The 72089-nt window shown below is 37.5% G+C and overlaps 1 pseudogene across 1 annotated transcript; it reads right to left on the bottom strand.

The window, feature by feature from the left end:
- Window positions 1–19544: 19544 nt before the first annotated feature.
- Window positions 19545–33172, bottom strand: LOC307057501 (F-box only protein 5-like; annotated as a pseudogene). Its single transcript has 3 exons — window positions 32380–33172; window positions 30862–30973; window positions 19545–19808 (listed from the first exon to the last, which is right to left on the bottom strand). The product of its transcript is annotated as an F-box only protein 5-like (transcript).
- Window positions 33173–72089: the final 38917 nt, after the last annotated feature.

Raw genomic sequence — 72089 nt, 5'->3', positions numbered from 1 at the left:
GAAAGTTTATTATTAAACATTTTTTCACTGCAAGAAGTCTGAACAAAGTTACCATATAGTGGCAGTATTTACCCACATTCTCCCTAATAAGAATAGGGATTCCTAAGAATACTTAGGGATTCCTAAGAATCCTTTTCTTTTTGCCATTTGGCTAGAATTGTCAAGTGGTATTAACCCAATAGTCTCATGATATACTCAACAATCAGTATTTAAAATATTATTATTAGAACATTTAAACTATAAATACATAGATACTCAAGGGCAGGAAAATGTCTTATTTATCCTTTTACCCCCCAGTACTTATCATAGTGCCTGACATGTTGGGAGTACTCAATACATGCTTGTTGAATTAAGGAATAAATGAATGAAATCATAAATGTTTTTCTCTTCTACGTACATAAAATGTTTTATTTATTCTTGCTGAGCTAAGTTACCTCATTTATAAATTGGGAACCTGGATTAGATTGTCTCTAAGACCCTTTCTAGTGTCAACATTTTATATCTCTATGGTTCTTTTCTTCATTTGGTGTGGAAGATAATTGAGGCTTTCTTCTTTCTCCCTCAGTCATTACCTCTACCTTGATGGCAGAGAAGATAGAGACTCCTGGATAATAAGGTCTCTTCATCCTGGTAGGTTACTTGCTGATCCCAATTGTTGATGACAGCAGTGGGAGGTGGATTTTGATGGATGGCAAAGACTTCTAGCAGCTTCCACTCTCCTAATCCCATGGTGATTGGGTTATTCAACATAACATTCTCCGCACTTTATTTTTTCCTGCTGAGCTTTCTAGAGGTGGTAGAATGTTGAATGGCCCTTTCAATAGGCAGCTTTGTCAGAGGATTTATTCTAAGGTAGCTAGAGCTGCTTTAGAACTACAATGGTCTCTCTCCTGCTGTGTGTACCCTGAAGCTTCAGGTTCACTGACTTTTTTGAAGGCTTGTCATAGGTTCTGGTTTGCCTGGGACAGTTCCAGTTAATACCTGCTGCCTGATATCATGGTTAATGGTGCCTCCTTCACTCTCAAAAGCGACCTGGTTTGGACACTAAATTGTAGGGTTACCTACTAACTTGGCTCTATTACACCTGAAGGGTTTCCTCTCCTTGAGTTGAGGTATACTCTTTCCTGGAAGTGCTATCTTAAGTATTGGCAACAGTACCACATTCCTCTTCCTACATCTTTTGTGAGACCTCCAGCACTGATCCCACATGCTGCCTGGTGCAGCCAAAAAAAAAAAAAAAAAAAAAAAAGAAAGAGAGAGAGAGAGAGAGAGAGAGACCTCCAGCATAGAGGCAAATGAGTTTACTCTCTTTCCCAAGTTTTCTGGAGAAAATAAAAGAGACAGTTGAATTCGTCTGGGTTATAAATTTGACCTTTTTCCTCCAAGAGCTACTAAGATAGAGCAAAATAATAAAAACAACAATAATAATAACAACAATCAGGTAAATAAATATTTTTTAAATTTTTGAAAAAATCTAGGTTCTAAACATGGAAGGGTATCTGTGTGATATAAATGAGGGCATTAGAAAATCCTTCAGATCCTTTTTATCTTCTTGGAACTATCTTTTTTCTTGCATTTCCAAGTGTGCTTCCTTCATGGATGTGGCCACTACAGTCCTCCAGTTCAGGGCTATTATGCTCAGTGTGCTTTTGGGATGCAGAAATAAGGGAGAAACTCAGGTCTGTTATGGAAAATTGTATCAAATGCACACATGATGCATTTGAAAAGGAAGAAGGACAAGGGACATGTCAGAAGAAGGGAACAAGCCAAATGCTGTAGTATTCCCGAGGGATTGGGAATTGGAGCTAGGCATTGAAGGATGGGTGGGATTTCTGCCGGTAGAGATGGGGCAAATGTTAGTAGTAAGTGTGTTGTCTTCTAGGGGGCCTGTCCAATTTAAGAGAGAAGAGAGAAAAGTGAGAAATAAGATGTCTGTGTCAGAAAGAGAATTTGAGATTCTGGAGGTAAAGTAGTTTGCACCTTCAGGTAGTCAGCTTTCCATGACATATACTTTTACTGGATTTTGAATATTATTTCAAAACCTTTATTTCCATAGAGGAGTTTTACCCTAAAGACAGATATAGATAGAGCTGAGAGTAAAAAACAGTATAATGGTTCTCCAATTAGCTTTATTACTGTCTCTTCTCCTTTCACCCCTTTGGCATATAGAACATAAGGGAGAAAGAAGAGAAAGTAGAGTATATGATTGGATTGCTGCTGGCTTGTTTATGCCGGAAGTATGTCCACAGGCAATCTGTGGGCTTCATTTTGACAGAAGTGAGAGATGTCAGCTTTGGGTACACAGATCTGGGTTCTATTTAGAAGATGAGTATTCTGCTGGGACATTCCTTGTAGCCCCTGGTAGGGGTTAGGGGTAGATGTGGGGTAATGGAAGATGTCCCTGAGTTTGCTCCTTTTTGGAGAAGCTTGTTGGAAGCTTTTTTCTATTCAATTGAGTGTAGTCTGGAGGCATTAATGCCAGAAGCTTGAACCATTAATCTTAGCAGACCTGCCCTTCACCCAAGGTAGCAATCCTCTTTTCTGTTTTCCTTGTCTCTCCTCCCATCTCTGTTTTCTGGACTCTTAGTACTATAGCTTCTATAGGTAATTTTCCTTTGGTTACACTGTCAGGACATAATTTACTTTTTGATTTTAGAGGATTTTTTGCTTATGTCCTCTCTGCCCATCCCAAGTGGTTTTATATACATAAATTTATACTCATATACATATTTGGACTAGTAAAAATCACCCATTTATTCATTCAGCAAATGTTTATGGAGCACCTACTTATTTGCCCATCATTGCTCTAAGTGCTAGAATGCAACAGTGAACAAAAAAGATATTCCTGACCCACCACCAGTCCCTCCCAGCAGGAAACTTCCACAAGCCTCTTAGATAGCCTCATCCACCAGAGGGCAGACAGCAGAAGGAAGAAGAACTAAAATCCTGCAGCCTGTGGAACAAAAACCACATTCACAGAAAGATAGACAAGATAAAAAGGCAGAGGGCTATGTACCAGATGAAGGAAAAACATAAAAGCCCAGAAAAACAACTAAATGAAATGGAGATAGGCAACCTTCCAGAAAAAGAACTCAGAATAATGATAGTGAAGATGATCCAGGACCTCAGAAAAAGAATGGAGGCAAAGATTGAGAAGATGCAAGAAATGTTTAACAAAGTTCTAGAATAATTAAAGAACAAACAAACTGAGATGAACAATACAATAACTGAAATGAAAAATACACTAGAAGGAATCAATAGCAGAAAACTGAGGCAGAAGAACGGACAAATGTCCTGGAAGACAGAATGGTGGAATTCACTGCTGCAGAACAGAATAAAGGAAAAAGAATGAAAAGAAATGAAGACAGCCTAAGAGGCCTCTAGGACAACATTAAAGGCAGCAGCATTCACATTATAGGGGTCCCAGAAAGAAAAGAGAGAGAGAGAAAGGACCCGAGAAAATATTTGAAGGGATTATAGTTGAAAACTTCCCTAACGTGGGAAAGGAAATAGCCACTGAAGTCCAAGAAGAACAGAGAGTCCCATACAGGATAAACCCAAGGAGAAACAGGCTGAGACACATAGTAATCAAATTGGCAAAAATTAAAGACAAAGAAAAATTATTGAAAGCAGCAAGAGAAAAATGACAAATAACATACAAGGGAGCTCCCATAAGGTTAACAGCTGATTTCTCAGCAAAAACTCTACAAGCCAGAAGGGAGTGGCATGATATACTTAAAGTGATGAAAGGGAAGAACCTACAACCAAGATTACTCTAGCCGGCAAGGATCTCATTCAGATTTGTTGGAGAAACCAAAAGCTTTACAGAGAAGCAAAAGCTAAGAGAATTCAGCACCACCAAACCAGCTCTACAGCAAATGCTAAAGGAACTTCTCTAAGTGGAAAACACAAGAGAAGAAAAGGACCTACAAAAACAAACCCAAAACAATTAAGAAAATGGTAATAGGAACATACATATCGATAATTACCTTAAACGTGAATGGATTAAATGCTCCAACCAAAAGACACAGGCTTGCTGAATAGACACAAAAACAAGACCCATCTATATGCTGTCTACAAGAGACCCAATTCAGACCTACGGACACATAGTGACTGAAAAGTGAGGGGATGGAAAAAGATATTCCATGCAAATGGAAATCAAAAGAAAGCTGGAGTAGCAATACTCATATCAGATAAAATAGACTTTAAAATAAAGACTGTTACAAGAGACAAGGAAGGACACTATGTAATGATCAAGGGATCAATCCAAGAAGAAGATATAACAATTATAAATATATATGCACCCAAGATAGGAGCACCTCAGTACATAAGGCAACTGCTAACAGCTCTAAAAGAGGAAATCAGTAACACAATAATAGTGAGGGATTTTAACACCTCACTTACACCAATAGACAGATCATCAGAACAGAAAATTAATAAAGAAACACAAGCTTTAAATGACACAATAGACCAGATAGCTTTAATTGATATTTATAGGAAATTCCATCCAAAAACAGCAGATTGCACTTTCTTCTCAATTGCACACGGAACATTCTCCAGGATAGATCATATCTTGGGTCACAAATCAAGCCTCGGTGAATTTAAGAAAATTGAAATCATATCAAACATTGTTTCTGACCACACTGCTTTGAGATTAGAAATCAATTACAGGGAAAAAATGTAAAAAACACAAACACATGGAGGCTAAACAGTACGTTACTAAATAACCAAGAGATCACTGAAGAAATCAAAGAGGAAATAAAAAAATACCTAGAGACAAATGACAATGAAAAGACGATGATCTGAAACCTATGGGATGCAGCAAAAGCAGTTCTAAGAGGGAAGTTTATAGCTGTACAAGCCTACCTCAAGAAACAAGAAAAATCTCAAATAAACAATCTCACGTTACACCTAAAGGAACTAGAGAAAGAAGAACAAACAAAACCCAAAGTTAGCAGAAGGAAATCATAAAGATCAGAGCAAAAATAAATGAAATAGAAGCAAAGAAAACAATAGCAAAGATCAATACAACTAAAAGCTGGTTCTTTGAGAAGATAAACAAAATTGATAAACCATTAGCCAGACTCATCAAGAAAAAGAGGGAGAGGACTCAAATCAATAAAATTAGAAATGAAAAAGGAGAAGTTACAACAGACACTGCAGAAATACAAATCATCCCAAGAGACTACTACAAGCAAGTCTATGCCAATAAAATGGACAACCTGGAAAAAATGGACAAATTCTTAGAAAGGTATAACCTTCCAAGACGTAACCAGGAAGAAATAGAAAATATGAACAGACGAATCACAAGTAATGAAATTGAAACTGTGATTAAAAATCTTCCAACAAACAAAAGTCCAGGGCCAGATGGCTTCACAGGTGAATTCTATCAAACATTTAGAGAAGAGCTAACCCCCATCCTTCTCAAACTCTTCCAAAATATTTTGGAGGAAGGAACACTCCCAAACTCATTCTATGAGGCCACCATCACCCTGATACCAAAACCAGAAAAAGATACTACAAAAAAAGAAAATTACAGACCAATGTCATTGATGACTATAGATGCAAAAATCCTCAACAAAATACTAGCAAACAGAATCCAAGAACACATTGAAAGGATCATACACCATGATCAAGTGGGATTTATCCCAGGGATGCAAGGATTCTTCAATATACGTAAATCAACCAATGTGATAAACCATATTAACAAATTGAAGAATAAAAACCATATGATCATCTCAATAGATGCAGAAAAAGCTTTTGACAAAATTCAACACCCATTTATAATAAAAACTCTCCAGAAAGTGGGCATAGAGGGAATCTACTTCAACATAATAAAGACCATATATAACAAACCCACAGCAAACATCATTCTCAATGGTGAAAAACTGAAAGCATTTCCTCTAGGATAAGGAACAAGACAAGGATGTCCACTCTTACCACTATTATTCAACATAGTTTTGGAAGTCCTAGCCATGGCAATCAGAGAGAAAAAGAAATAAAATGAGTCCAAATTGGAAAAGAAGAAGTAAAACTGTCACTGTTTGCAGGTGACATGATACTATACATAGAGAATCCTAAAGATGCCACCAGAAAAGTACTAGAGCTAATCAATGCATTTGGTAAAGTTGAAGGATACAAAATTAGTGCACAGAAGTCTCTTGGATTCCTATACACTAATGATGGAAAATCTGAAAGAGAAATTAAGGAAACACACCCATTTACCATTGCAACAAAAAGAATAAAATACCTAAGAATAAACCTACCTAGGGAGACAAAAGACCTGTATACAGAAAAGTATAAGACACTGATGAAAGAAATTAAAGATGATACCAACAGATGGAGAGATATACCATGTTCTTGGATTGGAAGAATCAATATTGTGAAAATGACTCTACTACCCAAAGCAATCTACAGATTCAATGCAATCACTATCAAATTACCAATGGTATTTTTTACAGAACTAGGCAAAAAATCTTAAAATTTGTATGGAGACACAAAAGACCCTGAATGGCCAAAGCAGTCTTGAGGGAAAAAAATGGAGCTGGACGAATCAGACTCCCTGACTTCAGACTATACTACAAAGCTACAGTCATCAAGACAATATGTTACTGGCACAAAAACAGAAAGATAGATCAATGGAACAGGATAGAAAGCCCAGAGATAAACCCACGCACATATGGTCAACTTATCTTTGATAAAGGAGGCAGGAATGTACAGTGGAGAAAGGACAGCCTCTTCAATAAGTGGTGCTGGGAAAACTGGACAGGGACATGTAAAAGTATGAGATTAGATCATTCCCTAACACCATACACAAAAATAAGCTCAAAATGGATTAAAGACCTAAATGTAAGGCCAGAAACTATCAAACTCTTAGAGGAAAACATAGGCAGAACACTCTATGACATAAATCACAGCAAGATCCTTTTGGACCCACCTCCTAGAGAAATGGAACTAAAAACAAAGATAAACAAATGGGACCTAATGAAACTTCAAAGCTTTTGCACAGCAAAGGAAACCATAAACAAGACCAAAAGACAACTCTCAGAATGGGAGAAAATATTTGCAAATGAAGCAACTGACAAAGGATTAATCTCCAAAATTTATAAACAGCTCATGCAGCTCAATAGCAAAAAAACCAAACAACCCAATCCAAAAATGGGCAGAAGACTTAAATAGGCATTTCTCCAAAGAAGATATACAGACTGCCAACAAACACATGAAAGAATGCTCAACATCATTAATCATTAGAGAAATGCAAATCAAAACTACAATGAGATATCATCTCACACCAGTCAGAATGGCCATCATCAAGAAATCTGGAAACAATAAATGCTGGAGAGGGTGTGGAGAAAAGGGAACACTCTTGCACTGCTGGTGGGAATGTGAATTGGTACAGCCACTATGGAGAACAGTATGGAGGTTCCTTAAAAAACTACAAATAGAACTACCATATGACCCAGCAATCCCACTACTAGGCATATACCCTGAGAAAACCATAATTCAAAAAGAGACATGTACCAAAATGTTCATTGCAGCTCTATTCACAATAGCCCGGAGCTGGAAACAACCTAAGTGTCCATCATCGGATGAATGGATAAAGAATATGTGGCACATATATACAATGGAATATTACTCAGCCATAAAAAGGAAGGAAATTGTGTCATTTGTAGAGACGTGGATGGACCTAGAGTCTGTCATACAGAGTGAAGTAAGTCAGAAAGAGAAAAACAAATATCGTATATTAACGCATATATGGGTAACCTAGAAAATGGTACAGATGAACTGTTTTGCAGAGCAGAAATTGAGACACAGAAGTAGAGAACAAACGTATGGACACCAAGGGCGGGAAGTGGTGTGGCGTGGGTGTTGTGGTGTGATGAATTGGGACATTGGGATTGACATGCATACACTGATGTGTATAAAATGGATGACTAATAAGAAAAATAAATAAATAAAAATGAACATACACAGAGGAAAAAAAAGATAGTCCTCATGGAGCTTAGTTTCGTGAGATGGAAGAAGTGGGAATGAAGCAATAAGAGATAAACATAACAAATAAGGAAATTATATAGTGTGTTAGAAGCAGATAAATGCTATATTAAAAAGGAAAATTAGATCAGGGTAAGGGGGCCTGGGAAAGCAGAGGAAAGGGGACAGTTGCAATAGTCATTAGAGTGATCATGAGCGGCCTCATTGACGAGATGAGATTTGAGCAAAGGCTGAAAGGAGGTGAGAGAATTGGCCAAGCAGTTATCTTGCAGAAGAACATTTGGCAGAGGGAAGAGCAAGAGCAAAGGCTGGAAGCAGGAGCATGGCTGGTGTGTTCAACAGCAGCAAGGAGGCCGGGAAGTTGTAGTGAAGTAACTAAAAGGGAGAACAATAGTAGAAATCAGAGAGGTAACACAAGGGTGTTGGTCATTGCAGGGTCTTTGGCTGTTATTCTGAGGTAAATGGTAGGTCATTTCAGAATTTGTGACACAGGAGTGTCAAAATCTACATTATACTTAAAAGAACCACTTTTGCTTTGGATGAGGAAAGATGGAAACAGGAAAACCTGTATGAAGACTCTTGCAGTACTCCAGGTAAGAGAACATGGTGGGTAGGATTAAAACAGTAGCAGAGTACTCAGATTTTTTAGATATATTTTGAGGCTAAAGATTTTATGATGGATTGGATGTGGAATGTGAGAGACAGCGGAGTCAAGGATGTCTCTAAGGTTTTTGGCTTAAGTATTTGGAGTATTGGAGTTTCCAAGGCAGTTAAATACTTTATAGTCAGTACATTTATTAATTTAAAATCTGCAAACCTTCCCATAAATATTTTTCATATAATACTTTGGAAATGGAGATTGGATCAGAATACAAAAGGTGTGTGATATGTGTGGTAAAGTTTCTGACTTAGTGAAGGCTGTCTTGATAACCCCTTCCTACCACACCCCACTAAAAGTGCACATCTCAAATATAGGGACCATGAATTAGTTCTCTTGCTTTTTTTTTTTTTTTTTTTTTTTTTTGTGGTACGCAGGCCTCTCACTGTTGTGGCCTCTCTCATTGTGGAGCACAGGCTCCGGACGCGCAGGCTCAGCGGCCATGGCTCATGGGCCCAGCCACTCTGCGACATGTGGAATCTTCCCGGACCGGGGCACGAACCCATGTCCCCTGCATCGGCAGGCGGACTCTCAACCACTGCGCCACCAGGGAAGCCCCTCTCTTGCATTTTTGATACCTACCGCAGTGCCTGTCATATACCTTATTTCATCAAATCCATTGCTATTGATTTTAAGCCATAACATTATTTTATGTACTACCAACAAATGCTACCACTTATTTAAGTGACTTATTATTACTTTAATTATAATTATAAATTTAATTTAACTGAAATTTATTGAAAGCGTTATTTTGGACTATTTAGAAATACATGCTTATCATTCAGTGTTACTATCTTTAAGGGCATTTGGCATGTGAAAGGCAATGCTTTTCATATATATCAGTAAACAAATGTAATACAGCTTCATCTACTTGTGGGTATCATCCTTTCTGAGGTGTCATCCCTTCTCAAGTGTCAAAAAGCACTTGGTGTTACTTTGCAAAAAAAATACGGAATTGCGATCATTCTCTCAACCATGAATGCGTACTTCATTAATATTAAATGGATGCCCTGTCACACAGATTCCTTTTCTGCATATATAATATTTCATTTCAGTCCTGGATCATAGTTTAATCTTTCAGAAGATATTTTAAACAGCATTTGAACTCTACAAATATCGTATTAACAATGTATATAACTCATTTGAAGAGATGAAAATATGAAGAATTATGACCCAGTTCTGTGCAGACTTTGAAAACTATATCACAGCTGCCCTCTGGCCAGCAGCCATTATAGGATGTCATTCATTGTAAGAAACATTCTGATATCTGAGTTGGTAAAATGTGAAAAATGTGCATCTTACAATCAATGAAATATGGTAGTAAATATTCAACAAATGCTTAACTGTGCATCTTACAATCAATGAAATATGGTAGTAAATATTCAACAAATGCTTAACTGCTTTAAGTGTGACTCCCCGCCCCCTGATACCCCATGTGTGTGCCTCTGGCTCCAGGCCGCACTGCATTTCAACCTGTACCTGTACTGCAAATCCTGTTCAGGCTTTGATACATTATTTCTATTTTCATTTTTTTTTCCTGCCCAGCATCTTCTTACAGGAAACTATCCCTCCCACCTGTGCTCTGTCCCTGTGTTTGAGTGGGCTTGATTTGAATCCTTACTCTACCTAAAACAGGGCCAGGAATGACATGCAATTACTCTATCAAGACCTGTGCCATCAGGCCACAGTGGTTGGCTTAGGGATGGTCACATGATGCAAGCCAGGTCAGACCCCAACTTTTGTCAAAGCTATCAGGAAACAGGCTTTCTTTTGTGGGGGGACTAAGATCTTTTAGGACCTTGTAGGTCTGCAGCTTATGGTGGCCACCTTATTATTACAGAAGTTGTCTACCTGAGGAGGCAGCCTATACAGAGGAAAGCAGAATTGAGTTGAAGAGAAAGTTCTCTGGCAACCTCTGATCACCTCTATCTAGCCCTAATTGAAACTAGATTTATTCTTGGAGTTTTCAGTTATATGGCCAATAGATATATTTTTTCCTAAGGTAGGGTAAGTTTAGTTTCTTTGGTTTAAAACTGAAATTGTCCTTACGAATACAGACACATTTTCCTATCTGCTGTTCCCCACCTTCTTCTCAGTAAATATCCCCTGTAGAGTGTGCTCACATTTAGTTACCATCTTTACTCTGAATTGTTCTAGGACTTGGAAGTCTTACTCTCACCTTTGACCCATTTCTCTCTGAATTATTCCATTAATCTAAATTGATTTTGTAGTTAATTGTCAAAACCAGGTGTAAGTTAGACTCTTGGCTTCTTCGAGGCCAGGTTCTTGGCTCAGTCTTTTTTGTCATTGGTAGATGGCAGCTTCTTACTCTCATACCCTTTTGATAGACTCAGCTTTCTGCTTCTGACAGAAGCTGGCTCCTACTCTCTTTTTCAAAGCCTAAATGTGTCTTTATGCCTCCCACAAAGCTCTGGCCTCCTTTGGTGATGAATACCTCAAACTCCTTGCTCACTTGCACAGCATAGAAGGCTTGGTGCCCCAAAACTTATTTGAAGGTTAAAACTTTTTCAGGTCAGGTTATCAACTCCAGCTACTTTCCAAAATTTTCTGTGGTGACTCAGATATTCCCAGTGCAGAGATTCACATCTTCCCAACATTTCCTAATTAAACTGCTATACCATGTAAGGCAGTATTGTATTGTGGGGATAAAGATAAATTTTGGAGCTAGAGACACTTGGATTCAAATCCTTGCTCTGGCATTTTTAGTTCCATAGCCCTGGGTAAATTATTTTAACTCTCTAAGCCTCAAATTGTAAAATAGGGATGGAAAAATTGTTTCTAGCTCAAATAAGTGTTGTGAGATTTAAATATATCTATGTATTGATCTATAATCTATCTACCTATCTATCCAAATCTATCATATCTGACAGTAAGTTCTCATAAAGGGTAGCTATCATTAGAAAGTTGCATATCATATTATTTCAGAGTGGTCTAATGTCTGACTTGTGTTTTACATTAAATTTTATATCACATATATTTAATTGTTATTATTTTTTCTCATTCTTTCACATATGCACAATGACAAGAGTCATACTTAATCTAAGCCAGCAAACTTTGGATCCTTGTAAAACAAAAATCTGTTTAATATTGCAGATAAATCCACATATCTTGCCCTAAAATAAATATAGAAAAGACTCTGAAAGCAGAGTCAGATGGTAGTAGAATTTATTATCTAAAAGACAGAGCTTGGCCAGGTTCTGCCATCTCTTATAGGTTCAATATGTCTCTACAGAATTCTTAGCTGCAGATAAAGTAATCCTATTTGATTTATATGGCCCCAGCTTAAGAACTCTACAGAAGGGAAGGTCTATACCAATTCTTTATCTTAGGCACTTCTTTGACAGTGGCTTTATGTCCAAAAAGATATGGGATAAGAGGATCTAAAGGACTGTTCTCTCTATGCAATTTTCATTTGCTCAATTTCTTCCACAATATGTAGTGATATTTGCTGATCTATATTAATTAAGGATTTAAAAATAGTTTTATTTGTACTTGAGGAAAGTGCCAGATTGATTGCCAGGAAGTTTGTGTACTGTTAATGTATCATAATTAACTAAATTCATTCTCTTCTTTGCCTACTTCTTATACCTATCAGAATTACACAGACTTAGGAAACACTGCTGTCAAACATGAAAAATCAATACTATATTTCTTAATGTTATGGAAGAGAAAAAAAAGGTGATTAAAGATTTAGACCTATGATAAAATTATTAAGAATTATTTATTAGAGCTTGGTTTTTAACCTTTATGGGTCACAGACCCCTTAGAGAAATTTATGAAAACTGTGCACACTCTCCACAAAAATGTAAAAATAGATACAGGCAAAAAATTATGCACTTAATTTCCAAGACATTATGAATCCTTTGAATCTCATCAGGTTAAGAATCCCACTGTGATTTGTTAAAATCGTAGAATCTTAGAATAGTACCTGGACATTAGAGTCCATTTAGAACAATCTCCAATTTAACTTGGGGTTTTTCAGACTCAGCACTATGGATATTTGGACCAGATAATTCTTTGTTGTGTGGAACTATTCCATGTATTATGGGATATTTAGGAGCATCACTTTGCTCTACTCACTGGATGCCACAGTGGGAGTAGGGGCAGCCATAATACTCAAAAATTGCCCCAGGGGACAAAACCAGTTGAGAATCACTAGTCTAACTTAAAAATCCCTTCCATTTTGATAGCAAGTGATCATCTGGTCCCTAAGGGCATGTTCATTAACTCCAACCTGACGCATCTGTTTTAATTTGAGTCTGCAGAAAGTAGAATCTGAGGTAAGTCCTTGAGGGCAGGTAGTTAATTTGGGAGGTGATCCTCAGAAGTATAAGTGAGAGTGGAAAACGATGAGACATTGACAGGGGAAAGCTAGTATAGTTTGCATTAATGAAGCAACTGGGGTTCAGTTATGATGGAGATTCTCTGATGGACAGTGTAGAACCCACCTTAGAATTGTTCCACCAAGGGGAGGAAATGGAGGTATTATTCTGTCTCCTAGTCCTCATTGGTCAAGATTGCTCCAGGTAGAATTTAATTGTCAGCACTCCCAGGTTGCTCTGCAGGTGGGCTAGGCCAGCTCCTCTGATGCTGGAGAAATCCTCCAGGCAGAGTAGCAGAGTAGAGGGTATTTAAAAGGGACAGCTATCAGTTTGCAGAGGAACTGTCTATGGAAAACAGAGGTGGGCCAAGGGGATACAGGACACGTTTTCAACAGCACCTGTTCAGCATCCCATTTTGTTTCAATTATTAAAACAATGTTTTTTTTTTCTTTGTGTGTGTGTGTGTGTGTGTGCTGATATTTGCTTTCTTATCACTAGGACCCAATGTCTTAAGTTGTTAGCTACTGCAGACGTTGGTGTACTTGGTGTGTGGGCCAGGTTCAGTCCGTTGCCTATTTTTATATGGCCAGTGAGTTAAGAATTTTTCTTTTTTTTTTTTACAGTTTTGAATTGTTGAAAAATATTGGAAAGAAGAATAATATTTGTGCCTTGTGGAAACTGTATGAAAATCAAATTTGAGGGTCTATAAATGAGGTTTTATTAAGAACATCCACACACATTAGTTTATGTGCCATCTATGACTGTTTTCCTGTTACAGTGGTAAAGTTGAATGGTTGCAACAGACTATAAGGCCTAAAATATTTATGTGCTAGGTGGTTTATTACTGAAAAAGGAGGCCCATCCTTGGCCCTACATATTGCCAACCTTTGATCTATAGCAGCAGTAAATAAATCTATTTCCTTTTCCAAATGACAGCCTGAAAACATTTCAAGACATTTCTCATATTTCCCTCTCTCTCTTCCCTTTTTGTTTTCCAAGATGAAATTAGAAATTCCTTTCCATATTTATCATATAGCATTATTCAAAGACACTTCATTCTTTAGGTCACCTTCCTCTAGACCATTCCATTGAATCAATGCTTCTCTTAAAATGTGACTCTTAAAATGGAACATATTTCATAATATGTGGTTTGAACAGTCAGAAGAATAGTGACAGTATCCCCTGTGTTGAGTATTCTACTTTCTAAATGCAGCCTGACTCAGTTAGGTTTTTGGAAGACTCATTACAATGTCCGCTCATAATTAGCAGTGAATCAACTAAAATCCATTTCACATAAATTGGTGTTCAGTATAGGTGAGTTATTTCTTGACATTAACTGCTCCTCCCTTTTAACTATTAGATTTATTTTCTTTGAATAAAGTTTAACTCTTTGCAGTCATTCTAAAGATCTTGTCTATTGACTTTAAATATTTGTTAAAATTTAATATTCATTGTTTTAAACAAAAATCTTTGTGTTTATGTTCAGGTGACCCTGATTTGGGATATAATTTGTTTTTGCAAAACAGTCTCAATATGGAATCACTACAGGTCAAACCTAAATTTCTATGCCATTATATCATAAAGTGGGGCACTTTAGGCAGATTAAACAATTGACCTTAATGCTTTAGTCTTTTGTAGTAGTATTATGCAACCACATTCTTGTCATGGCCTTATGGTGGGTGTACAGTAATGTACTTCTCTGCTTTTTGACTTTGAACTTGGCCACATGACTTTCTTTGACAAATGGGATAGTAGCAGACAAGAAAGGGGCTTGCATGGCTAGGTTTGCCTTCTGGGAGATCCTAATAATTACCATGAAAAACCAACCAACCAACCAACCAACCAAACAAACAAACAAACAAAAACAACCCTGATCCAGGAAGGCATTGATCTATTTCTAAAACTAGAGTCTTATCAAGGAGAATTCCTTTATTTGATGGAGAGGGCAACATTTGCCCAATACAATTTCAAAATTTCCAGGGACCAGTGATTCCTATGTGCCTATCATTCTTCTCTTTTTTTGAATGGAAATGTTTTATTACAGGTATACTACTCCTTTGACCATTGTGGAACTTGTCTTTTTACTTCCTAGATCTATGGATCAAGAGTGGCCACATTTTTTTTTTTTTTTTGAGTGGCCACATTTGAACCTGATGTAGATCAGGACATTGGCTTGATGCTTTGTTTGGGTGAATTTGGGGGTGTTTTGGGATGGGGTGAATATATTTTGCTCATGATAGGGATATGAATAGTTATAACCAAGAAGGTGAATTGTGGAAGATTAAATTATTTGTCCCACTTTTAAATAAAACTTTCCTATAGTAATATTATCATGGCCCAATGCAGTGGTGGGCAAAGTATAGCCTGTGGGCCAAATCCAGCTATAGCTCGTTTTTGTAAGATCCTCAGCTAATAATGGCCTTTATATTTTCAAAGAGTTTGAAAAAAGAAGAATTTGCAGAAAAGAAGGTATGTGGCCTGTAAAACCTAACATATTTTTATCTGGCCTCTCACAGAAAAAGTTTGCAAATCCCCAGCCTAATGGAAGGTGAGGAGTTCCTCCCCACCCTGGACTTTGGGCTTTGCTGTATGACTTGCCTTGGTCAGTGGGATGTTAGCAGATGTGATGTGAACAAAGGCTTGAAAAGTGTTTAAGAGTTTGAGCTTGACCCTGGGAGTCCTCCATGCCCCTCAGATTTTTAAAATTTTTAAGCGTGAAATATAACACATGCAGAAAAATGCACAAACAAAAATATATAGCTCAATTATTAATTACAAAGCAGACAGCTGTATAACTATCACCCAGGGGAAGAAATGAATATTGCCACCACTTTAGAAGTCCTTGTGCATCCTCTCTACCCACAAAGCTGGCCCTATCCAATATGTCTCCTTGACTTTCCAAAGTGAAATATTAGTCAGTATATTCCCCTTTATCCTGGACAATGCAAGGACTTCAGAACTCTTTAATATAGTGCCTCTAAACTCATATGTCATTTTTGTCTTTGTTCTATATATAGTGTATTTATTGTGTTTATCCATTCACCTATTGATAACAGTTGGGTTGTTCTCAGTTGTTGATTCTTACAAGTAAAACTGCTATGAATGTGTATACAAGTCCTTGTGTGAATGTTTTCTTTTGGGTAAATTCCTAGGAGTGGAATGGCTAGATCTCATTGTAGGTTTATATTTAACTTTTTAAGAAACTGCCAAACTGTTTTCCAAAGTTGCAGCATCACATACATTTTCACTATCAGTGTATAAAGTTCCATTTCCTCCGTATCCTTCCCAACACTTGGCATTGTCAGTCTTTTTAACTTTAACCATTCCAATAGGAGTTAGTGGTATCTGAACAAACTTTATTTTTTTTTTGTGGGGGCAACAAGCTTTAATTTTCATTTCTCTAATGACAAATGACATTGAACCTTTTTTCATGGGTTTATTTGCCATGTGTATGTTTCCTTTGGTAAAGTGTATCTTCAAATCTTTTACTTTTCTTTTTTTAAAATTTAACTTAAAGTTTTTAAAATTTGAGGTATAGTTGATTTACAATATTATATTAGTTTCAGGTGTACAACATAGTGATCAAAAATTTTTATGGATTTTACTCCATTTAAAGTTATTGTAAAATATTGGCTATATTCCCCGTGCTGTACAATATATCCTTGTATCTTATTTATTTTATGCATAGTAGTTTGTACCTCTTAATTCCCTACCCCTATCTTCTCCCACCCCCCCTTCCCTCTCCCCATTGATAACTACTATTTTGTTCTCTATATCCGTGAGTCTGTTGCTTTATTTAAAAAAAATTTACAAGTTTGTTTTATTTTTTAGATTCCATGTATAAGTGACATAATATAGTATTTGTCTTTCTCTGACTTATTTCACTAAGCATAATGCCCTCCAGATTCATCCACGTTGTTGCATATGATAAAATTTCATTCTTTTTTATGGCTGAGTAGTATTCCATTGTATATATCTATATAGATCTATAGATCTCTCTATTTATACCATTGTGTGTGTGTTTATACATATATATTATATATACATATATATATATATGTATATACACACATTTTCTTTATCCATTCATCTGTTGATGGACATTTAGGTTGCTTTTGTATCTTGGCTATTGTATTAAATAATGCTGCAATGAACATTGGGGTGCATATAATTTTTTGAATTACCGTTTTCATTTTCTTTGGATATATACCCAGGAGCAGAATTGCTAGATCATATGTTAGCTCTACTTTTAGTATTTTGAGGACCCTCCATACTGTTTTCCACAGTGGCTGCACTAATTTACATTTCCAACAACAGTGTACAAGGGTTTCATTTTCTTCACATTCTTGCCAACGTTTGTTCTTTTTGATGATAGCCATACTGACAGGTGTGAGATGATATCTCGTTGTGGTTTTGATTTGCATTTCTCTGATGATTAGGTCCTTTGTTTTTCCATATGAATTTTAGAATCAATTTGAAAATTTCACAAAAAAATTCTGCTTTGATTTTATTTGCAAATATATTGGATCTATAGATGAATATGGAAAGAATTGACATCTTAAAAACATTGGGTCTTTTGTTATTGGTATATTGGCATATTTATTCATTTATTTTGATCTTTTAAAATTTTTTTCAGCAACTTTTTTTAGTTTTTAGTATACTAGTCTTGCAATCTTTTGTCAGATTTATTTATCCCTTAGTATTTTCTATTTTTTATGTGATTACAATTGGGATTGTCTTTTATGTCAATTTTTGGATGTTTGTTTCTGGCATATAGATACACAATTGATTTATGAATATTGATGTTATACCCTGCAACTTTGCTAAACTCATTTATTTTATTCTATTATTGTAGATGGTACTTCATTTTCTTAAGTCAGGGAGTCTGATGGGCCCTGCCCCAGTTCCCCATCTTTGAACCATAGCCTAAACATACTCAAGGCAATTGTAGGGCTCAACTTGTTTGTGTTTTACCCCTAGTAGAGATCACTATTCCTCATTTCCTGATGTCCTGAAAACCATTGTCCAGTGTCTTGAAAACCATTGTTTCACATATTTTGTCCATTTGAGGGGTTGTTTCAGGCAGATAGGTAAACTCAGTCTGGAAGAGGAAAGTTCTGGGAGTTATTCACCTCTGCATTGAGGTGCCCTAGATAGCCACTGCTCTTCCAGCCTGGATCCCAAGAGGAGGTATTGAATGCGTGGAGCAGTATGACCTCAGCAAATCTGCTGATCTGCAGCCTGAATTGCAGTCCTGTGAATGTGTGAAATAGAATGGGTTAATAAAAATTGTTTTCTAAGCTCCCCCACAGAGATTCAGATTCATTGTTCATTGATATTAAAAACAAAAATACAAACAAGCACATACAAACAAACACAAGCACATTGGTATTAAAAACAAACATACAAACAAACACATTTGTCAGTCGAGGGGGTGGGGGAGGGATAGAAGGAAATAAAAAGATTAAAAAAAAATTCCCAGTCGATTTTAATGTGTTCTAGGCTGTATGATAAAGCACTATTCAAAGAGAGCAATGTCGATGTGGTTCTTAAGAAGTTACGGGCAGGATACAGGCAATCAGAAGATAGGCCAGCATTTCTTTGGGAAAGGTGTTATGAAGAAGGAATAGATGAGACTTTCTATCTTTCTGAAAACTTGTTTAGTTGAAAGGGGGAGGAACTTTTATTTTTAAAACTGCCAGCAGTTTATTTTTCCAGTTGTTGTAGAGGTAAAGCTAGAATTCCACGCTTGGGAACAGATTACTTTGTGTGTGTGTGTGTGTGTGTGTGTGTGTGTGTCTGTGTGTGTATAACTTTTTTTAAAAGAAAAAAAAGCACTTTTATGGGACTCTTGGTTATGTAAAAGTAAAGCTAAGATTCTGATATGGAATGGAAAGATTTAAGACAATGAAGAGGTAAACAACTTTCTATAAAGATGTTTCTCTTTTTGCAAAAGTGAGCTTATCCTCATCAGATAATAATCTAACCATTGGGTTATGGGAAAGAGACAGGAAATAATTGGAAAACTTATTTTTCTCTCTCCTCCTAGTCCCAGTTTGGCCAACGCAAGGGATACTGGATTCTGGGTGGGAAGGGACACTCAAAGGCCCTCCTTGGTGGATGAGTAGGCTGGTCTGACTGCAAGGTGGTGTACTGTAGAGGGTTAGGCCTTTGAACTCTAGGGGCATTGATGATCAGATTCAGTTTTAAGTTTTCTAAGTTGCTGTTCCTTTGGCTATATTCAACAGTTTGTTGATGTTTTCTTTTAAACACCACAGCCAACTCATCCCTGTATTTTGTTGAACTGAGTAAGTTTTCTCTTTCCAAGTGTGACAGAATTCTAAGGTGTCTCCCAAGATTCCTTCTCCCTGGTGTTCATGCCATACATAGTGCCTTTCCCTTGAGTGAGGGTGGAACCTAAGCAAATTATGGGATATCACTCCCATGATTATATTGTTTCATAAAGCAAAGGAATTTTGCAGATGTAATGTAGGTTCCTAATCAGTTGTCTTTGAGTTAATCAAAAGGGAGGTTACATGGGCAGTCCTGACCTACTGAAGGGGGCCCTTAAAAGAGATAAGAAGCAGCAGCAGATACTCTCCTGGTAGCCTTAACCAAGTAAGTTGCCACGTTGTGAGAGAAGGGGGCCATGTGTTAAAAACCCGAGGGCGGCTTCTAGGAACTGAGAGCAGTCTCTGGCCAGCAGCTAGCATGAAAACAGGTACCTCAGACATCTGACCAAGAACCAGTGAGCTGGCGAGAGGATATTGATCTTCAAAGAAGATGATAGCCTCAGCTAACACCTTAATCACAGCCTGGAGAGATGAGAGCAGAGGAACAGTTGATCTGTACTTGGAATTCTAACCCACGGAAACTGAGAGATTAATGGTGCTGTCATAAGCTGTCAGGTTTGTGGTACTCTGTTAAGCAGCAATAGAAAACTAATACACCAGTAGAGAGCCAAATAGCATGGGAAAGCAGCAGCCTCCAGAAGCAGATATGCAGCAACAAAGGGTAAGGAGTGATGATCTGGGGAAAGAACACAGGCTGAAGAGAGAAGCAGCAATTGGAACAGGTTTGTAGGATGTTTTCTTGGAAACTCATACAAATATTTAAGAAACCCAAGTAGATTTTGTATTTTATGCAATTATATCAGAGAGAGAATCAGACTCATTTGTTCATTGAGGAAAAGTTTGGTATCTGAGTTTTGGAGAACTTGGTGATTTCCATGTCATATTTTATGTGCCTGGCATTATACTTAGAGCTGGATGTTCACTGGTGAGCAAGACAGACAATTTTTCTGCCCTCCTAGACTCACAAAGTAGTGGAGAACACAGTTTATTAACTAAACACTTAAAATAGACCATAAATGCTGTGATGGAAAAAGGACAGGATAGCATAGGAGCATGTAGCAGTGGCACAGAATTTAGGGATCCAAGGACCCTTCTTAGAAGAGTAGATACATCACCTGCTCCTTACAGAGGAACTGGAGATGGCCAGGTGAACTGGGGATGGTAGCACGGTTTCCTTGAAAGAAGAAATAACATGGCCAAAAATAGAGAAACAAGGGGCAGCATCACTTTTGAGGAACTGAAGGTGGTTCAATGCTGTATGGTGGGAGTAGAGAGCAAGGGGAGGGAGGGTGGAGTGGCTAGAGGCTGGCGAGATAAGCTGGACATAGGTCATGGATATGGTGATAAACCTTATTAAAGGGTTTAACTTTTTACTGACAGCAAGGGAAGCCACTGAAGAATTTTAAGTGATGATGGGCATAAAACATCCTGTAATTAAAAATATATATCATTTGGATTGTAATGCAGAGAATGAGTTGGAGCAGGACATGGCTAGAGGTAAGAGGACTAAAAATGATGAGTTTCTAAAGTCCTTTCAAGGTAAAGCTAAGAAAAAACAAAATAGAGCATGTTGTCATGGCAGTGATTCAGTACTGATTTTTATTTTAAGGTAACTTTTAGAGTAGACAACTCTCTGTCTTAGTTGGTTCAAGCATTTTGATACTGCCTCCTACCCAAGATCAAGTTGTGGCTGAAACCTTCCTCGGTAGCTTTTAAGCACATGTTCTCTTCCTAATATAATTAAGCAGGTCCTTGTATGTATGACAATGGATGGTGTATGACTTCTTCAGGATTTTGGTCCTGACTTGTCTTGTCTTGGTATGGAGCCAGAATTCCAGTTGCAGTATATTCTGAAATGCACTACTTTTATTTAGGACTAGCTCATTAGAAGCAGGGGAGAGCAAAGGGCCACCTGCTGTTACTTTGTGAGCATCCATCCTCTTTCTCACCAACAGTGTAGATTCATGCTTACTCTCAAACCTTTGGAACTCTTAAATCATTTTTATTCTTCAGAGTGTTCCACATGGAAAACAGACACTGTCCAGTCCCATCAGTTGTAATATGGATGAAGAATCAAGGCTTGTTAGGGAAAACACAGGTATAATTTTACTTTAAAAGTTACTATAACAAAAATCACATTAACAAATACATAATTCAACTTCAAGGCAGAAGGCTGGATTAGAACTGGAAGGCCAAAATGTATCTGAATTGAAAAAAAGTTTTGATTTATTAAAAGTAATTGATTGGAGTGATCCAGGAGAAAGATTTTGAAGCTGAGTTGACACTTCTTGGGAAAGATGGTTGTGAGCAATTAGTGATGTATGCCTGGGCTATATTCTTTCTTCAGCAGCCTTTTAGATCTGAATTCTATGCTCTCTATCTGGATAAGAACAGATCTATGTAACTGAGACAAAGTTGAGGGTTGCATGATTTGTATTATTCAAGGCAAAAATTCCACTTTTTTCAAATTCATAGTGTTTACACTTGTGCAATTGGAGAATAATTTCTTACTGGAGCAGGAAGGTCCTGGTCAGGAGAAATTTGCTGATGTCACTTGCACAAAATGTTGATGAATCATAAGAGTCCAATGTTAAGTACATAGGACTTGCCTTATACATATCCTGATTGTGTCATTGTGAGTCTAATCCTTATCATTTGACTTAGATGAGATTACTCTAGGAATTCCATATTAAACCAGAATATATATGTTTTCACTTTATCAGGGAGTCTTATGTTGGGAAAGATAGCAAAGAACCATTTTGTAGCAAAGAATCATTCTGTATACCAACATGTAGGCTAGGACTAACTCATGGCCTCTTCTGATTCAGGGGTTTTAGCTATGCTCTTTTCCCTGCTTGGGATGCCCTTGAACTTATTTGGATTCCCTCCTCCCTTTTTTCTTTCCTCCTTCCTTTCCTCCTTCCTTTCCTCCTGTCTTCCCTTTTACAGTTGTTCAAAAGTGATTTCCTCAGAGAGGCCGCCTCTCACCTTGAAGACTAGATCAGGTCTTCCCGCTCACGTTTTCGTTGCTCTATTTACTGTTCTTTCATGACACTTACTGTAGTTTGTAATCATAATCTTTTGTGAATATTTGGTTAAGGTCTGTCTTCGCCACCAAACTGTAACTGTCATGAGATTGAGTTTATGTTTGGTTTGCTTATACTTCATGCTCAGAGCTCAGGCCATCTATATGGCTGGAATGGAGGAGGAACTCAATAAATATTGAATAAATAAAAATTATACATAATTTTAAGATAGTAAAACAAGGGCAAATAAAGGTTATACCAATACTAGAGAAGCCTTTACCAGGGGTTTAAAATTTGAGCTATCTTCAGGGACACGTACAAGCTAACTGTGGGAGGGAGAGGAGGAGGCAAGACCTGCATGTTGGCAGAGACACCACGTGTAGCAGAAGAAGAGCAGTAGTCGTGTGGCTGACGTACCGAGGGCTTGGAGGGACAAGGCTGGAGGCCTGCAGGTCTGCTAATGAAGGCCTTGTGATTCCCTTGTTTTGGTATTATCTTCCAGAAGGTTATGGGGAATGGTTGATGAATTTTAAGCAGAGCCTATATGATCTCATTTGTGCTTTAGAAAATTCATGGACTTGAAGGAATGAGCCTGGCACCTGGGACCACAGTTAGAAAAATATTGCAGCCTTTCAGGCCAGAGATGAAAGCAGCATTAACTAAAAACATGAAGTAGAACTAGAGAAAAGGAGATAAAATTAAGAAATATTTCACAGGCACAATCTACAGGATGTGGTGGCTGATGGGATGGAAATGGGGAACTGTGTGCAACAGACACACACTATCTCTGGGGCAGCCTGCCCTGGGTTCAGCCCTGAGGAGGGTGGTGGGTAGGTGTTAGGAAAACCCGGGCAGGGGAGGGTTAGGACACTGCATTGGTATCCTTTTACATTCTATAAATGCTTATCACCCCTTTTTCTTTATTTTCATGTGGCTTTGAGGCATGAAAGAAAAGTCACAAAATTAAGCAAGGAAGCTTTTTGATTGGGAGTAAAGCACTAAAAATAAATTTTACGTAGGCCTTTTAATTTTGACCAGGGCTTTTCCATTGTCAGGGAAGAATATTTAATCAGAGATACAGGCAGTTTCTCTGGCTGTGGTTTTCTCTGACTACAAAGTCTCTGAGGAGAATGAATAAATTATGGAAAATAATTGAGATGTGAGGTTATATGCTAAGTTGCCTAAAAGGCTGAGAGGCCATAGTAGGATGGATAGGAATGATGTGTTTTTGACTTTGGCACATGTATTTATATTAGAACAACATGTCATTCTAAGTATTGAGAACTTGGTGGATGATTTATTGTATTTTAAATATCACATGAGACCTAAAAGAGTGCTAAGAGACTCTATAAATGATTGACTTTTGTTTTATCCCTGTTCATGGAAGACTTAAATATCATGATTCCAATTTGAAATAAGAGGTACAACAAATTGACTAAATTTGTCGATTCCAAAGTCTGCAGAGAGTCCTAATCCCCAGAATGTAAAAGTTAGGAAAATTTTGGATCTGACAGGGTAACTGCAATTTCTTCCCTTGTGCTACAGGCACAGCATGTACCTTCTAATAGCAGCCCTTCATTTCTGATTCAAATGCTTCAAATTGATATAAAAGCATTTAATGGGCTTTTAAAGGAGTATCCCCCTTAAAACAAGCTCTCTAATGAGTAACAAAGCTAGCTTACTATTTAAAAGAAAGCAGATTTTCCTGAGACTTGAAAGACCTGAATTATTTCCTCAGCTCTCCAGGGACAAGGAATATAAAACCTTGCGCTCTCTCTCTGAGCTTTGTGTGTCATTACTGGTGTACAAAATCTGGTTAATCATCCTCCCACTGGCATCCCTTGCGGGAAGGTTGTGCAGACAGATGTTATCATGTCTGAAAAATGCTGTAAAAGAAAACCTCTTCATGAATATAAAGGATTAATGCTGCTGCCTTGGCCCTAAATGCTCTAATTTCATACTGTTGGACACAATATGATTTCAGAACATTCTTTCTCCAATGCTTGAAAACATCTTTCTCAAGATTTCAAGCAAGGGAGACTTGTTCCTGAATGGTTTTATGAGTGTAGGTGTCATGGCACCCTCTGCAAAGAGGTGAAGGCGTGCTGATGTTGAAGCAGTCATTGTGCTTTAGAGTGAGAAGGCTGTGCCGGTGCCTTCCCAAGTATCTGGCACTTAGAAGCAAGAATTTACATCTACTACCAGAGCAGATGCTGACTGACTCTGCCCATAATGATACATCCATAAAACAGCTGTGCTCAGCTTTGAGCTAAGCCGTCTGACTGTTTAAGCATCCCTGTCTTGAATTTATATCCAAGGAATATCAAACCTTTAGGACAATGACAAATTGAAGTGGACCTTCTTGGGATTAACTGATGCTGGCTTGTCAGGCGGCTATAAGCATTGTTGTAAAAGGTTGGCAATAATCAGTCCTTCTAATGGTAAGTGAAAGCATTTAATTGGATACTGAGATGTGATTGGGATGAAATGTCAAGGGGAAAGTGAGAAATTCAAGGTTGTCTTATTTTAAAAAAGACATATGCTGGAAAGATCTGTGGTTTAGCATTCTGGATTTGGCATTAAAGAGGATTTTCAGGGCTTGATAGTTTTAGCCATGGTCCCCAAACTACATCAAATTTAATTACCTCCTTTTCTTGGCTGGACTAAGAGAGATACTTGAACAAATAGAAACTTGCTCTGGGGAACGTTAAAGTTATAGTTATTTAAGTTTATTGGAATATGAATCATCGAACAAAATTGAGAAAAGAAAATTTTAGCATGGTATACATTATATTAAGAAGCAAATACAAGTAATTATTATTGTTATTATTATTTGTATATTTCACCTAATGTGTAAGAAATTTAAAATGGCACTTTTATCTTTAAAATCAGTGGATAAAGTGTTCTAGCATTTTTGATGGGCTGTTTATTAAATTGATATAGCTAGTTAGTCTCACAACACTTCAAGTATCATACATGTCCATTAAGGTCATCTTCAAGCTACTGCACTTATTTCTAACTAATGGCACGTTCACAGATCTTTCATTATGGGGAAGCTGTTACAATATGAAAATAGAATTATTTTTTTACTTTAATAGCAAACACTGAGAGGTTGCATTCTTATGCCTATAGTACTGCTCAAGTTGGTTGTGATAAGAGAGAAAGTTTTTTTATTTGTACCTGATTTTATAGCACCATTAGTATTATGTTACATTTGGGTACAGAGCATTGATTCTTGGGTGCTGCAGGGAGAAAAGTCACTAATAAAGTGTTCAATGATGGTGTCAGAGATTACTAAGTAACCAAAAGCAAATTATTAAATTTTTCTTTCTAGAAATTCAGGGCTCAGGAGGACCACCAAATAGATAAAGAACTCATGGCAATCTTTGAGTGGGTGATGGAGATACAGACTGATGCCCTAAATCATCCTCTCTTCCTGTACAGGGAAAATTCCCCTCACATAGACTGGTGACAAGATGGAGGTCTCTGGGATGAAGAGAGCTGGATTTCTGCTTCAGCTCTATCTTTTACAGCTGCTCCCCTGGATAAGTGATTTTGTTTTCTGTAAAATAAGGTTAGTCTTACTTTTCTCACAAGGTCATTGTAAACATTGGTTAAGGCAGCTTTTTATGGATTAAGACAGTCAGTATAGATCTGACATATAGTATTTGCTAAATAAATGAGACTTCCTTTCTCTTTCATTTCCCCTTCCAGCTTTAGTATGTAAGGACCTTCTTCAACACAACTCCCTCCTCCTATCCCCAAGTGTGGCTGTCAGTTGCTTGGTCATGAGCTCTTTTTGAGTTATTTTTGAGCCCAGGCTTAGTGACATTGAGCGGGGCTCCGAGATTGGCCTTTTTAAAATTGAAAAATTTTTTTTTAGTTTTTCTATAAATTTGTTCTGTTATAGACCCAAAATGTACTAGTTATGTAATTATTACAGTGATTATAATAGTTGGGTTTGTTTTTTTCCCAAATACCAGACCCAAAGTTACAGAGGACTTTGTTTTAGGTTTGACAGACTTCCTATAGCCAATAGCCAATTAAATGGCAGATGAACAGCATGAAAACATGATGACATGGATCTTTCTCAAACTAGCTTCTTAAGATACTACTCAGAACGGTTCATTCACATTAATAGTTTGTGTTCCTTGGTCTAGAATAGTTCCAACCACAACATTAATAACAAAATCAGAGTCCATTTCTACAAAAGAGCAAGATTAGAATGACATTCCTCTGTGAATTCTGATAGTTGCACTTTGTATAAGCTGGTTTTAGTTCTTTGGTTGATTAACATATTTTTTTTTTACAACTTTATTGGAGTATAATTGCTTCACAATGGTTAGTTTTCTGCTTTATAACAAAGTGAATCAGTTATACATATACATCTGTTCCCATGGTTGATTAACATTTATAGCAAAATTATTTCAGAATAAATTTTTTCTGTGAATAAATCTAAGTGTGAGATGGTTTATAGTAGTATTTGAATGTAGTAGATATGCAAATTGTTGTAGATCAAAGCTAGTCTAAGTAATATTGGAAAGAATATTTTTATAAATAAACCTGAATGCTAAATTCTGGTATATTTATAATTGGATATTGTGGCTACATTTGAGTTTTGGAAAGTTTCTGAAGAGTTGAAGTTACTTGATAAATTAATTTTCAGAGGTCAAGATATGAGATCAATATTCTGGAAGTTCCATAAAAAGAACTTTATATCAATAAATAATGTTTCAGTATTTTTACTTCAACTTTTGCAAGCTGGAAGCTAGCAATTCTAAAATAACACATTTTAGCCTATACTAGCAATTATTATCTTTTCTTTGGCAATAAATACCTTGCTAAATGTCTATATTTTATTTACTGAAAACTCAACAAATGGTATCCTGGAAGGGAGAATTTTCAGGATGCTATTGTGGGTCGCAGCATGAGATTTTATATTATTACATAGTACCATGTAAAGACTTTCTCCTGAGAAGGAAGGAGCAGTAATTACTTCATTAGTTGCATAAGAGAGTCATAGGTCTGAAGCATAAATTGATTCTGATTCACCAAGGATATTATTAAGCTGTCAAAATCTGTCAATATGGAGTGTGACACCAACATGTAAAATACCATTAAAGGGTCATTAACAAGGTCTTCAAGCTCATGCTTAGCATTTTCTCTGAGTTCCTAATGGAACTTTTCTCAAAACAGGATTTAAGTCAGATGTCTCATAAACTTTAATGCTGTTAAAAGTTTGCTATTGTAAAAAAGTGTGTCTTTTTTTGAGTTTTTTAGTTTCTATGTCGGCCAAAATGGAACAGCAGTTAAGTACCAACCACAGAAGTTTTCAAATCTTGAGATTTACACCCATTATTTTTTAAATCTGGTAAGCTCTGAAGATGGGCTGCAGTTGGTACATACTGGTTTGTATGTAGATACTTAAAACATTCCTTTGCCAGAAACAGTCATTGAATTTTTGCCATTACTTTGATAGATTTTTTTTCTGTAGAAGAAAAGGAAGTACAGTTTGTAATGAAAATTTATTTTTTTTCATTACACTGTCAATTACTGAGATCTGTGGTATTTGCAAATGAGTGTCCAACAAGAAAGTTAGCACAATATTCTTTTCCTTTCTGTAGAAATATCTGGCAACCACAGAAAAAAGAAGTGAGTCATTACCATTTTTCTTACTGCCATGAATATAACTCAAAATGCCAAATTGATTGAGTCTCAGCATTGTAGGTGATGGCAGCTATGATGCAAATAACTTAGTTCTTCATTTAAATGGCAGGCAGGTAGAGATTAGAGCTATTCTATCATTTTAATGAACACTAAGAAAAAGTTATCTATGATGCGTGGAATAATAAGTCGCATTCTTTGAAAACAATAATAATAGTTGGAGCTGTCAAAAAACTTTATGAAACTTTGAATAACTAAACAAAATTTCATATACTTGTTCCTAGCATTTAAAAAAAGATAACTAAGATATAGATAGGAAAAAAGAATAAACACTTGATGAGAATACATTGACCTGGGATGATCCAGATGGAATAGGCCCAGATATAATTTATTTGATAAGATTCTGGGAGTTGAGACCATATTCACCTGATAGAAGGAGAAATTGGGAGGATATATACAATTGTCAAGTAAGGATTAATTATGAGTGCTGAGTCAAATTAAAGAGTGGAAATTGTATGATAACCTTGAAAATCAGAGTGAGCTGAGCTGGGAAGGTAAGAGAGCTGTATACAAGAGTAATAATAGGAGGAGATTTAAAGCAATTAATAAGATATTATATAATGGCATAAAAATTTAGGTGTGATTTAATTTTTGAACATAAAAACAGAGCATGATTCCTATCCTGAATGGTATCTAATAAGAAATTAATTAATTGATTTAACAAGACTGTACTGATGTCATGACCACTGATGTTTAATTAGAAGCTGATTGCTGATTATGCCAATTTCATACATGGGAAGTTTCCAAGGGGTTGCTCATACCTTTTGAAACTTATTTTCACTTTGAGGGTGATAATAATTATTTGCTGGCAGACTAAAAAGAAACTGGAGTAATAAAATAAAAATCTCTCTCTGCTCTGAGAAGAAATGAGAGATCTTTAGCACTGAATGTTTATCATTAGGGGCTAAGGTAGCCCATGTAAAATTTGAGAGAAGGCGTTATCAAAACTTTTTCATGTGCTGTTGATTATTAAGAGAAGGGCTTGCCTTGGCTGATCACATTCTGCGGGAATGATATTAAAACTATTCAACAACTTGTGCAATATGCTTACCAACAACTAGAGTAATGCCCACTGTAGACAACCACTGTGGTCCACTGATGCTTCCAGACTGAAAATCAGTTCCTCATGGCTGGCCCAGTATGTTTTAGGGTGTGGTCTGGACCAAACATAGGCTCCATTCTAGGTGAGTGAGTATAAATTAAGTGTTGGTTTCCTATCACTAAAAAGGTGAACATCACTGAACATCATACCTATATTAAGACAACAGTATGTCCACCTGCTAACCAGTGTCTGAAAGTGCTTGAATATGTGATAATTTCTGAGATGATGCTTATGAGGCAACATAAAAGACAGTGGCTAGCACAGAGCCTGCTTAATATCACTTAACATCACTTGTTTTCATGCAATAAACAGGAGTGTAGGGAATATGTTCCATTTTGTCAATTAAATTATTTTGTTAGTTGGATTATTTTTGCCAAAATTTTAAACATGTAACAAGTCAAATCAAGTAAAAATGAAATCTACCATGAATTTGTACCTTTCTGTTCTTAAACTAGTAAACTTGAGATGTCATCCTTATTTTGTATCAGTAAAAGAAGAGATATTTGTATATATAGTTTATTTAGTTTATTTGGGTTAATATAGTTTATTTGGGTTAATAATATTTCAAAAATAAAACAAAAAATTTTGAGGATTGGGAATAAGAAGCAGTTTCTCATGGAAAGGAGGAGGGACAGAAGAAAATAACAATAGACAACATCCATGAAACTAATGGACCTGAAAGATGGTAATTATTATGGAGAAAATGTTTGAGTTCTCAAAAGTCAGAGTTTTGGAAAATGATATCTACAGAGTATCTGGGATTTATTCCTTTGAACCAATGATTCAACTTGTCAAATTCTCTGTTTTGAAGTCCATTAAGAAATATTCTTATAGGTTATTACAGACTGTTTGGAGAGTTTCTCTCCTTTAAATTTCTTTCTCTTCCAAAATATTCGGCACTTTTTAAACTCATTACACACTTGTGGTCACTGACCTATTTATTGCCCAGGTGTGGTTGTGCTTTGGCCGCCACAGACACTGTTCACTCTGGTGACCTTGAGGGATCCAGAGGTATGACAAAGGCCCACAGGGGCTGATGTGGTGTGGGCAGTTCAGGGAGCATGTGTGGTTTACATCATCCAACTAAGAACGTACATTTCTTGTTATAAATAGAATGATGAGACATTTCATTTGTGTAGTAAATCACAGTTTCAAATGAGCTAGTTTAGATGTCACCTTTGTGAAGGCTTTATTTTTTCCTTCTTTAGGTTACTCCAATAATTTACACATACCGTTTTAATGGTATTTTTTTCCATTTTACTCTATTCATATGTATCTTCTCCTCCACTGGGCTATAGTGAAAGGGCACAAGACATCTTTTAGTCATTTTTATATCTCTATATCTAGTATGGTACTTGGTATAGTGGTACCTTATAACATTTTGTTTGTTGCTTCTTTTGTGTGTTTTGAATAATGAACATAAGCTTTGCAATAGATAGAGCTGTTTTTCATAGGCTCTCTTGCCCACTTAAACATTAATGATTGTGACCACCTACAGGGGTGGGATAGGGAGGGTGGGAGGGAGATGCAAGAGGGAGGAGATTTGAGGATATATGTATACATATAGCTGATTCACTTTGTTATACAGCAGAAACTAACACAACAGTGTAAAATGATTATACTCCAATAAAGATGTTAAAAAAATACAAAACATTAATGAAACTTCACATTTCTTTTTTTTAATGGTAATTTTTTGTATTGCTTTATTGTACAATTGCAATGCCCCCTTATCATCTTCTCGAATCTTCTTCCAAGTTGTGCTCACTTTAGACACACTGGAAAAGTAAATGATTATAAAGCAAACAAAGCACCACAAAGAGCTAAGATGAATATATTACAGAAACATTAACAGTGCAAAAAAGAGATTTCTATTAGCAGTGCTTCTCAAACCTGTCTATGCTTTAGAATTGCCTGAGGCATGAACTTAAGATTTAAGGATGGCCCATGCCTAGTCACTTGGGTTTAATTGATCTAAAATGGGGGCCAGGGCTCTGTATTATTTTTAAAAGCTCACCGTTAAGTAATTCTAAGTGGATCCAGGCTTAAGAACCACTACACTTAGTACTTCATTTTTTCACAATATCCGCAAATATCAAATAAGAAGCCCCATTGTATATATGGCACCATCTTGGTTATTTATTAACATTAGACACATTTCAAAGAAGTTGAGGACACACTGCTATTAGTAGAAATCAATTTAAAAAATCCATTTTATTAACAAAAATGTTGTGATGTCGATTATCTCTCAAGAAGCTGGCCAATAATAAAAATCAATACTTACTTATGTCTGTTTTGCTTCAGCTATATTTCATGGACCAGTGTAAAGTAACACAAAGAGTGCCTCTAAAAAGTTTTCAAAAAGCCGAAAATGAACCCAGTTGAGTTGGAGGCAATCTAATTCAATAGAGTAGATAATCATCTTAATTCTCAGTTACCTCATCCTAACAGGTTTTCTTTGGTGGAATGAGAAAGGGGAGTCAGTATAAGGTTTCTAAGAGACAGTAATAATCAGACCCATTTGTGGGTTTCTGTATTTTCATCACTGTCAAATTTACTGTCAAATTTGAAAATGGCCTAAAAAAAACAGAAATTATTTTATATTTTCAAGTGTGACAAAAATCATAATGCCTATAGGACCTGTACACCAGACCTAGGCTGTTGTTTTATAGTTAAGACTAAAAGATGTAGTTTACCTATAAACAATTTCATAACCAAAGGAACAAAGATCCCAATCTAACAGAAATAGTTTTCTAATAGCATAAATATGAAATTTGAAATAAGTGGATTAAATGCATACTCTAAAAATTATCTTTCTTTCCTCTTAGTGACACATAGGTAGTAAAATACCAGCAACCAGACAAAAGTCATCACCTCAATTAAACAATAGTGCAAGACTACCCTACTATGTCTTTTTTTTTTTTTTTTTGCAGTACGTGGGCTTCTCACAGTTGTGGCCTCTCCTGTTGCGGAGCACAGGCTCCGGACGCGCAGGCTCAGCGGCATGTGGGATCTTCCCGGACCGGGGCACTAACCTGTGTCCCCTGCATCGGCAGGTGGACTCTCAACCACTGCGCCACCAGGGAAACCCCCCTACTATGTCTTTGCATGAGCTGGTGGTGCTGAGCCACCTAACAAAAATGTTCATGGGTTACACTAATGAACTCAAAACAATAATACTTACTTGATTAAGTCCATATCACTGAGCTGTGTTAAAATATTTGCTAAGGGATGTCTGAGTCCCCTTCGAAAGAGTTCACTGAGAATATCTACACACTTTAGGCCTGTTTTCCTGCCAATTATATTCCGTAGTCTAAAGTTTCCACTGGATATAAATTCCCTCAGCTTCTCCCAATCTATTTTAGGATTTTGTTTACCATTTTTTTTAACGTTGAACAAACCACTTTTTCAGAATGAAGAACCGGCAGCAAGTTTTTGTTGGGATCTTGGTCTGCGCTTTGCGTCCATAGTGAGCAAGATTGTGGACTGTCACTGAAATTTTCCACCAGGTGAAGGCTACTGTCTTCATGTTCATTGAGGCCACTTTGTTGGGAAAATGAAGAGTAGCCACTGTCTTCATAAGGTCCACTGCTCTCTAGTTCTTCTATGTCATTTGAACTGTTAAGTGTCGTATGTGTTGATTTTCCTTATTATGCCAGGGTTTGCTTTCAGTTTCAAGTTCTACAATCCTGGGGCTCACAGTCGGTGACCCAAAATCTGGTAACCTTTCATAGTCTTTAATGCAGTCTTTATAAGAACCTTCCAAATATGAAGTAGTGTAGGAGCCTTGTCTTCTGTCATCAGGCTTTAGCGGTTTAATTTCAGAATGAACGTGGTAATAGTTAAAATCCCACTTCATTTTGACGCAGAAAGTGGGACTTTCTTCTTTACAACCATCCGAGGGGCGAGGGCGCCGTAGCTGCAGTGGCAGGAACCGGGGGGCGCTGTGGGGAGCAGCTGCAGGGGCGCCGGCTCATGCCAGGGAAAGTGGGGTCCGCCTCAGGTGAGGGAGCTGCGGCAGAGAAGCAGGCCGCCCACTTCTCAGAGCTCTTGAGACTTCACATTTCTGATTATGGTTGTTAGCTGGGTAAAATCAAAATAGAACCATGTCATGTTCTAAGGTCAGTTCTTCCTATTTTTAATTGTATGCTTTCCTTAATTTGTGCTCATTTCTAAGTTTTTGAACTGTGTTTTTATGTTTATTCTTTTAAAATTTTCATTGTGTTTTCTTTTTATTAAGACTCTTGTTTATTCCCCCAGATACAGAAATATGTGATGGTTGTGTTCTAGTTTGTTGAAATTTTTAGTTAGTTAAAATTAGATTCTGGTGAACTATTAATTGACATGGGATAGAGCTAGCATGTTGGAAACTGGGGTGTCTAATGCCTGCGTTGAGTACAAACCTTGATTTTTTAAGCATAGAAGCAGCCTCGGGATGTGCCTCAGACACAGGAAGACTTTGGGCTCTATCACCCGGTTAGACTCACAATAGGGAGGGTGCTGGTGTCCCGGGGTGAGTTCTAAGTCAGTCTGATGGCTACCCCTGTAGCTACTGATATACAGGTGGCAAAGGAAAAAACTGTGAGCTGTAATTGCGGAGTGTCCTCTTTTCCTCATCTTTTACGGAGAGTCTTCCAAACAGATATGGTGCTTGTTCTTTGCAGGGAGATATGCCCCCATTGGCTGTCGCCATGTGTTGTGAGCTAATTTAGGTTCACTGAACATACCTGAAAATCTCTATAGCTAAGCCCCTCGTTTCTGTGTATGAGACTTTTTATTTTGTGAAATGGATACAGTAAGCAGGAAGGATAAAATACTGCTCAGGTAAGATTTCTACTCAGAAGGTTTTTCAAAGGAGGCTATGAATTATAATGCAAAAGGACATTGCACTCACTGCATGGTGATCTGGTTCTGAAAGCAAAGCCTTTCTTTGATAGCTAGAGGACAAGTAATTCTAAAGATCAAAAAACTTGTTATCATACTAAGAAACCTGAATCTGTGCCTGTGTATGTATTATTTTCCAAAATATTCAGTTATGTATTATTCTCTGCCACCTCAGCGTTCAAAAACTAAAATGAACCATGGGATGGGGGGACAGTAATATCACTACAGCCCATCCTGGGCAGCCAGGTGGATTGTTTTTAGGCCACCTCAACTTATCCTTCATTGTAGTGCTAGCTCCTTTGAAGTAACTCTGAGGTTTCTCTTTCTCTCTCCAGTGCCTGGAGCTTCTGGCAATATGACAAGGTAAACAATTGACTACAGCAGAAGTAGCAAACTGAGGCCTAAGGGCCAAGTCTAGCCCTGGCCTGCTTTTGTACTGCCTGTGAGCTGAGCACGGTTTTCACACTTTGAAAAACAAAAAACCAAATAAGAATCTGTGACAGAGACCATAGGTGGCCTGAACCTATGCCTAAAATACATACTGTCTGGCCTTTGACAGGAATGTTTGCCAACCATTGCCAGCCATCTGAATTTTATTCTGCCGTGGCCTTGCCATCCCTGCCTTCTTTCACAGACTCATCTGACCGCCTGTTACTACTTCTTGTGCACATCTTGACCTTTAGTGCACCATCAAACATCCTTCAGTTTCTACTGCTACAGGCTGCATCCTCCCTCTCCCCGATGCCTCTGTGTCTTTGCACATGCTCTTCCTGCTTTCTGGAATGTTCTCCACTCTACCCTGCATCTTTTGTGATCTGTATCTGTTGTGCAATTTATCTATTTTATCTTCACTTCTCTGAATAGAACAATGTACACAATGCTGATAACTAATGAATATTATCTAATAATTAAACCTTATCAAATAAATAATGTTTAGCCAGAGAGAAAATTATAGATACTGGACAGAAAGCCAGTGACAAATTTGTGTTCCTGTTGTCATTGGTCATGTTGCTGTTGATGACAGCTCTCTTCTCACCCTGCCTTGGTTATTTACTGTCAGCATAAATAATGCAGTGTTTATTTTTCTTTATCTTTCTTTTCTCATTTGTGTTTTATTTATATATTTTTTTCAAAGCACAGAAAAAAGATAAAGTCCAGGGTCTTGAAGATTAGTGGGCTAGTACACTAAGCAATGATAAGGAAGGAAGATAACATTTCAGGAGAGAAAAAGCAATAGTAACAGCAAGTGATTTTGCAAGGGGATATATGTGTCAGATAGTGTTTTTGTTATGGAAAAGAATTAAGATCACTAGCCACAGTTGGCCATTTTAAAGTCCTGGGTGTTGCTATGGCTACATGGAGGAACCTGTTATGGTCACCCTTAGAGTATACACAATGATAAAGGGAATTTAGTACTTTTAGATACAAATATGAATGATAAAAAGTTTGTTTTACAAATCAAAAGAAGGAAGTGAAAATGGATTTGTTTGTCTCTACCAGCTATGGGATTTAGAGATTGGTAAAACTAAGATAATTGGCATATGTGTTAGGTTACAAAAAAGATGTGGTAATTTAGAACTAATCCCCCCAAAATGATACAATATTCTGTTGTGAAATCTTGATAAGAGGGGCAAAAGGTAGTAGGGAATAAAGTAAACCTAGTACCATAGGTAAACAATACCCAAATTCTTAAATGACGGTTTAGAAATAATAAAATACAAAAGTGAGTAACCTATTTGTTCCTAAGCTTAAATCTTATGTTTGGAACATTCTTATAGTTTAAGCTGTTCAAAAAGCAGTTCTTGTTCATTGCCTGCTTTCCCCTGACCTTTAAGGAACCTGTGATTAAACTCCACCTCCATATATTCCCATTTTAGAGCTATCCAGCAGAGCTGTTCTTCAGTCAATATATGCCTTCATCTCTTATTCTGACTTGACCTGAATTTCTTTTGTGATTTTTTTTCTCCTAGAAAAGCCTATTTCAACCTTTGGTATCAAAATCACTCCTTCTGTGGGCAAGTAAAATAGTAGCCAAGTGTCAGATTTCCTTCACGTTACTCTCCTTGAAACTCCAGCTGTCTCATTTACCTGTTTATCTCTTCAAAGTGGGAAGTAATCAGTATGGTCATTTTTATTGTTAAGATTCACTTTTCATTATCATTTAAAAAACATCTAAAAGGATATATCACTCACTGTCCTTTTGAGATGTGAGGTCAATAAGTTATTATGGGGGCTTCCCTGGAGGTCCAGTGGTTAATACTTGGCACTTCCATGAAAGCGCAGGTCCGATCCCTGGTCAGGAAACTAAGATCCCACGTGCCGTGTGGTGTGGCCAAAAAGAAAAAAAACAAAAAGTTATTATGTGGTGAGCACTAAGATAACACTGCATATTTTATTTATTTTATTTACCTGACTTGGGAAATTTTTTATCTCATTTAGAGAATATGAAAAAACCTTAACAAGGCTGTGTAAAACTCATTTTACTCAGTATTTTGGTTCATATGTTTGCCAAGTTGATATTGTCTAATTCAAAAGGAAAACATGTCCAGTTTTCCATTTTAAGTCCAATGGACCTTTATTGGGTACTAATCTTATTTTTGCTCTAAGTAATTTTATGTGTTCTGAAACTTTGAACTTTGCATTTAAATGTGATTCTAAAATTCCTGGAAATTAGAGAAGAAAGTTCCAAACATTATCAATCACAGCTGTCTATATACCTTTTGACAACTTCTATTGTTCACAATAACAGTTAGGCTTAGTGAGCCAGGAAATGCTGCCCTTTCTTTTACACTTACCCTTTCAGGGGTGTATAGATAAGGCTGTCAGTGAGTTTGCCAGCATGCAGGCTCATAACCATGGTCTGGAGCAAACCACTGATTCTTCCCTCCCTAGTCTCTCTCTTTCAACTGACTGACCAAGAGTGGTCACCTTGACCTAAGGTCAGCTAGTCTGGGTAGTAACCTTTGCATGCAATGACAGGAAGAGATGAGTTTGGAATATCAAATTCTCTCCTAGTACTTTTCATTATAAAACATGGGTGATCCTTGCAATTAAAAATGGAGGATGCGATGAAAAGGATGCAAAGAGGGGAACTACATGGTAAGGTTGGGGCCATGAGGATTTATGAAAAAGTGAAATTATAATCTAGCACACAGATTTTTCCCAGAGATGGAATGAGAGACCATGTGACCTCTGGGTGTGACTGAAAGGTCAGTCCACTAAGCTACCTCTATGTTTGAGGCAATAGCTTTACAATCCTCTCTCCCAAGCCATTTCCCCCTCAGAGGTTACCTTGAGTTCCTTACAGGCTAAAGAATTGACCAGAAACAAATAAAATTCTTGTTGTTTAGACCTTCCTCCCTGTGTAGGATATCAGTGTGCTCCATCTTATGCTACTGCTACTGCTCTGTGCAGTCAGTGTGTGCCGTGAACAAGGATCTGACAGGCGGCCATTATCTGTTCAGGGAATGTCATGGGCTTGCTGCTTTTCCTTGGACAGCTGGTCCCCAAAGAATTGTAGCACTGTCAAAATTTAAACATGGCTCAGCTCTCCTTAAATGTGCTTCTGTGAGAAACATACAGTCTCTTTGTTCCGAATAGGTGATCGAATTGTTTCTGGAATTGAATTGGATTACATGTGTATTTCATGCTTGGTTTCTCCTGTGTGAGGAAAACACCACCAGCTGAGTGTGCTTTTGGGGTATTTGAGGGGCAAAGGCCCTGCTCTGTCCCCATCCTGATCGCTAACCTCCATGCTTGTACCCTGCTTGCTTGAAAGATATAAGCCCATATTGCTCGAGATACTTAAAATTTTTTAGGGAAGGTGTTGTCTTCTAGCTTACTACCCTCCAAGACATAGACTTACTGGCTTTTCTTTCCTGTCTCCTGACACTCCTGGGCCTTTCTTCAGGGTTGGTGTGATATTATGATATAATTAAAAAATAGGATATTTGATCTTTGTCCCTAGTTCCTGGCACAGAGCTCCTAAAACTCTTGTAATTTCCTAAGCGATGTGAATGTCTTTTTGTATGCTAGTGAGAGGACTGGTAGCTGGCAGCGCCTAGATAGCGTCAGGATGAGGGCTGTTCACCAAAATGATCAAGGCACATTTAGAGGGTTGGAAGTTTCAGCCCCACTCACTCCCTGACTTCTGGGAAGGGGAGAGGGGCTAAAGATTGAATTAACCACAAATGGTCAGTGATTTAATCAATCGTGCCTGTATAATGGAACCTCCATAAAAACGCTAAACCACAGGGTTTGGAGAGCTTCTGGGTTGGTGAACACATCCACATGCTGGGAGGGTGGTGCACCCCAACTCCAAGGGGACAGAAATTCCTGTGCTTTGGATCTTTCTGCATCTCACCCTGTATACTTCATCTGGTTGTTCATTTGCATCCCTTATAGTATCCTTCACAATAAATGGATAAACATAAGTAAATGTTTCCCTGAGTTTTGTGAGCCATTCTAACCTGGGGGAAGGTTTGTAGGAGCTCCTGACTTTGCAGCCAAGTTGGACAGATCCTTTTTTTTTGCCGCATGACATGTGGGATCCTAGTTCCCCGACCAGGGCTTGAACCTGTGCCCCTTGCAGTGGAAGCACTCCCCACTGGACCACCAGGGAAGTCCTGGCAGACCATTACTTGTGACTGACATCTGAAGTGAGGGCTTTTAGACTGAGCCCTAAACCTGTGGAGCTGGATGCTAAGTCCTGGTATTGAATTAAGTTATAGGACACTTAGTTGGTGTTCAGAGAGTTGGAAAGTTGATCGACATGGGAAAAAATCCCCACACATTTGACTTCGGAAGTGCTGTGAGTAGAGAAATAGTTTTCCTTTAACAGTGAATATTTCTAATATACGAGTGGTTCTGGGCACATGGCAGACAGTACTAAACATGAAGAGGAAATCAGGTGGCAATTATATAATGAGCATTTTTATTAAATTTAGGAGTTGCATTCATCCTGTGAGCTTCATTTTTCTTAGGAGGATTTCATTTTCTAGGTGCATTTATTTCATGGAGAGAGGTACTTGGTAAATATATATGTATAGGGATATAAATCATGCCCTTAAGTAGACATTGTGCTCATTTAATTCTTATAAGAATACTGCTGGGTAGGTATTCTTACCTGTATTTTCTGATGAAGAAATTGAGGCTTTAGGGTCATTAATGGACACTTCTCGAGGTCTGCTAAGAGGCAGATTTTTTTTTTTTTTTTTTGAAGACCCACCGCTGCCCCTGCCGGCAGCCTCCCTGCCGCCCCTGGGGCCTCTAGCCCCACACAGACAATGCCCATCGCATCTGTCACTGGCCTGCATCAGCAGCACTTCGTCACCATGACACAACAATCTCTGTCCTGTCTCTGGGCTCGTTGCACTAAGAGGCAGATTTGAACCTGCATCTGAGCTTATTCCAAAGCTTGTAGTCTTTCCAGTTACCATAAAGATATGGGAACACAAAAGATTTATCCTAGCATTAGTTTTCAGTGCCTTTAAATCTTCCATTTAGTTTCTTTCTTCTTTTTTGTAAAGTTAATAAAAAACTTAAAAACTCATGTTCACCAAAAGCATTTCATTTCTTAAAACAACAACACCTGCACCGGAGGCATTGGTGATGAGTAACAGCAGGCTTCTGAGGGCACAACTCATTGTTCCTAATCGGGTGACAAAAAGGATTTTTTCTGTTGCCTTGGCTCAAAGTAATTGCATATTTATCTATTTATCTGAGTAATTAATCAGAAACCCAGGTAGTCAAAGCAGCAGCTGGAATTCCCATGATGGACTTCCATGTTACATTCACCAATTCTCAGCATTTTAAATGATTTCTTACCCAAGCAGTGTAAAAAAAAACCCCATGAATCATATGACCAAGTACTAGCTATACTAGGGACTATTTACCCATCCTGGAGAATGCATTTCAGATGACCTTGCAGGAAATATAAAGAAAAATGATTACAGTAAAGATATGTTTAAACTGAAAAGCATTCAATAGTTTATGTCTCTACAATGACTTTCCTAGGCCTTACATTTATACTAAAAATAACATTTTATGGAAGCAACAGGCGTAATGTTCTATTAATTTAATAAGAAAGAAAGCTCTGTTAAAGCATCTTTGTTTAAAAATGTGCATTTTTAAATGACTCAGAATCAGCATAATGGCCATTTTCCTCAGCTGTCTGTGGATGCATAGGAAACAATGACAGACCCATGGTGTCTACGAACCTAGATTCGAAAAGCAGAACTGCCTTTGACCAAAATGTTGAATGGCAGTGTTTAAAAAATAAACCAATGTTTATTTTGAATGGAAAACTGTTTTTGAAGACTTAAAATGAATTACATTTATCAGTAATTAAAAATTCAATTATTATTGCATTTCCTAAAGTATCCATAAGGACCAAATTTGCTGAAGTTCAAGGAACTTGAATTTCGGAAGCTGTGAGCAAGGCTTGAAAGGCTACCTCTTTCTTTTTTTTATGTTTATATATATATATATATATATTTATTGGAGTAAAATTGCTTTACAATGTTGTGTTAGTTTCTGCTGTACAATGAAGTGAATCAGCTATATGTATACCTATATCCCCTCCCCCTTGGACCTCCCTGCCACCCCCCCACCCCACCTATCTAGGTCGCCACAGAGCACTGAGCTGAGCTCCCTGTGCTATACAGCAGGTTCTCACTAGCTATCTATTTTATTTTATTTTTTTTATTTTTATTTTTTTATTAGTTTCTGCTTTATAACAAAGTGAATCAGTCATACATATATATCTGTTCCCACATCCCTTCCCTCATGCATCTCCCTCCCTCCCACCCTCCCCATCCCACCCCTCCAGGCGGTCACAAAGCACCGTAGCTATCTATTTTACACATGGTAGTGTATTTAGGTCAAACCTAATCTCCCAATTCGTCCCACCCTCCCCTTCCCCTCCTGTGTCCACATGTCCATTCTCTACGTCTGCGTCTCTGTTCCTGCCCTACAGATAGGTTCATCTGTACCATTTTTCTAGATTCCACATATATGTGTTAATATATATTTGTTTTTCTCTTTCTGGCTTACTTCATTCACTCTGTATGAGAGACTCTATGTCCATTCACACCTCTACAAATGACCCAATTTCATTCCTTTTTATGGCTGAGTAATATTCCAACGTATATATGTACCACACCTTCTTTATCCATTCATCTGTTGTTGGACATTTAGGTTGCTTACATGAGCTGGCTATTGTAAATAGTGCTGCAATGAGCATTGGGGTACATGTGTCCTTTTGAATTATGGTTTTCTCAGGGTATATGCCCAGGAGTGGGATTGCTGGGTCATATGGTAGTTCTACTTTTAGTTAATGAAAATAAAAACAAAAATAAACAAATGGGACCTAAAGAAACTTAAAAGCTTTTGCACAACAAAGGAAACCATAAACAAGACCAAAAGATAACCCTCAGAATGGGAGAAAGTATTTGCAAATGAAGCAATGGACAAAGGATTAATCTCCAAGATATGCAAGCAGCTCATGGAGCTCAATATCAAAAAAACAAACAACCCAGTTAAAAAATGGGCAGAAGACCTAAATAGACATTTCACCAAAGAAGACATATAGATGGATAAGAGGCACATGAAAAGGTGCTCAACATCACTAACTATTACAAAAATGCAAATCAAAACCACAATGAGGTATCACCTCACACCGGTCAGAATGGCCACCATCCAAAAATCTACAAACAATAAATGCTGGAGAGGGTGTGGAGAGAAAGGCTACCTCTTATATATATATATTGTGTTAGGCCTGCATGATGTTTTATAAATAAAAGTCAATGGAAGGATTTCACATAAACGTCAGGAGTTGTGGCTTCTCTTAAAAAAAAAATCAAATGATGTGGCAACACAGGGTCTATTGTCCCTTTCAGTTGAGGTGTATGCTTTCCGTTTCTTATTCTCTTGCACATAGCATGTATGCAAATTCTCTTCCACAGCTGACTTAACTCATTTTAAGTTACCTGACTAGCAGTGTAGGCATTTGAGTTTCAGCCTATATTCTAAGCTCTGCCTGCTGCTAGTTCCCAAACCACATGACTTTTGCCTTTTGAGATACCCTCTCAGTCCTCAGGAGATGATGATGGTGATGATGATGATGATGGCTTTTGAAATTTTGTTCTATTTTTAAGATCCCAGAGACTTTTTGAAATCATACAAACTTTAAAAGGAAAGAGACATTGACTTCAATAAAATAGAAAGTATTGATGTTAAGATTATTAAACTTGGTAACATTATTTGTTGTGAGAGATTTATGTGTTAAGAAAGGTTTGGAATATATGGGGAGAATCCCAAACAACCTCGCTTATATAAAGAAATTAGCTGCTATTAAGGTTGGGATTATAATGGGAAATTCTATGCTATAGTTTTGTCTTCCTCAGCTCCTCCACCCTTTACTGTGCCCCCCACCCCTGCCCGCCAAATGAATAAGGCCAAAGAAAAACAAGACCCATAGTAATGGATGCTGAAGTAGAAGTTCATCTTCCTATATTTATCATGTTAGAACTGGATTAGAATAGGGTAGGTTGGTAAGATTTAGCAAATAAAAATACAGGATGTCTAGTTATCTGAATTTCAGATAAACAAGAAACACTTTTATAATCTAATTATGTTCCATGCAATATTTAGGGTATATGCTGTGGTCTGAATGTATCCCCCCAAATTCATATGTTGAAATCCTAATGCCCGGAGTGATGGTATTAGGAGGTGATTAGGTCATGAGTGTGGAATCCTCATGAATGAAATTAATACCGTCATAAAAGAGGCTCCAGAGAGCTAGCTCATCCCTTCCATGTGAGGACCAGAAAGAGCTCAGCAGTCTGCAACCTGGAGAGGGTCTTCACTGAAACCATGTTAGCACCCTGGTCTTGGACCTCCAGCTTCCAGGACTGTGATAAATAAATTTCTGTTGTTTGTAGCCACCTAGTCTGTGGTATTTTGTTATAGCAGCCCAGATAGACTAAGATAGTATACTTACACTAAAAATGTTCATTTCTTATCTGAAATTAAAAGTTATGTTGGTCTCCTGTACTTTATCTGGCAACCCTAGAAGAGGGGAAAGATGCTTCGTCAAAGGCTTGGTTATTTCCACAATCAAGGTTTAGTCAGCAGATGGAAGGCCAGAGGGAGCCTGCTCCCAACCTGGGAACCTGAATATCAGATAAGCCAAGGAGAGAAGGCATTTTTGGATATTTCAGGCAGCAGGAAATCAGACTAGGTTCAGGCTAGTAGGCAATACGTTGAGAAGCTTGCAGGTTTTAAAGATAAATGTGTGTTAAAGTCCTGCCTGGAATGATAATAATGATGATGATGATGGTATCTAATGCATGAGCTTTATTACATGCCAGGCATTGGCCTGGATGCTTCATATATTAACTTTAATCTTCATAACAATCCTGTGAGATAGATACTATTATTATCTCCTTTTTATAGGCAAGGAAACTGGGTACCAAAATGTAAATTAATTTGCCTAAGTGACCAAAATGGCAAAACCTGGGTTTGTGTTTCATTACTTATGAGGTTAAGTGATAGAGAATATCATATAATTATGTATTGCATACTAAGTACTTTGTAAATATGTCACGTAATTTTTGCAGCAACCCCATGAGGTAGACATTATTACCAAAGATTAAAAATAATCTAAGCATTGTTTTTAGGGGTAGAAATTGTTAGAAGTATTTTTAATAATACAAACTTCCTACAAACCACTGCAGTGGAGAGATGCTCAGAGTATATTACTTTTCAAGCACCAGAAATTACACTGAGTTTTCTACTTTAGAAAAAAGAAGATAGAGATGGAAAAAGGAGGAAGAAAAAAAAAACAGAGCAAGTTTATATCATAAATGATTTTCAGTTTGCCTCAGGTACAGATTTATAATGTGTTGATATTTTTAATACCAGTCATGTATTATGACTCTGCATTTTACAAAGCTCAAAGTTCACCCAACACTGCTGTTTATATAAACACACATATACACATACATATAAACACACATTTATAAACTTATTTTTTAATATGTACTATATGTATATATATTCTAGTATAAAGACAGTTCTGTACAAATGTGAGAGTGCTCTTATCTCCTTGACCTTGTATGCCAGGAAACTTAGGGAGGGTGAACACCCATGAAGAAGGAAAGACGGGAGAGTTGAGACTAGCTCACTGGTGGTAGTCCACCAATGAGCTTGGTAACCCAAAATGGCATTGTCAGTGGTATTGCCAGAGGCAATATATTCCACTACCTCTGGATAAACAAAAACTTCATGTGGGTACCTCAGAGTCTACTTTTATTAAAACTGACTAATTTCTTAAAGATAGAATCATATTTCTGATTCTATATTTTTTTCATTTAAAAGAGCAGGGTTTTATTATTTTCATTTGCCATTATGCTGTAGGATCTCATGAAAATTATGAATGACTCCCTTCTCTGGGCCAGACTGAGATCCTTTTAATTGCAAAGAGAAGTAAGTATCAGGACAGGAATAGACAAAAACTGGTCAAAGTCTTCATATGACCTTTGATTCCCTCTTTTTAATGAAGTACTCAAAGCCTACTTTTAGCTCTCTACTAGGAAGTGAAAGATTTCAACTGTCTGAGGGTCCTATGTCAAGCCTTGTTAAATGTTAATGTTTGCAGTGGAAGTCAGAGGGCAACACAGAAGCTGACTGCTGGATACTTGTGGAGAATTTCTGGACTCTCCTTCTCTAGCAACTTATTACAACCTTTCCAAGGTCCAGAGATGGTAGAGGCTGTGGCCAATGAAGAAATCTTGAGACTCTCTAGGTCTTAATCCTACTGGCTCTTTCTGCTGGGCTCAAAAAATGGCAAAGTGCAATGCCTTAAAAAAAGGACAAGCATTTGCTTATATAGTTTGGGGCAACTGATATGTTATAGGTGAAGTATGCCTAAGTCAGGGTGTGGGATTTATGTACGTCATTCATTCGCCCTCAGGAAAACATGTAAAAATCTTAAATGAGAGAATGCAGTGATCTTAGGCAATCCATCCTGGGGATAGGAATTATAAGTTACTAATATTTTCTTTTCCCTTAATCAGGAAAGAAAAATTATATGGCATGGGCATAGGAGGTTCAACTCCACAGGTGAGCATCTCCCTGCCCGCCACCCTAAACTGCCTATTATACTTTACTATTCTTGTTTTACTCATGAGAAAATTGAGGCTTAGAGAGGTCAAATGAACTTGCTTAGGGTCATATACTTGTTTAATGGTAGGACTCCTCAGATTTTTTTAACTCCAAGGCCATGTGCTTTTCCTGTATATCATCTGCCAGGACAAATTGCTCAGTCTTCTCAGCTCCAGCTTCTTCACCAGTAAAACAGTGATGCTATTACCTGCCTTGATGGGCTGTGGTGAGGATTAGAGATAACTGGTATAAAGTTTCCAGTGCAATGACAGCCCTAGGTTATGCTCAGTAAGTTAGAGCTTTTACTGTTATTAAGCAGAGAAAAAGTAAGTGTCCCAAAGGTAGGTGGGCAAAACACAGTGTCAAGGAAGTCCAGTAGGAGGCACTAAATAGAGGTCTACGTAGGCAATAGTTTCATGGAGTGTGAAAACTATGGTAGGAGCATTTAGCTCATAGAAAGGCTAGACTGAGAATAAAAAAGGGAATGGCCTACTTTAGCAAGAAATGAAGGCAGGAACCTACAGAGATGACTAAACTTACTCAATCCAGAATGAATTTGACCTTGAATGAATTTTCTTGGAAAAAATGGAACACATCCCTATAGATCCATTGATACTGTGATATTGTTCAAGTATTTGCTAAATAATTGAAATGATTAAATTAAAATATATTTGCTAATAAAATATAATTGTTTTTTAAACCACAAGCATGAGAATAACAGAGGTCACTGGTTTTCTTTTATCATGGTCTGGATTTGGGATTAAAATCATTTTTAATTTGTTATTTCACATGCAGTCAGGACTAGAATATTTCTTTAGTTTTTTTATTCAGTGTAATACAGGTTTGACATTAAAAAATAATGACGATGTATGACAGCAGCAAGAATACTTTTGTATGTGACTATATAACCTGTCAAAGAATTTGCATCAGGCCTTTCTGAAGTGCTGTCATTCTCATTCACAACAAAGGCCCTCAAGCCCCTCACTGTCCCACAATAAAGGCTGTCACCCAGTCAGCACAAATTTCATCTGTGTATGAGTCGGCTTTGATACTGCTGATGCATGTCAAACTCTTGTTAAATTCACTGTGGGTCAACTACCTAAATGTTTCTTCTCAATGATTCAGTCATGAAGCACAAGGCCCTGAAATACCTAAAGAAGTGTGGCAACTGGCATCCTCTTGATAGACTTGTTAGGAGCCTGATGAATGGGGGTAGGAGTTGAATTTAACACAAATACCAATAAAATTGAAGTAGTGAAAATTCTTATGTTTATTTTGTATATTTGCATATTATTCAAAAGATACTTGGTTAGATTTGTTACTGGCACTTTTCTGGATAAAGTGGGATGGTTTTAGAGACTTATTGAAAAGATTCAAATTGTTATTTGTTTATTCATTCGTTCATTCATTCATTCATTCATCCATTTGTTCATCAAACTTCCTTGAGCCACATGCTTTGCTAAGCACTGAAAATGAAAAGACAACTGAGGCTAGGCCTCTGTCCTCCTAGGTCTCACAGACTATTAGAAAAAGAAATTTCATTGAATTTAAAAAATTAGCATTATTCTGTTTTTGAAGTTTTCCTTTTCCTTGATTTTTTAAAACAATTTTCCTGGCCTTGCTGAAAAGGTATAATGGATGAAATGTGGAGTACTTTAGGAAGCCTGGAAGAGCAGAAATAGCAAAGATAATGTTTATTCTCTTCTATTCTATTCCTAGACTATATCATGCTATTCCCTTCCATTCCTCCTAAGTCTCCCTATGTATATTTTTGAATGAGAGTCAGAGATTGGAGGCTCTATTTGTGTTAGGGTGATGTTTGTTGGCTTTGGAATTTTTTTTTTCCACTAGGAATTGTTGCTCCTCAGTTGCTGCCTTCACCACTTTGATTAGGAGTCTCCCTTTACCAGTTCCTAACTGCAGGGTCTAAAGCAATGCATCTAAAATTAACTCTTGCCTCCTTGGAACCACAGAATAATTAACAAGAGACATAAAACTATGATCAAGTTTTCCTGACACCTGTGTGTATTTTCACTCTATTGCCCTTTCAATTGTTATATGAGTGTATTTTATTTTATGTATTATAGAATTAGTATCTGTTTATCAGAGAAGATTCCAAAAAAAAAATAAAGAAGATTAAAACAAAACAAACATTTACCTGCTTCTTCAGTACACAGAAGGAATCAGTTGGTATTCTGTAGACTGTTCATCCAGCCATTCTTAAAGCACTTAGAGACACACACACTTTTCCTTTAAACAAAAGTGTGATTTAGGTAGAAAAATTTTCTAGATGTAGAAATGCATGGTCAAAACCCTGAACATCTTTAAACATTTAAAACATATCACCAAATTGCTTTCCTAAATCAGTGTAGCAATTTGTATTCCCATCAGCACTATGTATAAGTGGTTGCATTTCTGAATTTGCCAAAATGAGATATTATCATAAAAAAAAGTCAATATGATAGGTGAGCTCTTTCAATTTTACAGATTCTTGGTATAATCCTTGGATTTCTGATTGCCTATTCGTTCTCTTTTAGTTAGGATATTCTTTATCTATGACGCTTACCTTCCTGCTTGCCACCCCTTTGTTATCCAGAGTTGTTCTGGGTCCTTGAGATCTGCTTTTGTTGCTGTTGGTAATTGTTTGTCTCTTGGTTTTATCTTATGCATGCAGTAGATATTTCCCTCACTTACTCCTTTTTCTACTCAGAAAGTGGCCTGTTTATAGGAAGGCCACCATAGCTAGGATAGACTTCTACTCTATCCTTTCATTAATCTGTTAAAGGGTCAGTATTTAATGCTTACTAACTTGTGCACAACTTTCTAGGAAAGTAAAATCCTGTCCCTATAATCATTCAGTCGATTGTCCATGGCCTTCCTAATTGGAAAAATGCAGTACAATTATTTTGATCAGGAAAACAGAAACCATTCTAAGTATTTCAGGCTAGTTGGGATTCAGTTCAGAGATTTACAAACTCACATAACTGTTAGAAGGATTGGGGAAGCAAAGGTCAACGACCATATAGAATATATAGGAACCATGTTTTCTATGTAGAATATTTCTATTTGATGATACACTTGGTTAGACTAAGGTCATTTCCATAGTGAGTTTCCATCTATTTATTTGTCTGTTTGCATTGTAGAGAGTGCTTAATTCTTTTTATGAGTCGCATTTTCTCTTAGAGGCTGTAAGCATTTTTGTTAAAAAACAAAAAAAGCCACTTCACCTCCTGGCACACTAAGGTTGGCCTCGGTGCTGCTATTGCTATTTTCTGACAGGCAACAGCAATGTTATATTTCTTGCCGCTCCTCCAGTCCTTGTTTGCCGTCACCCTGATCCAAGTTGCTGAGCCATAGCTTCTTGATATCTGGCTTGAGTCCATCCTCTAACATACACCCTCTGATGGTGAGTTGCAGTGAGCAAATCTTCAGTGCCATGAACTGGCTGTGCTCCAGACCTCAGCTGCTGATAAATCTGCCTTGGCATTTGATGTTAAGTATAGCTCTCAGATGGTGACTACGTTTTTTGAAGCGGCATGCAATATTTTGATAGGCTGTTATTATAAACCAGCACCTAAGACTAGAAACAGGAATGGGAAGAAATTTTCCATGCAGAGAAGCCCGTTAGCAGTGGTTGTCCTTTTCTGCACTCATTAATAGAGTCTAAAGATTTTTAACAGAATGTGATCCCCAGATCAAAAAAGACAGGCTAGGGCATAGTCACCCCTTAGAGTGACTTAAATTTGGGGGCCTTTGCAAGCAGCACTACCAGGAACCTCAGACAGTTTGACCTAGGATGTCCTTGAAAATATGGGTAATGGTCTATTATGGATGCCCTTAAGAGAAAGTAGTGCCTGATGCAGACATATAGGAAACAGAGATGCCAATTGACCCCAGCAGTTATCAATACCCCTCACTTTTGTTAACTGCAGGTCAGTGTTTGTGAAAGTGCTCTTCAAACCTTGAGCCTTGAGAGGTACTCCAAAAATGTTTTTTATAGTTAAAGTAATTTGGGAAATGATGTAAGTTTTACCCATACCTGAGAGTCACAATTGACATTTTAAAATTTATGACAAGTCCTGTAGTAACAAAATCTACTTAATTTTGTTTAACCCAACACCCGCCCCCCCCCACTTTCATTTTGATTATGGACACTTTTTCTTCTTCAGCATTTTGACAAAAGCAGATTGAAAACTGTTTTTTTATTCCCCCTCGCACTGTGCCCTGTGGTCAGTTATTTTATTCTATATGACTATGCCTGAGGGTCTTCAACTTTGCTCTGTGTCATCGGACCCTGTGGTAGTCTAGTGCCTGAACTTCTCAAAACAAATTTTTTTTCTTGCTGATTTCAACATTTTCTCCTTGTTTTTGACTTTTATACTATAATGTATTTGTCTGTGTTTTCTTGCTTAGAGTTCATTTTGCTCCCTGTATGTATAGGTTATTATTTTTCAATAAATTTGGGAAGTGTTCAGCCATTATTTCTTTGAATATATTTTCTCTCGCCTCTCCTGCTGGTACTTCCATCAATGAGTGTGTTGGTATGCTTAATGGTACCCACATTTCTTTGAGGCTCCATTCATTTTTCTTCATTCTTTTTTCTCTGTTCTTCATCTTGCATAATCATTACCAATCTATCTTCAAGTTCACTATTTCTTTCCTCTGCTAGTTCAAATCTACTTTTGAGTCCCTACAGTGAATTTTTGTCAGTTATTGGGTTTTTCTATTTCATTTGGTTATTTTTTCTAATTTCTATCTCTTTATTGATATTCTCTATTTAATGAAACATTGCCATCATCCCTTTCTTTACTTCTTTAGTCATTCTTTCCTGTAGTTCTGTGAACATATTTATAATGGCTACTTTGAAATCTTTTTTCTTTTATATCTGACATCTCTCACTTTGACACTCTCATAGGCAGCTTCTTTTGCCAGCTTTTTTTCTGGTGTAATACTTTCCATGATTCATGATTTTGTTGTTGGAAACTAGATATTTTTGACACACTGTAGCAAATCTGTGTATGGTTCCAACTGCCCCCCCCCCCGCCCCCTGACCCCCACCCCTTTCATCTTGTTATTCGCTTGTTTATTTGTATAATGACTGCCAGGATGATGATGATGATGATGATGATTATTATTATTATTTTTTTTTTGTGGTACGCGGGCCTCTCACTGTTGTGGCCTCTCCCCGTTGCGGAGCACAGGCTCCGGACACGCAGGCTCAGCAGCCATGGCTCACGGGCCCAGCCGCTCCGCGGCATGTGGGATCCTCCCGGACCGGGGCACGAACCCGCGTCCCCTGCATCGGCAGGCGGACTCTCAACCACTGCGCCACCAGGGAAGCCCTACCAGGATTATTTTAATGAAGTTTATTTTCCTCTACCTTTCTACTCCCACACAGTGTTAAATCTCTGATACTGCACCTCAGGGAGGTGCAGATTGGGTATGCCAGCAGTCATTCTGAGATGACAGGGGTCCCAGTAGTTCACTCTTTTCCCGAACCATACCCAGTTGTTAAATTTCACTAGTTGGTGACTGATTGCGCTATTGTTTCCAGCAATGTCCTGGGACATAACTTGCTACAGAAACGAATCTAATCAAATTGTGGCTCCTTTATAGTTTCTGAGGTCAGTGTTTGATATTTCCTGACCCTGGTTCTCTACTACAAATTAGCCAATTTACCATCTAGGTTGTATTTTCATTAGATCCACACATCTCTTCCCAACTGCCTTTCATCACGACCTCTACTCTTCTTGAGAGTCCTTTTAGGCTTAAACTCCTTCATGTTCTGTCTCAGATGACATTTGTTCCTTTGGGAATAGGAGGTTTTTTAAAAAAAAATTTATTTAATTATACAGTCTGCTTCTCCCCACAGGCAAAATCTCTGAATTAGGGCTCTGGAACATTGGCTTGAGACAATGGCAAGCTTCTCTCTGAGTGACATCCCTGATCTAGGAGCTAAGTACTCAGTGGAGGGGGGTCAGCATCCTGAGGTCCTCTTGGTTTGCTTTTCCTGGTAAGGAGCCATTACCTCATGAGTAGGGGAAAGGGCTAACGGGGTCCCAAATTTTCAGTGTGCCATACCAAAGGCAGAGCCAACATTCCATGAGTAGGGTTTGGACAGAAAAAAGAGAACCCTCACCTCTTAATAGTACTTGCCTGGGGCTGAACATCAGCAGCAGGCAGCTGGGGACAGAAGGAGAAACACTGAAGTCCCAGCCTTCTGACCAGGAGCTGGGGAGAGAGGGAGTCCTATGTTCTTGACTACAACAGTCTGGATGGAGTCTCCACCTTGTTGAGCTGGGAGAAGAGAGGGAACGAACCGTCTTAATTCCAATACCACTGGCTGTCATATTTTTTAGTTGAATTTTCATAGACTTTATTGAATTGATTTTTTAAAAAAATTTTTGTTTGTACTTAGGGTTATTTCCAGAGTCTATGAATGATTGTTTTCCAAAAATAATTTTCACCAGTTTCATTGGGGAACAGGTTAACAAAGCTACTCCTGTTGTCACAGAATCATTTCTTAAATGCATAAAGTAAAACATATAGGATTACAAATAGAATTTGTAATTCTGTGTCTATAGAATAATTTTTAAATGTATAAAGTGAAACATATGGGATTGCAAAGTAAATAAATTATATTTAAATGTAGTCATAAAAAGATTTAAAAAGTGTGAATTTTATAATAATAATTGTTACCTGAAAAGTGGGTTCATCTCTTGGTGGGTGTTGAGCTAAAAGACACAGCCAAGCCAAAGATCAGGAGAAGAAAGGATTTGTTTCTTGCAGCAAGTCTGGAGAACACCAGCAGTGTCTCCTGGAACAGCTAAACTGGGGAAGTTTTAAGCCAAGAGTACATGCGTATTCACATATGAGCTGGGCTGGTATATGCATACTCATGAAGAGGCTTCAGCAGAGAATTCAGCATAGAACCGGGGCAAGTCTGGAGAACACCAGCAGTGTCTCCTGGAACAGCTAAAATGGGAAAGTTTTAAGCCAAGGGTACATGCATATTCACATATGAGCTGGGCTGGTATATGCATACTCATGAAAGGGCTTCAGCAGAGGAGAATTCAGCATAGAACTGGGGCAAAGGTTGACAGAGTCCAAACTTTAGTTGGTTGAAGTCACAAGGGCCAGAAAAGGTCAACACCGTCATTCCTCAGGTTCCCACTAACCAGTCTGAGGTCTTAGCTGGTAGTCTCCATCCTCCACCTGGGTGGGGACCTTAGTTACTACAGAACTCAAAGATATGTATCAGAATCTTATGTATGTCCCTCGAGGAGGAACTAGGACTTTATTTTATCTCTGAACTATTGTTTCATGACTGCTTTTCCTTTGTTCCTGCACTCCTTTGTTCCCTTACGATCATTAATTACTGAGACCTGTTCAGGGGCAAGCATTGTGGCCAGGCTTAGATCACGAAATGGCTTATGTCTAAAATGGTTTCTCATGTCAAGAAAGCCATCCCTGGTTCTCTTTCTCTAGAGACCGCCTACTCTATCAGTGTACATAACTACCCTACTTTAAGGTAGATATGAACATAAATGAATAATATATTTTAGAATATCTGCAGCAACCACATTGTGATATGGAAATATCGATGATTTCTATTGGTGACAAAGTCATAAGGACTTTAATACCATTGTGGTTCATTGCCTCATAATTTCAGGAAATGATAAATTTCATTTAGAGTTCAGTGAAAATAAAAATGTTACTTTTTCCAATGCGTATTCACTGATCCCTTGAATTTTATCCACAGTTCTCTTGGGAGTCTGTGTATCCAGGTGAAGATTGCACTTAAGTATCTGGACAATAACAAAATCTAGAGAGAAGGTCCTTGAACAAATCATGTGTACCATGACTTAGGAATTGCTCTGATTCTTCTTTTCAATGGCAAATGAAATGACCCATGGGAATTTTGAAATCCTTTGAAGTTTTGCATAAACTTTTCCTAGAAAGCCATGATCTCTATCTGTCACCAACCTTGTCACTTCTCTGCATCCTCTGTTTGGAGTAACCTTGGAAACGGTGGCATAAGCATGGGCAGGGAATTTTAATAAAAGGTACATCATATTGTAACAAGAAAGCTGTTGGTGATTTAAAAAAAATACTGAGTCTGGAATGTGCAAATCTGGGAGCTAAACTGTCAATATCAGGCAATACAAACTCAAAGAGATTTAAAGTTAAGAAAAAGTATTTAAATAATTGCCTACTAAAATTTTAGTCTTTGTAAAAAAATCTTTGTGAAAACATAATACCCCTTTTAGAAACTATAATTCACTTACATAATCCCTTTAAAAGGGAATATTGTCCAAGTCTTACATGATGGAGAGAAAATTATTCTTCAGTTATTGCTCAGTTCAGTTTTTTATTTAAATTAATTCTTTGCTTCTACCACTAAATATAACTATTTCTAAGATACAAAGTTGCCTCTAGAATTACTTCCTCCAGGTTTTATGTAACAGAATGTTGTGTAGGAGGCTTAGTTCATGCTGTTTGTTTATATCACCCTAAACAATGATCTGTTATTTTTAAGAGCCAGTATTAAATATTTGGAAATATAAAGCTATATAAATTATGAATTATATAAATTATACATATGCAGTTTTACTTTTCCCACCATAGTCATCAAATATATCATTAAGAAATTAACAATATGTTATGAAATAAAGCAAAACTCTTATGCTATTTTACTGTTGCTCCTTAAAGCATTTTGGTTGGATATGATGGAATTTTCTTTTCTTTTCTTTCTTTCTTTCTTTCTTTCTTTCTTTCTTTCTTTCTTTCTTTCTTTCTCCTTCCTTCCTTCCTTCCTTCCTTCCTTCCTTCCTTCCTTCCTTCCTTCCTTCCTTTCTTCCTTCCTTCCTCTCAGCATTGTTAAATATTAGAAAGAAGGAAGATATATTTTTCTTTAAAGGTCATTAAAAACTTCTTCTATCCTAGGTGATTTGAGAGTCCCCCTCTTAATGAAGGTAGTGAGTTGTACTAGATCACTTTTCAGTGCCTTGCATGGCCAGTTGATTTATGATTCTAGGTCCTGATGTGCAAAAGCAGTTTGGTATGCTGATGTGCAAAAGATCTGGCTTGAATGAATTATAGCAAAGCATTCTCCGTGTTTTAGTATTTGTTTCTCTTATAAAAAGGGATTCGTTTTCAGACAGAGAATGAGGGACAATTATTTGTGTTTACCCAGTATTTCATGAAATGAAAAAAATTGAAAAAGCAAATTTTATACTTACTGTTGAAAATTTCTCTGGTAGTATTGGCATGTTATTTTGTCTTTCTGTCTATTATGGAGCTTTGTTTCTTCAACAGCATTGAAAGTTACCAAAAGAGTAATTTTGGTGTTAGGACTAGAGAAACACATCTGTTCTTCTGGGACCAGAACTCTAAGGTGAATAGTGCTCCAGGGATGTATGAAACCAATGTAATGGTTTGCCTTTGCATGAGAAACCACCTTCTTCTTCAAAACCTGAAAATCCCTACAGAGTTATGACTAACCTAGCCCACTGGGAGGGCTGTGGAGAAGATGGTATCACACTGGGAAAGAGATAATTGTGAAGGCCAGCAAAGTTTTAGAAGACAGACTGCTTGGGTGGAAAGAGAAACATTAAACAGAAATACAATGTAAATACAATAAAGATATCTCTGGATAAATTGAAGAGTAAAATCATAATAGGCTAATGGCTCAAGACTCAGGAAGAGACTGAAAATTGGGGGGTGATATATTCTGATCCTGGCACTGTGATTAGCTCACCATGTGTGCCTGTACAGGCAAATCACTTCACATCTGAGATTCAGTTGCTGCATCTGAATGAGTTCAGAAGGTGACAGCATACCTAATGGGCATAGGAATATTTGCTTTCATCTTATGGAGTCTCTCACTTAATTGGGAAGTCAGGAGAAACACCATTACTTCCTTACAGCTTTCTGTGTTCATTGCTACTACCTCCCCCAATCCCATTCACATTTGAAATTTCAGGAACTGAAACTAGAGGCATCTTACATAATAATTATTCTGTTGAAATCTATTCACCTGGATAAGTTGGAATAGAAAACATTGCCACCTTCAGTCACTTAGACCTCACCCAAAACTGCTGGACATCAAGATAGACTCTATCTCCAGACCCTCCAAGAGACAGGTTCTCACCATATGGATACTTTGGGGACCAAGTCGATTCCTGGGAGGTACAGTGATGCCTTTATTCCTCTTTTCCTCAAATTCTTAAAATTCAGCTTCCAACTGGTACCATAGAACAACCTGGAAACTCATGTGTATTTGAAATACGAACATCCATACCCTGGCTTCTTTATTCTCACAGGGCCAGAAATACTTGGCAAAAGCAAAACCCCCAAACCAGCCAACCAAACAAGCAAAGAAGGCAGTGGGGATAGTATAGGGATGATGAATATTCTCTTGAATTTTATCTATAGGTTCTGTGCTATGTGACTTTCTTCCCCTTTCTGCTCAGCAAAGATTTCTTAGATTTTCCAGCTTTTTCTTCTTGAGTCAGGATTAATTTTTCCTGCTTTAACTTTCAAGCTTATTTATTTATTATTTAAAATACTACTTAAGATCACACAAACTTTTGTTTGTTTTTTTTTTTTTTGTGGTACGTGGGCCTCTCACTGTTGTGGCCTCTCCCATTGCGGAGCACAGGCTCAGCGGCCATGGCTTACGGGCCCAACCGCTTCACGGCATGTGGGATCTTCCGGGACCAGTGCACGAACCCGTATCTCCTGCATTGGCAGGCGGATTCTCAACCACTGTGCCACCAGGGAAGCCCCACACAAACTTTTCTGAATGGATGTTTCAAAGCTGAAAACAGAACACTCCTGATATAGGGACATAACTCTCAGATTACCTGTGTTCTACTTTGGAAAGAATATATACTACCTATATAGGTTAGTATTTATTTTCTATATCAAAAATTTTATAATGTGACTTTTTAAACTCTTCACATAAACCACTGGGGATAATTAAATAATAAACCACTATTTTCACCCACATTTAACCTTTCATCCTATTCCTGATCCTAATCCTTCACACATCCTCCAGGACCTTGCTATACCAATTTCATTTTTCCTCATACCATTTTTAAACCTTTTCTTGAACCTTAAAATATTTGTATTAAGTGTCTTCAATGTGTTGGGCAGTGGGTTAGTTGCTGGGAAAACAACAGTGAATAAGACACAGCATCTGCCCTTGATTAACTTACAGTCTAACATGGAGGAATGAACAGTAAACAGGCATCACAAGACAGAGAAATGAGCACTTTGAGAGTTTGTGACATTAGCACAAAGAGAAGAGCCCTAATTCTTCCCCTATGTCAAAAGAATGCTCAGGATTCCCTTATCCTAAGTAACCCTATTCCACTCTCCTACTGGTCACCTTTTTCTACCAGATTTTCCCATAGGACATTAGTTCTTTCTCCTATTTTACAGTTTAATTTATTATCTCTACCATTCAGGCTTCTGCTCTTACCCATCCCACTGGTACTGATATTTGACATTGAAGAACATTTTCTAAAGGCCAAATCCAGGGTCTTTTTCTTAATCTTATTTCCTCTTGACTTAATGAAGCACTCATCATTGCTGACTGCCCCAAGCTCACTGACTGGATCCTTAAACAGCTGCCTAATGTGTTTTACACATGTCTTTGTCCCTATTCATTCCCAAGATGTTAATCATCGTCTCTAGCTCCAGTTCCTCTCCTGAGTGCCATCTTTCATTTTCAACTGTGCACTTCCCCCTAGATATTCTGCCAAAACTTAAATTCATGGGTATAAGTACTAACTCCATATTCAAACTCCAAAAAGCATTTCTTTGATATAATACAGTTTCTCTTTTTAAAAAATCTTTAATGGTTCCTTGTTGCCTACTAAATTATATACAAGGTCTCCAGTATGACAGTCAAGGCTCTATATATCCTCAAGCCATATTTCCAACCTTTTCTTCTTCTTTGTTACTTTCCCACACATACTCTATCATGAAGACCAAGTTAGGAGATTGCTGCATTTTAAATAGTCCCATATTTTTCTGCTTCCAATTTTTTGCTCATTCTTTTTCTTGAACTGGAATTCTAACTACTTCCATATCCTTCTGTCAATGTGCTGGTACTCTCTGCAAGGCCCTTACAATAGGCACGTACTCAATGATGTTTCTCTATGCCCCCCAAAGAGATATCATCTTTCGTTTTTAGAATGCTGTAGCATATTACTTTCCCCCAGCATCATCCTCTATCATATTTATATATTTATAATGTACTTTTCTAATATACTACATAATATCTTTGAGGGCTGTACCTAGCATCTTGCTGTGAACATATGCCTTAAAAAATATTTGTTGAGTTGTGCTTAACTCCTTAAATCATCATCTTTTCTTGACTTGCCTATTTCTGAGGTATATTTGTCCCAATAACTTGTATGTAGATATAAAAATATGTGCAATACATTTGAGGATTATCTAAATTTGTGACTGATAACATGTTGAATGACAAAATAAAGAGCCAAAAAAGCAGACAGGGGTTAAAAAAAAAAAGCAGGATTAATTATAACATTGATCTAATAGAAACCGTTGGCCCAGAAATGGATGGAGGGGAAATGGATGAGCAGTAGCCTATGTAGAAAGGATACTTAAGGATTTGACCCTGTGGTGAAATCAGAATGAGTCAACAGTCAACAGCAAGTTGTTCAGCTTTATCATTTATTAGGAGTCAGAAGTGGGGAAGTCACTTAATTTCTTAGAGTATTTACTCTTTCAACTATTAAACATTATTAGGCACTAGAACTAGGCACCAGACATTTCCAAGTGCTGGAGCTACAACTGTGAAAAAGAGTACATGGTATCTGTCCTTATGGACTAAAACATTAGTGAAATAATAATATTTGTCTCACATTATAGTAAAATAATACTACTGATCTCAAAAAGTTACAGTGCAGAAGATTAAATCAGAGAAGGACAAGGAAATTAAGAGTAGAGAAATAGGGACTTCCCTGGTGGTCCAGTGGGTAAGACTTGGCGCTCCCAATGCAGGGTGCCCGGGTTTGATCCCTGGTCAGGGAATTAGATCCCACACGCATGCCACAACTAAGAGTCCACATGCCAAAACTAAGAAGTACACATGCCGCAACTAAAAAAAGATCCCACATGCCGCAACTAAGACCCTGTGCAGCCAAAATAACTTAAATAAATAAATAAATAATTTTAAAAACGAGTAGAGAAATAAATACTATGCGAGAGATTTAAAAATACAAGTAATAATGTGGATTAAAATGTCTAATATATTACTTGGGTATGTTTTTGATATGCTTTCACTCCCGATGTTATTTCACTTTCACCATAATGCATCAGGGTGTGAATTCATTTATTATACTTGGTACTAGCAGTGCATTTTTGATCTGAAGATACATGTACTGCTTCACATTTGAAAATTTCTTAGTTATTGCTTCTTCAAATATTTCTGCTCCTAAGGCCTACTCTCTTTTCTTCTGGAACTCCTCTTATGTGTATACTGGAGATTCTCAATGTATCTTCCATATTTCTTTTTTTTTTTCTTTAAAGTGGTTGAATTTAATGTATGTAAATTATACCTAAATACAGCAGTTATGAAATAGGTATGATGGCGGGAACTGGTACTTGTTCTTCTGTATTTTTTGACTGTTCTTTCTTTAAAAAAATGGCTTTTTCCCTTTATGCAGCATTCTGGGCAATTTCCTCAGTGTTTGAGTCTAAATGCTTTTGCCTTTTTGTTTCATAATTTCTTCTTCACTTTTTTCAGGCAAGTTTTTCTTTAATACATCTCTTTATTATTTTATTAACATCTTTGTTGGAGTATAATTGCCTTACAATGGTGTGTTAGTTTCTGCTTTATAACAAAGTGAATCAGCTATACATATACATATATCCCCATATCTCCTCCCTCTTGTGTCTCCCTTGCTCCATCCCTATCCCACCCCTCTAGGTGGTCAGAAAGCACTGAGCTGATATCCCTGTGCTATGCAGCTGCTTCCCACTAGCTATCTATTTTGCATTTGGTAGTGTATATATGTCCGTGCAACTCTCTCACTCCATCCCAGCTTAACCTTCCCCCTCCCTGTGTCCTCAAGTCCATTCTCTACATCTGCATCTTTATTCCTGTCCTGTCCCAAGGTTCTTCAGAACCATTTTGTTTTTTATTAGATTCCATATATATGTGTTAGCATACAGTATTTGTTTTTCTCTTTCTGACTTACTTCACTCTGTGTGACAGACTCTAGGTCCATCCACCTCACTACAAGTAACTCAATTTTGTTTCTTTTCATGGCTGAGTAATATTCCTTGTATATATGTGCCACATCTTCTTTATCCATTCATCTGTTGATGGACATTTAGGTTGCTTCCATGTCCAGTGTACTGTAAATAGAGCTGCAATGAACATTGTGGCACATGACTCTTTTTGAATTATGGTTTCCTCAGGGTATATGCCCAGAACTGGGATTGCTGGGTCATATGGTAGTTCTATTTTTAGTTTTTTAAGGAACCTCCATACTGTTCTCCATAGTGGCTGTATCAATTTACATTCCCACCAACAGTGCAAGAGGGTTCCCTTTTGTCCACACACTCTCCAGCATTTATTGTATGTAGATTTTTTGAAGATGGCCATTCTGACTGGTGTGAGGTGATACCTAATTGTAGTTTTGATTTGCATTTCTCTAATGATTAGTGATGTTGAGCATCCTTTCATGTGTTTGTTGGCAATCTGTATATCTTCTTTGGAGAAATGTCTATTTAGGCCTTCTGCCCATTTTTGGAATGGATTGTTTGTTTTTTTCATATTGAGCTACATGAGCTGCTTGTAAATTTTGGAGTTTAATCCTTTGTCAGTTGCTTCATTTGCAAATATTTTCTCCCATTTTGAGGGTTGTCTTTTTGTCTTGTTTATGGTTTCTGTTGCTATGTAAAAGCTTTTAAGTTTCATTAGGTCCCATTTGTTTATACTTGTTTTTATTTCCATTTCTCTAGGAGGTGGGTCAAAAAGGATCTTGCTGTGATTTATGTCATAGAGTCTTTTGCCTATATTTTCTTCTAAGAGTTTTATACTGTCTGGCCTAACATTTAGGTCTTCAATCCATTTTGAGTTTATTGTTGTGTATGGTGTTAGGGAGTGTTCTAATTTCATTCTTTTACATGTAGGTGTCCAGTTTTCCCAGCACCACTTATTGAAGAGTCTTTCCTTTCTCCATTTTATACTCTTGCCTTCTTTATCAAAAATAAGGTGACCATATGTGCATGAGTTTATCTCTGGGCATTCTATCTTGTTCCATTGATCTATATTTCTGTTTTTGTGCCAGTTCCTTACTGTCTTGATTACTGTAGGTTTGTAGTATAGTCTGAAGTCCAGGAGCGTGATTCCTCCAGTTCCATTTTTCTTTCTGAAGATTGCTTTGGCTATTCGGGGTCTTTTGTGTTTCCATACAAATTGTGAAATTTTTACTTCTAGTTCTGTGAAAAATGCCATTGGTAGTTGGATAGGGATTTCACTGAGTCTATAGATTGCTTTGGGTTGTATAGTCATTTTCACAATGTTGATTCCTCCAATCCAAGAACATGGCATACCTCTCCATCTGTTTGTATCATCTTTAATTTCTATCATCAGTGCCTTATAGTTTTCTGCACAGAGGTCTTTGTCTCCTTAGGTAGGTTTATTTCTTGGTATTTTATTCTTTATGTTGCAGTGGTAAATAGGAGTGTTTCCTTAATTTCGGTTTCAGATTTTTCTTCATTAGTGTACAGGAATGCCAAAGATTTCTGTGCATTAATTTTCTATCCTGCTATTTTACCAAATTCATTGATTAGCTCTAGTAGTTTTATGGTAACATCTTTAGGATTCTCTATATATAGTATCATGTCATCTGCAAACAGTGACAGTTTTACTTCTTCTTTTCTGATTTGGACTCCTTTTATTTCTTTTTCTTCTCTGATTGCTATGGCTAAAACATCCAAAACTATGTTGAATAATAGTGAGAGTGGGCAACCTTGTTTTGTTCCTGATCTTAGTGGAAATGGTTTCAGTTTCACCACTGAGAATGATGTTGGCTGTGGGCTTGTCATATATGACCTTTATTATGTTGAGGTAAGTTCCCTGTATGCCTACTTTCTGGAGGGTTTTTTATCATAAATTAGTGTTGAATTTTGTCCAAGGCTTTTTCTGCATCTATTGAGATGATCATATGGTTTTTATCCTTCAATTTATTAATATGGTTTATCACATCGATTGATTTACATATATTGAAGAATCCTTGCATTCCTGGGATAAACCCCACTTGATCATGGTGTATGATTCTTTTAATGTGCTGTTGGATTCTGTTTGCTACTATTTTGCTGAGGATTTCTGCATCTATGTTCATCAGTGTTATTGGCCTGTAGTTTTCTTTGTTTGTGACATCTTTGTCTGGTTTTTGTATCAAGGTGATTGTGGCCTCGTAGAATGAGTTTGGGAGTGTTCCTCCCTCTGCTATATTTTGGAAGAGTTTGAGAAGGATAGGTGTTAGCTCTTCTCTAAATGTGTGATAGAATTCACCTGTGAAGCCATCTGGTCCTGGGCTTTTGTTTGTTGGAAGATTTTTAATCACAGTTTCAGTTTCAGTACATGTGATTGGTCTGTTTATATTTTCTATTTCTTCCTGGTTCAGTCTTGGAAGGTTTTGCTTTTCTAAGAATTTGTCCATTTATTCCAGGATGTCCATTTTTTTGGCATATAGTTGCTTGTAGTAATCTCTCATGATCCTTTGTATTTCTGCAGTGTCAGTTGTTACTTCTCCTTTTTCATTTCTAATTCTATTGATTTGAGTCTTCTCCACTTTTTTCTTGATGAGTCTGGCTAATAGTTTATGAATTTTGTTTATCTTCTCAAAGAACCAGCTTTTAGTGTTACTGATCTTTCCTATTGTTTCATTTATTTCTTTTTCATTTATTTCTGATCTGATCTTTATGATTTCTTTCCTTCTGTTAATTTGGGTTTTTTTTTGTTCTTCTTTCTCTAATTGCTTTAGGTGTAAGGTTTAGGTTGTATATTTGAGATGTTTCTTGTTTCTTGAGGTAGGATTGTATTGCTATAATCTTACCTCTTAGAACTGCTTTTTCTGCATCCCATAGGTTTTGGGTCATCGTGTTTTCTTTGTTATTTGTTTCTAGGTATTTTTTGATTTCTTCTTTGATTTCTTCAGTGATCTCTTGGCTATTTAGTAGTGTAGTGTTTAGCCTCCATGTGTTCATATTTTTAACAGAATTTTTTTCTGTAATTGATATCTAGTCTCATAGCCTTGTGGTTGCAAAAGATACTTGATACAATTTCAATTTTCTTAAATTTACTAAGGCTTGATTTGTGACTCAATACATGATATATCCTGGAGAATGTTCCATGAGCACTTGAGAAGGAAGTGTATTCTGTTGTTTTTGGATGGAATGTCCTATAAATATCAATTAAGTACATCTTGTTTAATGTATCATTTAAAGCTTGTGTTTCCTTATTTATTTTCATTTTGGATGAACTGTGCATTGGTGAAAGTGGAGTGTTAAAGTTCCCTACTATGATTGTGTTACTGTTGATTTCCCCTTTTATGGGTGTTAACATTTGCCTTATGTATTGAGGTGCTCCTATATATATATATATATTTTTTTTTTTTTGCGGTACGTGGGCCTCTCACTGTTGTGGCCTCTCCTGTTGCGGAGCACAGGCTCCGGACGCGCAGGCTCAGTGGCCATGGCTCACGGGCCCAGCCGCTCCGCGGCATGTGGGATCTTCCCAGACCGGGGCACAAACCCCTGTCCCCTGCATCCGCAGGCGGACTCTCAACCACTGAGCCCCCAGGGAAGCCCTGCTCCTATATTTGGTGCATAAATATTTACAATTGTTATATCTTATCTTGGATTGATCCCTGGATCATATGTACTGTCCTTCTTTGTCTCTTGTAATAGCCTTTATTTTAAAGTGTATTTTTTCTGATATGAGAATTGCTACTCCAGCTTTCTTTTGTTTTCCATTTGCATGGAATATCTTTTTCCATCCCCTCACTTTCAGTCTGTATGTGTCCCTAGGTCTGAAGTGGGTCTCTTGTAGACAGCATATATATGGGTCTTGTTTTTGTATACATTCAGCCAGTTTATATCTTTTGGTTGGAGCATTTAATCTATTTACATTTAAAGTAGTTATCACTATGTATATTCCTATTACCATTTTCTGAATTGTTTTGGGTTTGTTATTTTAGGTCTTTTCATTCTTTTATGTTTCCTGCCTAGAGAAGTTCCTTGGTGGTACTGAATTATCTTAGCTTTTGCTTGTCTCTAAAGGTTTTACTTTCTGTCGAATCTGAATGAGATCCTTGCTGGGTAGGGTCATCTTGGTTGTAGGTTTTTCCATTCATCACTTTAAATATGTCCTGCTACTCCCTTCTGGATTGCAGAGTTTCTGCTGAAAGATCAGCTGTTAACCTTATGGGGATTCCATTGTATATTATTTGTTGTTTTTCCCTTGCTGTTTTTAATATTTTTTCTTTGTATTTAATTTTTGATAGATTGATTAATATGTGTGTTGGTGTGTTTCTCCTTGTATTTACCCTGTATGGGACTCTCTGTGCTTCCTGGACTTGATAAACTATCTCCCTTCCCATATTAGGGAAGTTTTCAACAATTATCTCTTCAAATATTCTCTTAGTCCCTTTTTATTTCTCTTCTTCTCCTGGGGTCCCTATAATTCAAATGTTGATGCATTTAATGTTGTCCCAGAGGTCTCTATGAATGTCCTCAGTTCTTTTCATTTCTTTTTCTTTATTCTGCTTTGTGGTAATTATTTCCACTATTTTATCTTCCAGGTCACTTTTTCGTTCTTCTTCCTTAGTTATTCTGCTATTGATGCCTTCTAGAGAATTTTTAATTTCATTTATTGTGTTGTTCATCATTGTTTGTTTGCTCTTTAGTTCTTCTAGGTCCTTGTGAAACATTTCTTGTATTTTCTCCATTCTATTTCCAAGATTTTGGATCAGCTTTACTATCATTACTCTGAATTCTTTTTCAGGTAGACTGCCTATTTCGTCTTCATTTGTTTGGTCTGGTGGGTTTTTACCTTGCTACTTCATCTGCTGTGTATTTCTCTGTCTTCTCATTTTGCTTAACTTACTGTGTTTGGAGTTTCCTTTTTCACAGGCTGCAGGTTTGTAGTTCCCTTTTTTTTTTTGGTGTCTGCCCCCAGTGGCTGATGTTGGTTCAGTGGGTTGTGTAGTCTTCCTGGTGGAGGGGACTGGTGCCTGAGTTGTGGTGGTTGAGGTTGGATCTTGTCTTTCTTGTGGGCAGGGCCATGTCTGTTGGGGTGTTTTGGAGTGTCTGTGAACTTATTATGATTTTAGGCAGCCTCTCTGCTAATGGGTGGGGTTGTGTTCTTGTCTTGCTAATTGTTTGGCATAGGGTGTCCAGCACTGTAGCTTGCTGTTCATTGAGTGGAACTGGGTCTTAATGTTGAGATGAGATGTCTGGGAGAGCTTTCAGCATTTGATATTATGTGGTGCCAAGAGGTCTCTGGAGGACCAATGTCCTGAACTCGGCTCTCCCACCTCAGAGGCACAGGCTTGACATCTGGCCAGACCACCAAGACCGTGTCAGCCACACAGCTCAGAATAAAAGGGAGAAAAAAAGAAAGAAAGAAGGAGAAAAATAAAATAAAGTCATTAAAATAATAAATAATAAATGACTAAAAATAAAAAATTAAAAAGTAATAAAAAAAGAAAAAAAGAAAGAAGAAAGCAACCAAGCCAAAAAAAAAAAAAAAAAAAACAAATCCACCAATCATTACAAGCACTAATAAGTATAGTAAAAAAACAAAACATAACAAAAAAACAAAAAGAACCCAGACAGACAGATCCCTAGGACAAATGGTAGAAGCAAAGCTATACAGACAAAATCATACAAAGAAATATATACATACACACTCACAAAAAGAAAAAGGAAAAAAAATATATCTATATATAAAAAAAAGGAAGAGAGCAACCAAATCAATAAACAAATCTACCAATGACAATAAAGTCTGAATGCTAAACTAAGATAAACATAAAACCAGAAGCAAATTAGATGCATAAAGCAAATCCCAAGTCTACAGTTGCCCCCAAAGTCCACTGCCTCAATTTTGGGGTGATTCATTGTCTATTCAGGTATTCCAGAGTTGCAGGGTATATCAAGTTGATTGTGGAGATTTAATCCGCTGCTCCTGAGGCTGCTGGGAGAGATTTCCCTTTCTCTTCTTTGTTTGCACAACTCCTGGGCTTCAGCTTTGGATTTGGCCCCGCCTCTGTTTGTAGGTCACCTGAGGGCAACTGTTCCCCCCACCCCAGACAGGACGGGGTTAAAGTAGCAGCTGATTAGGGGACTCTGGCTCACTCAGGCCTGTGGTGGAGGGCGAGGTGTGGAATGCAGGGCAAGCCTGCATTGGCAGAGGCCATTGAGACATTGCAACAGCCTGAGGTGCGCCGTGCGTTCTCCCAGGGAAGTTGTCCCTGGATCACAGGACCCTGGCAGTGGCGGGCTGCACAGGCTCCCGGGAGGGGAAGTGTGCATAGTGACCTGTGCTTGCACACAGGCTTCCTGGTGGCTGCAGAAGCAGCCTTAGCCTTTCATGCCCATCTCTGGTGTCTGTGCTGATAGCCGTGGCTCGCGGCCGTCTCTGGTGCTCTTTTAAGCGGTGCTCTGAATCCCCTCTCCTCGCCCACATGGAAACAATGGTCTCTTGCCTCTTAGTCAGGTCCAGGCTTTTTCCCGGACTCCCTCCCGGCTAGCTGTGTTGCACTAGCCCCCTTCAGGCTGTGGTCACGCAGCCAACCCCAGTCCTCTCCCTGGGATCTGACTTCCGAAGCTCGAGCCTCAGCTCCCAGCTCCCACCCGTCCCGGCGGGTGAGCAGACAAGCCTCTCAGGCTGGTGAGTGCTGGTCAGCACCGATCCTCTGTGCAGGAATCTCTCCGCTTTGACCTCTGCACCCCTATTGCTGCGCTCTCCTCCGTGGCTCCGAAGCTTCCCCCTGACACTCCCCATCGCCTCCGCCAGTGAAGGGGCTTCCTAGAGTGTGGAAACTTTTCCTCTTTCCTCTTTCACAGCTCCCTCCCAGAGGTGCACGTCCCGTCCCTATTCTTTTGTCTCTGTTTTTTCTTTTTTCTTTTGCCCTACCCAGGTACGTGGGGAGTTTCTTGCCTTTTGGGAAGTCTGAGGTTTTCTGCCAGCGTTCAGTAGGTGTTCTGTAGGAGTTGTTCCGCATGTCGATGTATTTCTGATGTATTTGTGGGGATGATTCCACTGTCATCTTGAAGGTCACCCTAATACATCTCTTTCAACAACCTAAACATACTTATTTGAGAGTCTTTGCTATAGTACACCTTGACTATATACAATTAAAAAATAAAAAGTTTTTGCCACACTATTTCATAAAATTAATTTTGAGTGAATTTATCACTGGATTTTTGAGTTTCTTCTGGCACTGTGCATCTTCAGGGGATTCCAGAATTTTGTTTGGAGAGATCAGTTTTTTTAAAAAATATAGGCATAAAGATACATGTCTTTGTTTCTTTTGATATAAAGTCATTATAAAAAAAGTTTAAAATGAATATGTAGTAGAAAGCAAAATTTTTAGAAATAACCACTGGTGCTAGCTTGGTTATACTTCTCTAGATGTTTTTCCCCCTCTCTGGCTAATAACATGCAATAAAATTGCAAAAGCGAATGGTAAGATCAGCTTTTGTGGGAGATTTTTGCATTTGTTTTTTTCCTGCTCTACTTCTGGATCATCCCTCATAGTCTTATTTTTGCAGTTGTTTCCTACCAGCTCTCTGGTGTCCCATCCCAGATCCAAGTCTCATAATGGAACTGATTGTCACTATCTAGTAGCAATAGTGCATATCCAGCCACTTATCCTAGAGAGGCTTGGCTTAACTTTGATGAGGCTGCATTGTTCTTCTCTTGCCTCACTTGGTCCAGAGCTTCTTATAAAACTAGACCTGCCTCAAGAACAAGTTGTGGGAGTTACAACTCTCCAGCCTTTGACTTCCAGCAATGACTCTGACTTTGTCACATGTCCTCTCTAGGGGAACCTTTAGTCCTTATTATCCTGTAGGAGCAACACTCTGAGCCACTAGTGGCTGCTTCTGAGTCAAGAGTAGAGCAGGCCTATGATTGTACCTGCGCACACTGTCTTCAGTTTTCATTCTTTTTTAGTTCACAAAGATGTTAAATATTTTTGTAAACTTTCTTTTGTCTTTGAGTTTGAATAATTTCTTCCACATACATTCAACATGCATGATCACTTTCAGAATACCAGAATTAGTTAGTTTAAAACCAGAAATAAAACAAGGCAGCTGATGTCCAGCTATACTGGCAGTCACCTAGAGAGAAAGCAGTGAAAAGTATCTCTATTAGTACAAATACTACAGCTTGAAATTCTTATGTACCTATCACTGTAAACCTCTAACCAACAGCAAGGTTGACTGGCCCTTATTTTTTCCAAACATCTACTTTTGGCTTCTTCTTTGGAGCCCTCTCTTTGAGTTTTTATTGAAAACTCATGTTTTTTAAAGCTTAATATAATACATATAAAAATACTGAGAAATGCGGGGGGGAAATAAGAGCAAGATCACAGGATGATTTATCTCAACCCCACAATGCCTAGAGACAAATATACACCCTCAATCTTACTAGAGAGGCCACGATATATGGTTCAATCCATATCATATTACTGATTCATTAAGTATACTTTAAAAATCTCTGGCCTTCTTCTTCTGATTAGAGTAAGATTTCTCCAGTTTTCCAGCAAAAATGGAGGGAGACAATTGCTACTCCTTATCTCTGTGTCTCTAATATTTAGTTCTTCACATATATCAGAATTCAGTAAACATTTGTAGACTATCACTTGCAAACAGATTGCTTTCAATGTAGGATTGTAAGAATGTGATATATGCATTTTAAATTTCTAAAGACTTTCTAACATTTCATGAAATAAGCCAGGTAGCTGGAAAAGTTATGTCTCTGCCACATCTCCCTAGAACTAACCATTACAATGACACCACACAGTATTATATGCTCAATGCTAGACCTAATGACTACTGTTTTATTTTTAAAATTTTATTGAAGTATAGTTGGTTTACAATGTTGTGTTAATTTCTGCTGTAGAGCAAAGTGACTCCATTATACATATATATCCTTTTTCATATTCTTTTCCATCATGGTTTATCACAGAATATTGAATATAGCTCCCTGTGCTATACAGTAAGACCTTGTTGTGTAACCATCCTATATACAATAGTTTGCATTTGAGATAGTTTGCTAATCCTAAACTCCCAAACCTTCCCTTTCCCACCCCCCTTCTCCCTTGGCAACCACAAGTCTGTTCTCTATGTCTGTGTGACTACTGGTTTTGGAGTCAAATTCTGTAGACTTACTTATGGAATGTCATTTACTGTGTTATTATTTCCATATCTATTGCAGTGCCACTAGTTTAGTCCTTTCTGTTTTTTTTTGTACAAATTCAATTACTTTTAACTGGTCTCTCTACCTTGAGTCTAATGGCACTTAATGTTTATGAGGTACTGCATCTTTCTGAGAATCTGACGAGAACTGTGGAAATTCTTGAAAATGCACTTAAGTACTTATAGTTCACATTTTATATAAATTTCAGTGGGGTTCATAAATCCCTGAAGCTGCCATGTAGACTCCTAAAAGTGCTTCCATTTGAATTTATCATATCCATCTCATTCATCCATTCATTTATCCATCAAACACTTTTGCATCTTCCCTAAATTTGGTACATTTGTGCTAAGCTCTGGATATACAAAGATATATAGGAAATATATTTTCCTCTTAAAGAACTTCTAGTCAAGACTGGAGGGAAGAACTATGTCCAACATATATAACAAAGTGATATAGGCATTTGTGGACTACAGAAGAGGTCCAAAGACAGAAAGTTTGGATTCTGTTAGGGAAATATTAAGTAAAACCTTCAAGAATCAGGTTAACCCTCCTAAAGCAACGCTCTTATCATTCTATTCCTACATTAAACAAACTGCAGTGGTGATCTATTAATGGAGGAAAATGAACTTCTCCACTTGAAATCTAAGAGCTTGGTTAATCGGACTCTAGTCTATTTTTGGTCTGTCAATTACCAGCAGTGTCACATGGGGAAAGTTAAATAAAATCTCTGGATTTCAGTTTTCTCATCTGTAATAGTAATGATAATAGCAAGAAAAACAAGAATAAAAAATAAAAACCATCTTATAGAATTTCGGACAGTAATGATAATATCAAGAGCAGGCATAGTACTGTCTGCAGGCTTTGTACTGAAGTCTTGCACTTATTATGTCTAGTGTATCAGAGTGGCTAAGAGTAAGGACTTTGGGGTCAGCAACACCTCTGATCCTTCCTTGTTTTGCCAGTTTTTGTCTTTATGGTTTGGGCCAACTAATTTGACCTGCTTATCAATTTTCTCAGTGCACAGAGGAAATAATATATACCCTGAGGGAAGCTGAGGATTAAATAATGTTTAAATGAGTACAAATGATCTGAGCATGGTGCCTAACACAGTACTAGGTATTATTATTACTACAAATATGTATGTACTACCATGTGTAAAATAGATAGCTAATGGGAACCTACTGTAGAGCACAGGGAGCTCAGCTCGGTGCTCTCTGATGACCTAGATGGGTGGGATAGGGGTGGGTGGCAGGGAGGTCCAAGAGGGAGGGGATGTATATATACACATAGCTGATTTACTTTGTTGTACAGCAGAAACTAACACAACATTGTAAAGCAATTATACTCCAATAAAAAATAATTAAAATATAAGATTTTTTAAAAATAGATATACTTATCACCATTCATATGTAAGGAAACTGAGGCCCAGATAGTTCAATAACTTTCTCAGGTCATACAGGTACTGAGAAGTATAGTTGGGATTCAAATTTCTCTGACTCCAGAGGCCATGGTTAATTCAAAGCTAGGCAGAGGGTGGTATGGGGTACTGGGAGAAGAAGAGAGAAATGAGAGGGAAAGAAGAGGACTGGTGCTGTCCTTAGCACATGGCCATTCGTTTCCTTTTCTTTTCAACCTTCCTGTATGAATTTTCCACTTCAACTGTTCGTATCTAGTCATCGACCTAGAACCACCTCACCTTTGTGCCTTTGTCCATGCCACGTCCTGTCTTTTCCCTCTAGGTTCAATTCCTACTCCATCTGGAAGGCCCTGGGGAAGATCCATTGGCTTTTGGAGACTGTCTAGACCACATCTCTTGGAAGTGATCTTTTGTAGACCTGAGGTTCCATATCACTTATTTTCTGTATCAGTCACTTGGTGCTAATGTTACCCACCTCTTTATTGTTACCTTTTAGGCCCATATATTTTTATGACTGCACAGATGTCATACCTCCTTGTAAGCAGGAGCTGTGCTTTGAAATCACAGTGCCTGCAGTGCTGTCTCACATGTACTAGCATTCTATGCACATCTCATTGTTGATTGTGTTTCATTTTGAAAGATAATTTTAAAGTATGTCTTGCTTCAGAACTCTGAAATCATAATCTCAATCATAAGGAAAATACAGTTCTGTTTGTACACTGCTTCATTAGAAATATAGCTAATGTGTAAAGTAATAAATACTTTTATTCTTGTAGCTGGAAGATGGATGACAAGATAATAGTGTCACGGGCTTGAAGAAAATCGTGGCATCAAGGGAAATGTGATGAAATGCTAGAAAGTTTATCATTTTGATCTCTTCCTTATTTTTCTTTCTTTCCTTTTTCCTGTCCTGAGAAAAATGAGTTACTCTAGCATTTTAAGAGTCCATCATCCTTGCAGCCCTGTTAATGTAACAGTAACATTCTTAACATTTATGCTGTTTACTTGCCATATGTAACATATAGGTGTCAGACAGTGGGTAAAGTTCTTTTTTGAGAGTGTGTGATTCCTTTTGCAAGTTCTTCATATTGACTTGTTCTACAATTTGGTGAAAAAATATACTTAAAGATAAGAACTCAAGACAATGTTAAGTTTTTTTCTCAGTGGAACTTTAATTTTAATCCTTGGGATGCTGCAGTGTTGCTCTTACAATTTATGGTTAGCTTTTGACTTGTATTATATCTGTTTTTTTTTTTTAATTTTCTTTTACTCAGATCATTTTCTGTAGATAAGGAAGACTAGGGAAAAGGAGACTTCAAAACAGATGGGTCATGGAGCCTCGGGTCTGATCTTAACAGCAGGCTGTGTCCTGCACTGTAGGAAATGCTGTTATTGAGGTAACTAAGCATAAGGCATATGGTCATGCCATGTTGATTTTGGGAATCAAAAAATAACATTTGCACTTGTGTCTGACAGAAAACCAGTTTACTTAATAGCTTTTCCCTTAATCTTAAGTAGAAGAATATGGGACTAGAAAATTTTAATTTATGTGGTTATTAGGGCATGATTAGATGCTGTCTCACAGGGCAGTTTGACATTGTGCTTGTGAAATAATGTGTTTTGTTTTTGCTTTGTTTTTTAATGGTCAATTCTCAGTCTTCTTTTTACTTGACCTCTCAGAGCATATGACACAGTTGCTCACACCCTCTTCCTTGATACCCTTTCTTCACATAGTTTTGTGGTTTTCATCTGGATACACTGGCCAGTTCTTCTCAGTTTCATTAACTGATGCTCCCTTTTCTCCCTTTCCTCTGATTGCTCAAGTATTCCAGCACACTCACTCCCTTGGTGATTGCATCCATTCCCATAGCTGATATACCAAGTAGATGCCAACATATCCCAAATTTATATCTCCAGCTCAGAGCCTGAACTACAGAAATCTGTATTT

This window comes from Hyperoodon ampullatus (genome assembly GCF_949752795.1).
Source record: "Hyperoodon ampullatus genome assembly, chromosome: 8".
NCBI classification, from domain to species: domain Eukaryota; kingdom Metazoa; phylum Chordata; class Mammalia; order Artiodactyla; family Ziphiidae; genus Hyperoodon; species Hyperoodon ampullatus.
Note: the sequence above shows the minus strand (reverse complement) of the source record. Positions and strands in the feature narration are given on the sequence as shown.